The 72,089-nt window shown below is 43.1% G+C and overlaps 2 protein-coding genes across 7 annotated transcripts; both read right to left on the bottom strand.

Moving 5' to 3' along the window:
* Positions 1-312: 312 nt before the first annotated feature.
* On the bottom strand, positions 313-35,694 carry SECISBP2 (SECIS binding protein 2). Of its 6 annotated transcripts, XM_027550365.1 has the most exons (17): positions 35,547-35,694; positions 34,395-34,543; positions 29,150-29,399; positions 28,816-28,939; positions 27,354-27,583; positions 24,121-24,202; positions 22,353-22,558; positions 19,574-19,696; positions 18,207-18,296; positions 16,785-16,917; positions 8,894-9,060; positions 8,054-8,201; positions 6,961-7,084; positions 6,137-6,357; positions 2,385-2,539; positions 1,868-2,060; positions 313-1,199 (listed from the first exon to the last, which is right to left on the bottom strand). In XM_027550365.1, exons 1-17 carry the CDS (start codon positions 35,580-35,582, stop codon positions 1,096-1,098), a joined length of 2,535 nt encoding a protein of 844 aa, XP_027406166.1. In that variant the 5' UTR covers positions 35,583-35,694; the 3' UTR covers positions 313-1,095. The 6 variants fall into 6 exon arrangements, with proteins under 6 accessions (XP_027406166.1, XP_027406168.1, XP_027406170.1 ...); XM_027550367.1 differs by lacking the exon at positions 24,121-24,202 and having other exon boundaries at positions 22,353-22,520; XM_027550366.1 differs by lacking the exon at positions 18,207-18,296 and having other exon boundaries at positions 424-1,199.
* A 2,027-nt stretch (positions 35,695-37,721) lies between these two features.
* Positions 37,722-42,689, bottom strand: CKS2 (CDC28 protein kinase regulatory subunit 2). The gene is made up of 3 exons (XM_027550371.1): positions 42,464-42,689; positions 39,383-39,510; positions 37,722-38,066 (listed from the first exon to the last, which is right to left on the bottom strand). The coding sequence occupies exons 1-3, from the start codon at positions 42,520-42,522 to the stop codon at positions 38,014-38,016; spliced, it is 240 nt and encodes a 79-aa protein (XP_027406172.1). The 5' UTR covers positions 42,523-42,689; the 3' UTR covers positions 37,722-38,013.
* Between the last annotated feature and the right edge of the window lie 29,400 nt (positions 42,690-72,089).

The raw sequence follows: 72,089 nt of genomic DNA on the forward strand, positions 1-72,089 counted from the left end.
ATGACTGAATTCAACTAACAGCACTTGCAAAGCCCACAAGATACCTTGCTTGTGTGACAAATGCAAAGCAGTGAAAGTCTGATCCTGCCATTTCTCACGTGACCAGTTCGCCAGCAGGCTGGACCAAGGTGGGTCCAGCAACAGGATCTCTAAGGGCTGGAGACTTCACAGTCACCACCTTCGAGATCCAAGAGATAGGAGCGCAGCAAACCTCTTCCTGCTCGGTCCCCCTCAGTTTAAAGAAGAATGCCCCCCAAATACAGATCAGGATGTAGGAAGCGCTGATTAGACCAAGGTGACCAGAGTCTCCAGTGAAATTAAATAATCACTCTTTATTCAAAATAAATAAGCCCTCTTACTTACAGGATAATATGAAAGTAAACTTCTATCCTTCGGCCTCTAAGAAACCACATTCGCCATATGTTCATTTACAAAAGAAAGAAAATATTTGTAAATTATCAAAACTGAGATTTAGGAACTTCAAAATCATTTCTTTGAAAAATAAACAATAAAAGGAATATTCATGTCAAAAGGTCACAGGTTAGAGAACTGATTTTCCTTCTGAGGCTCATTTTAGCAGACCCTCCAAGTATCCCCAAATCTTCTGGCTAAAAAGCCATATCCTGAGAAAAGTATTCCCCGTACCCCACCCGCACGGCTTCTGCATGGCTGTGCGGGTCACCGGGACTGGGAACACGGGGTGGAACTACCCCGCCTTCCGAGCCACATCGCCTCAGCCCGCCGCTGCTTTCCACAAACCAACTTGGCTCAGCGGTCCTGCAATGGAGAGAGGTTCCACAGCAGCAGAGTACTCTGAGTACCACCTTGTCCAGCATTTTCCAGACTCATACTGTGCTCAGAGAGCTGAGGCTGCATCCCAAGGCTTTGTGAGAGGGTCTCCGCCAGCTTACCGAGTGCCCCTCCACAGGACTCGCAGCTCTTGGACAGTTACAAACACTGCTGGTTACTTCCCCAGTTGAACAGCCATATACAACACAAGTAAGTCAACGAAAAACTGAAGAAGAAAAAGGCCCCAAAGTCTTTCAACCCCCCACCCCCACCTCAAATACACAAACACACAGGAATGAACTCTTGTTATAAATTCAAGTTCATCATCTGAGAGGTTGAAGCCTCCAGCGATTCCTCCAGCTCCAGGCCACACCGACTGTACGCTTCCACATGGTTTCTCCAGACTTGAACTGGAAACAAGAAAGCACACCACTAACACACAGGCAGGGTCAGCCAGCGAAAGTGTTAGTCGTTCAGCTGTGTCCAACTCTTTTTGACCCCATGGACTGTAGCCCCCCAGGCTCCTGTGTCCATGGGGATTCTCCAGGCAAGAGTACTGGAGTGGGTTGCCATTTCCTTCTCCAGGGGATCTTCCCGACCCAGGGATCAAACCCAGGTCTCCTGCACTGCAGGGGGACTGTTTAGCGTCTGAGCCACCATAGTCAGGGAAGTCTCTTGGAAAGCAAGCAGCACACAGCCTGCCCAGCAAACTGGCTCCCTAAGTGGGGCCTGGAAAGGACTCAAGCAAAAATCCCCAACTGCAACCTCCCCCTCGCGAACAGGATCAAGCAGGTTGGTGCATGCCGGCCTTGACAACCACCCGCCAGGGATCCAGGTGTCTGCACAGCTGCCCTCTGGGTGCCATGTGACCCAAGGAAGCTCTGTCTGAGATACCCACTGACCAGCCCTCCCCTGCCACATCTGAGACCATCTCTTAAACAAGGGCTGGGGCTTAACAAGGCATTCTGCAGCTAGTTTTGCCACAGTAGCCATGCTGCTCTCCTGGGCACCCTGTTCAATCAGCATCAATGAAGACCTAGAGGACGATGGGCCCCAACTCCATTCCCCCAGCACTCACTGTAGTGTGGCTCCTCTTTTTCAGTGGGGGCCAAGGGGCTGTCCTCCACAGGGCAGCCGGGGCCCTGACTGGGCGGGCCAACAGGGGCGCAGGGCCCGAGCTCACCCGGCAGCTCCTGGCGCGCGTTCTCCAGCATAGTCCTATAGGCCTGCCGGGCTGCCATCGTCAGCTCCACCATCTTGTGGAACTGGTCCTTGAGCAGAAACCAGAGTACAAGTGAGGTCACCTGCAAACTGGCAAAGGCACCCTCAACAGGGAAAGAGGGGTGGATGCCCGCCTATGTACCAGGGGTGTTGCCCTCAGGCCTTCCTGAGGCTCCTCTGTGACACCAGTGAGCCCAGAGCGAAACTGGAATCACACTTCTGGGTTTTTAAGGAAACCAGGCCACCGAGGTTACCGCTTTCAAGACTGGGGCCCCTGGAGCTCAGGGCTACTCTGCCAGTTAAGTGCAGACAACCACCGTCCCCCCTGACTCCCTCCCAGGGCAAGACAGGCCAGCACCCCCTCCCCGCCTCACCTGGGCCCCATCGTAGCTGAAGATGCCCACCACACTGACGGGGACAGCCTTGTTCAGGCTGCGCCCCAGAGCTTTGCGGTTGAGAGCAAACACAAAGGGGATGTTCTGGTCACAGGCGTAGTCAATGATGGTGTGCAGGGTGTCGTCTAGCCCACCTGCTCGGAAGACAAGGGAAATGACAAGGGAGGCATCCCAGGAGCGCACTGGCAACACTGGCTGCCAGAGCTTTTCCCGATGGAGGCTGATACTCCCGGCTACTTCCTCACTCAAGCCAGTGCCCCAGGCCAGGTTTCACCAGGAAAGCCAGTCGCTGTGGTGGAAGCACACTGTTACTCTTGGCCACATGGAAGAAATCAACTGTTCGAGACACTTCTAAAGCAATAAATCAGTATAAAATACGTCCACATCAAGCCAGCAGCTGGCGCTGTGTGAAACGGGACAAGAAAGCCTTAGCCATGTTTGCTGAATACCGTGTGCCAGTCTGGGTCTAATGGCCTTGGGTGGATTGGCTCCTATATCCTCACAAAACCCTAAGAGGGGAGGTGGTACCCACTTAAAAAGATGGAAACCCGGAGCCCAGGGAGGTCCCTGAGTGATCCTACCCGGCCTCCCAGTGAGATGCAGCCTGGCAGGAGGAGGGTGGGGAGGGGAGGGGTGGCACTACAGGCAGAGAGGGTGAAGAAGCTGTGTGTGAGTGATGCTCATACAGAGTCGGAAACCAGCAACACCGACAAGCTGTTACCAACAAGAGAATCACATCTGGGCACCTGTGCGTAAGTAACACAGAAACCACCCATATACGTGCAAACATCAGCCAGCTAGAACGCTGAATTCCGGGAGAGGTCATTCCACGTACAAGTGCAACCAGAGGCTACAACAGGTGAGGATAAATGTAGCAAGAAGTGTGAGTGATTTACAAAGCAGCCTCAACATGCCAGTCAAACACAAAAGAAAATCTAAGCCAATGGCATCTGATGGAACGAACCAATATGATCATATGTCAATGCTATGTTAACCTCAAACTTTTTATACTGTAACTTACTCTAAGTGGGACTTTTTTTGAGAAATACAAAAAACACAAAATGAGAATGGCCTTTTGAAAAAGGAAATTAATGTCAGGCCAGCATTTCCAGATATTAAGGCTTGCTACAGAACTGTAAGAATATAAATTATGGGATACAGGGTGACAGAATGAAGGCCCAGAAATCACCCGAATGTGTGGCACTTAAGCAGGCTGGCAAGAGTCCCCTGAAGCACAGAAGGTGCAAAGAGACAACCTCTGCAAAAATCCATCTCAGACTGAAATGCATTCTACCTAAATAAATAAAAATGAAAACATAGAAGAACAAGGAAAAAAACTGAATTAAAAAAAAAATTAATAACCCTGGAGTAAGAAGGTTGAAGAATAACATAAAACCTAGATGCAATAAAAACAAGAATAAAAAATATCAACATATACACACCCAATCTCTGAATGGCCAAAGAGGCTTAAAGAAAAACAGGCACTTGACAAACTGGAAAAACATTTACAATTCTTAACCAAAGTGGCTTTATTATTAAAAAAAAAAAAAAAGTATATGTGAACATAGAAGACTGACATCCTGAAAGACAAATGGGCAAATAATCAACAATTCACAGAAAATGCCAAGCCCTTAAACAAGTGGAAAGATGCTCAGCCTTGCCTCACAAGAAAATGCTAACAGAATCACCGGAAGACCGGGGGAGGCTGAGAGGAAGCGGCATGCCCGCCTGTGGGGGCTGCAGTGTGCCCTAGAGGCAGTGTGGCCCCACCCCGGGTCCTCTGCAAACTGACCACTTCCTAAGGGAACACACAACATCTACAGGAGAAAGAAAAAATCTCCTAAGATCTCTTATCACCTGGTACCTAATTACATATGATTACCTAATTTTCTTTCAAAAGAACAACTTCTCAAATGCACACCCATCCTTGGATATGCAGATGGTATCACTCTAATGGCAGAAAGCAAAAAGGAACTAAAGAGCCTCTTGATGAGGGTGAGTAAAACAGCTGGCTTAAAACTCAACATTCAGAAAACTAAGATCATGGCATCCGGGCCCATCACTTCATGGTAAATAAATGAATGGGATGGACGACAGTGCAGGAGACCCAGCACCCGAGCAACACAGTTCTAGGGGGAGCCGAGAGAGGACCAACAGGAGGGAGATTCAGAGCACAAACCCTGCAGCGTGTCCCAGGACTGAGCACTGCCTGTAAGCCGTCCCACCTCTCAGAACCCTGGGCACAGGCAAGTTCCCACAAGCTTCTAGAGAGCAGGGAGAAAAGAAACAAAGGTCAGAAATTGGAAAGACTGGATTTCAAGCACCATCTTCTAGATGTCCCATTTTTTCTCATGCCACTAACGGGGGGATGCACACGCCCCAAGACAAGGGAGTATGTGAGAGCCAACAAACACCACAGCCCACCGGAAGACACATCCCCAGGATGACAGCTGCATGGGAGGCACAGAGCTAGAACGGCCCCAGAGGAGGAGCTGCAGAATGCCTGAAGCACCCACTACTTTGAGGGGGGGGGAGGGGAGGCAACTGGCTGAGAGCTTGAGGGGTGATTCGTGTGAAGCCCAGCGTCTGCCATGGGATTGTGGTCGGGACACCGCCAGCATACAACCAAAGGGACGAACCTGAGAGCCCTTTCCAACGGCAGGGACGGGATCTGCCTCCAGCTAGGATGGGGATGAGTCCATGGGGCTGGCCATGAGCAGGTACAGCTGCTGCCCAAGGGCCCCTGGATGCTGCAGACAAGTCAGGAAACCTCAAGTGTTCAGACTGGGAACAGCAACGGGAAAGATTCAGCACTGGGATCTGGACTGGTTCCCTGAAAGCACTGTTCCAGCCAAGTGGAACTCTACCCCATGGGAGAGAGCAATGGGACCAGAGGAGGAGTCTGAATGTTGAGACTAAGATGGAGGACCAGCGTCTGAGTGACGGCATCCTGCTCCTAACAGCCCCTCTACTGCGCATCCCAAGGAGGACACAAAGTGGGTCAGCTGAGGGCCAGGGAGATGTCAGACATCCGTCTGTCGGTCACCTCACCCAGCACATCACGTGCTGAAAAAGAGAACCAACCTTCCAGCATCAGTAAGATGGCCAAGGGCTTGGACAAACCCACACTTTCAATAAGTGAACAGACGAGTTAGTCACACACTGAGGAAAAGCCCAATGCAGAGACTGCCTAGCTGCCAGTCACGAAATCCCTGCGATATGAGGGACCACGCCCTCAAGCTCTGAGGAAAGGAGCACGGCACCTGGCCCGCTGCACGAGGTGACACACCCTCTCTGGTCTGCATGGGCCAGCCTGAGCCATGTTGTGAAGACCACAGGGGCCCAGCTGCTCAGAGTGATCACTTGGTGAGCCAACGAACTTTGGAAACAATTATGTAAAACAGCCAGCCAGTGGGGATTTGTTGTATGATTCAGGGAGCTCAACCTGGTGCTCTGTGACAACCTAGACTGGTGGGATGGTTTGGGGTGGGAGGTGGAAGGAGGTTCAAGATGGGGGGACATAGGTATACCTATGGCTGATTCATGCTGATGTGTGACACAAAACTGTAAAGCAATTATCCTCCAATTAAAAATAAATTAAAAAAAACTCAACTAAAAGAAAATGAAGCAAACTGCACTTCCAAGGTCCCCAACCCAAGTGGCTGATGGTGTGGCGGCCAGAGGGCATGTACTGCAGGAGCCACACACCAGGGACCAAACGGTACCCTTACCTTTCGACTGTATCTTCTCACAGTTTGGAGAGATGATGATGCATTTCAACTTTCTGAGCTTCAGGTGTTTGAGGACTTCCCTCAGCCCCAGCACAAGTCGGCGTTTGGCCTTAGCCTTGACTGGATCTTTCTGGTACATACGATCTTGAAAACGAACCAGCTCTTTCAGCAGGTCCGTAACACAGGCGTCAACTTCTTTACTGAGCATTTGGCTGCAGTAACTGAAAGGAACATTAGACACAGTCACCTTTCCTCTGGCTGTGACAGTCTGGCATGCTGCTCCCGGGATGTGGGCAGTTCAGCTCCTCTCAAGAAATCATGCTTTGGTTCCTGACTGACAGAATTTTAGAAAAGATATGGATGGAGGCATCCTCCCCACCCCCAACCACAAGGGACAAAGACTTCTGGGCCCCACATCCTCCGGGCAGCCACTCCCAGGCACCTCTCCTCGTGAAGACAAACATCTGCAGTCTACCCTGAAGAAAAGTGGGAGGGAAAGAGGTGGAGCACCCTAAGAAATTACACACAGAAAGGGACCTCAGATCATGAGCTGTCACCTTACTACCCGTTACCAATCACAAAAGTGGATTCAAGGGCACCTCTGGGATCACGAAATGAGGACAGAGACCTCTCGTGAGCAGATTAGGTAGCCCTGGCATGTGTTAAGACCAGGTCCTAGCCACCTTCCACCAGGACACAACACCATGGCCCAGCCTGGCCGCTTTACTGTGCTGAGCATGGCGGGCAAAGAACTCGAGGCCCAAGATCAGAGTGAGCACAGCACCCCAGGTCCCACAGTGAGCCCAATGCCCCAGCTCACTCACTCCCTGAACCGCCGGCTGTGGATCTTGGGGCAGGCCTCTGTCTCTTTCTGGGGCTCAGCTCCCGGCTGCTCCTCTGACTTGCTCTCCACCACAGGAACACAGGACACAGACTCTTTCATTTCCCCTGGAGTTTCAGAGAAGAAGTTACAGCAGGGCCCCCGCAGGGCTCGGTGCACAGACTGAGGGGCCTGGGGCAGGAAATGCGACAGCGCCTCCACAAAAGTGTCGCCAGAGCACCCAGACTCAGCAGCTGGCCTCTCCGCCACCCATAGGTGCAGCTCATAAAACCCTGGGCAGCCTGTGTGGCAGGGGCCTCTAGGCTGGATGGCAATGGACTTAAGCTGGAGATGCACCAGAGGGAAATGCCAGCAGGAGGTGTGCTCGCACTTCTTACATACACCCCAAGCTGCCACAGCATCTCTGCTTCTAACGGAGCCCATGCGGCAACTCCCACAACACCCACGTGCCACCTGGCATGTTTGTACACCTGAATGCTATGCCGCACTGACAATCAGGAACTACTTTTATAGGCCACAGACATACTGCCGGGCAGAACAACACATAAGATTGCACTGGAATGAAGCCTGAAAGCTCATGTGTGAACTGCAGACAGGGGTGAGGCCTTGGACCAGAATCATGGGGACTTGGGGGCCATTCTGCTTCTGAACTGGGTATGATCTGTGTACTGCTCTGAGAGGATAATTCAATAAGGAGCTTACTTAACCCATTTTTTGGAACGACACCATGTCTCACACACTTGTGGGCAAGCAGCTTTGCAGTTAATGGTGTTAATTCTCATGGCCATTTCAAACTGCAAGGACTATCGACTATCACACATATCAGGCTCAGGGGCTTCACCCCTTTATCTGTCACAGCCCCAAAAAGCAGAGGCACCAGAAGCTCCACTTGTTCACAGAGAGGTCCTCTTACTGTCAAGTTAGGACACTGAAAAACATCTGCATTCCCAAGGCCCAAGGCCCACTTGCTTTTACCACACAGGGACCGGGGCTGGGCAAAGGCCAGACAATTGGCTGTGTACATGGTTACTCTTGCTGAGGGATTCTTTAAGAAGCAAACCAATGGAACTCAATACCTAACATGTCAGGTGGCCTGAGGACCTGGTCGTCACCGCCACTCTCTTCATCTTGCACATCCTGCACATCGTCACTGGGAAAAGCTGGGCTCAGAGCATTTTCTTGGAGACGCTGCTGCTTTCTCTCTTGCCGTTCTTTCAAAATAATCTTTAAAGTTAAATAAACGACTGAAACACCTAAACACTCACATCTGAAAATAAGCTCTTCTGTGAAATAAGCCATCCACATTCAGCTGGCTGACACTGTACCTGTTTGTGCCCTTACTCCCCCCGCCGCCTGCCCCCTCCCTGTGGGCAGCCCAATCCTCTCACCCATGGCCCAGCAACAGCAGGCTCCCCTGGGGAAACAGAGCAGTGCACATGAGACCTGGGCTCTGATGCAACGGTGCAGCTCAATCTGACCCCAGGCAAGACACACCTTCCTCCATCTGAGACTCACCATACCCCACAGGCTGCTTTGAGAGTTAAATCAAAGACATGTGGCAGGAAGTGTCCAATATTTACCAAATCAGAGCATCAGACACAACGCCTCGGGGTAGGATGAGGGTAAAAAATGTAAATGAGAACAGATTCCCCCCATTTCTGGATTTCTGTCCATGTCACTCCAAAGTATGAAATGAATAAATAAGGCCTCCCTCTCCAGCAGCTGAGGTGCTCTGCACACCATGAGAGGAGAGCGAGGGATCATCTTTCAGAGAATCATGCATGCATCTTGATTAAGAGCAGGTTCAAATGAGAGTAAATGTTAAAAATCTAAAAACCTAAGAGTTGAAAGAAGTAGAATGGATACAGCAGTCTACAAGTTTACTCACGCCCGATTTCAAACAAAACGCCACACACCTTCTTCAGTGGGGTTGGTTTCTTGGCCTTGGGGACCTCTCTCTGCTTCCCTTTCTTCATCATGGGGGAGGTGGAGTCTAACGGGTTGTGCGGGGTCTTCACCTGGGCAAGGCGGTGGCCCTTCTTCCCTGACATGGAGTCTTTGGAGAGGACGGGCACTGCCCCAACTGCAACACAGTAGGGACACACAACTCAGGCTGCCACCCACCACTTGCCAGGCTCCAGAGGCAGGCTAGCTGCAGATCTGTCTCAGGGGCTCCCTGTGCCACCCACTCATCCCCACATCCTTCCTCGTCCCCATCAAACTGTCCCTGAGGGAACCAGCTTCCTATCCCCATAATCAAACCTCCTACATTTTCCAGCTAAGTCTGATGATGTGTTTGGGTCTCATTTTTTGATGAAGAGCTTTTCCAGGTAGCTTGCCCATTTTACTCTACCATTTTCAGCTTACCTTGCCTTTGCAGAAGTTGGCCACTGGCTTCCTTCTACCTCAAGTATATATATGTATACCTTCTACCTTATTATCTTAAAAGGCCCTTTAAGATTCTAGCAATATTTCAAGTTGATTCTCTTGAGTTTTCTAGACATATGTTCCTAAATTCCCTGCAGAGAGTAAATACATGATCACGATCACTGCTCCGAACACTTCCACTGCACACTATGGTTCTGCTCTACTTCCCATCTTGTTCCTGTTCCAAGGGAATAGTTAATTTGTGCCTACTTTCCCCCAACTTTTTAATTAGGAAAACTTCTAAACACACACCAAATAAAAGAGAATGTATAACAACAAACCCATGTACTTATTGTCCGGCTTCAACTACCGTCAGTATGTTTCCAAATATATTTTACCCACCCTCCTTAATTTTGGTACATGTTTTTAAACTATTGCATAGACACAGGAGTGACTCCTGGAAAAGCGACCCAAAAACAAAAACTACTAAGCAGAGACATCAGCAATCACACACTGTGGGGAAAGCAGCCACCAGACTCAGACCAGGCATTTCCTTACACAAAACAAAAACCACCCATCACAACTACTACTTTCAGAAGGAAAATATAAAATACCAGTTGCTACAATGTATTAACTAAAAGTCAGTATTCAACAAAAAATTGTGAAACTTTCAAAGAAACAAGAAAGTATAACCCACCCTAAAGAAAAAAGGAAGTTAACAGAAACTGTCTTTGAGTGCCCCCAGCTGACCAAGAAATGAAGGCAAGTGTGAGACTAGATAATAAACCCAGAATTTCAATAAATACAAATAATAAAGGAGAGAGGCTCAACAGAAGATTGGAGATGGTAAAAAAATCAATGAACTTGAAAATAAATCAACAGAAACCATTCAATTTAAAGAAAAGATTTTAAAAGAGCCTCCAGAGACCTGTGGGGCAACAATAAATATACTAGTATATATATAATGTGAGTGCCAGGAGAGGAAAGAGAAAAGAAAATATTTTGAAGAAATAATAACCCCAAACTTCCCAAATTCAATGAATATTTCAATTGACAAACTCAAAATAGGATAAATATTACTCAACCAAAGGTAGGACGTATACAGAGATTCCTACATAGACACATCATAGTCAAACTGCTCAAGGTCAAAACAAAAACAGCAAGGGAAAAACAACTCATCACAGAAAGTGCAACAACAAGACAAGTAATATCTGACATCTCACTGGCAACAATGGAAGCAGGAGGGCAATGGAATGACATTCAAGGTGAGGGGGAAAACCTGTCAATCAAGAATTCAATATCCAGTGAAACTATCCTTCAAAAAATGAATCTAAAATATAAATGTTTCTCACATGAAAAGATGCTCAACATCACTCATTATCAGAGAAATGCAAATCAAAACCACTATGAGGTACCATTTCACACCAGTCAGAATGGCTGCGATCCAAAAGTCTACAAATAATAAATGCTGGAGAGGGTGTGGAGAAAAGGGAACCCTTTTACACTGTTGGTGGGAATGCAAACTAGTACAGCCACTATGGAGAACAGTGTGGAGATTCCTTAAAAAACTGGAAATAGAACTGCCTTATGATCCAGCAACCCCACTGCTGGGCATACACACTGAGGAAACCAGAAGGGAAAGAGACACGTGTACCCCAATGTTCATCGCAGCACTGTTTATAATAGCCAAGACATGGAAGCAACCTAGATGTCCATCAGCAGATGAATGGATAAGAAAGCTGTGGTACATATATACAATGGAGTATTACTCAGCCATTAAAAAGAATACATTTGAATCAGTTCTGATGAGGTGGATGAAACTGGAGCCTATTATACAGAGTGAAGTAAGCCAGAAGGAAAAACATAAATACAGTATACTAACGCATATATATGGAATTTAGAAAGATGGTAACAATAACCCGGTGTACGAGACAGCAAAAGAGACACTGATGTATAGAACAGTCTTATGGACTCTGTGGGAGAGGGAGAGGGTGGGAAGAATTGGGAGAATGGCAATGAAACATGTAAAATATCATGTAGGAAACGAGTTGCCAGTCCAGGTTCGATGCATGATGCTGGATGCTTGGGGCTGGTGCACTGGGACGGTCCAGAAGGATGGTATGGGGAGGGAGGAGGGAGGAGGGTTCGGGATGGGGAACACATGTATACCTGTGGCGGATTCATTTTGATATTTGGCAAAACTAATACAATTATGTAAAGTTTAAAAATAAAATAAATTAGAGGGAAAAAAAATAAAAAAAAAAATAAATAAATAAATAAATTAATTTTAATTAGGAAAAAAAAAATAAATAAATAAAATATAAATGTTTCTAGGTGAACAAGGACTGAATTTGTTGCTTTTATTTATTTATAAGCAACTACTTACTTTCTTACTTTTAAGAAAATTAATTTTTTTAAGTAAAAGAAAAAAAATCAAAGGAATCAAAATGGTACTACATATTTATTTAACATAAATGAAAACAGTTAAAGAGGAACAGAGGAATAAATTAAGACATGAAAGAATCAGAAAAAAAAAATAGTAACAGCAGTAAATCCAACCACAGTAACAACAGCATTAAACATGAATGAACAAAGCACCCCACTCAACAAGGAAGAGATTTTTAGCCTGGATTAAACAGAAAGCTCCGACTATAAGCTGTCTACCAGAAATACATCTTAAAGACACTGGTAGGTGGCCAAGGTTACTCTGCCCTATGCTGCTGGTAAAAGCATTCACCTCCTCATTAATCTGATCAGCCAGTTGGGAAGGCCAAACATGGGCTCCAGAATAGATACAAGTCACCAAAGGCCTTTAAGCTGTGTTCTGGCAAGAAAGCCCCTTCTAGGAGTATTTGGTACTGGCTAATCTAAAAATAAAGAGAAACTCTGAATTCCTCTTGACTAATTTTTACTTTTTCTGGTAAGAATGGTTCCATTACTGATGTCAAAAAGAAAGATGATGGACATGTCAGTATCTGGGCATTACTGGGATCTGTGGCCAAAACATCCTTTCAATACTACCAAAATCCAACAACCCAATAACCAACCTTACAATCTAACAAGCTACTTAAAAATATCATCTGACTGAGGGCCCCTACTTCTTGCCAAATTATCTCAGACTTCATATACAATTCCATCTAAAAGGTCCAACTTGAATCTAGCTGCAAAAAAGCCACCTTATATAGCCTCAGAGGTAGTTCCCTCACTTTTCTTGCTTTTACCTTTGGCTGGAGGTCTAGAACATTCAGTTAGTAGCTCACATGCTTCCCTGCAGGCTCCTCAAGAAGCTACATTTTTCAGAATCAGAGGTTGGCCAAGCACTTTCCTGACTTTTCTGGAAAGGTCACTGCAGACCTTTCCCAAACAGACACTGAGCAAAGTAACTTTGAAGGAGGAATACCTAAGAAGGCAGTGATCCTAAGCTTTGATACATTTAAGAATTATTCATACATGTGATATATGATCCTGAAATGAAAAAAATCACCAAAATCATTGAGAAAAAAATTTAAATACAGACTGGATACAAGATGCTAACAAAAAAATAATCTTTATTATTATTATAAGGGAGAATGGCAGAATAAATCAATTAAAAATAAAATCACCATCAATTAGAGATACTGACTGATGTATTTACAGGTTAAATGACATGATGTCTACAAGTACTTCAGGGGAAAATAACAGAGTTCCAGATTCAACGGGACTGGCAAAATGTTGGTAACTGATGGAGCTGGGTAATGGGCATATGGTGGCAGTCTTCATCATATTCTACTTTTGACTATGTTTTAAATGTTCCACCACAAAAAGTGAAAAACAGGACAAAACAAAACCAAAAGTCCCACTGTGTGCTTGTTAAAAAACACCTATTGCCCATCCCATCCCCAGTGGTTCTAAGTGTACCACATCAGAGGTGTTCCCAGAACCTGCATTTTCAGCTTGCTCCCAGTAGGGCCATTGCTGGCAGTCCTGGGGATACTGCATGAAAAAGAAATACTGGGTTCAGGGACACGTTGTCAACTGGTGCCTCAGCCACTGTATACTTGGACTAAATTAACTGCACTCACACATTTTAAATTTGTACTCTGGGCTTTTAATTAAGGTCACTATGAAACTAAGACTTACTTCTGCTATACCTATGAGAAGGCTATTTAGGAAACTTCTGACTATACCATTCAGCAGCCCATATAAAATAATCCATATGAGAAACAGCATTTAGAATTTTTGGCTTCAAAAAACTCCCACCTCCACCAACAAACTAAGATTTCATTTATATTAAGTTCTAGAACAGGAAAAAACAGTGTATGGCAGGAAAAGAAAAATCAGAACCTTGGCTGCCTTCAAGTAGCAGCAGGGACTGATTGGGATGCGAAGGGGCAGGAATTTCAAAGGTGATGATGATGTTCTACACAGCCAGAAGCTTGGGTTACAAAGTTATGTATTTGCCAGAACTCTTAAAATGATACATTTAAGATCTGTGCATGTCATTAAATGCATATTTTGCCACCAAAGGAAAATAGGAATCACAAATACTGAACTCTATTAATGATACGCATGCTTGGGGGTAAAATATACTGATGTCTGCAAGTTACTTTGAAATGCAGCAAAAACAAAATACAAATAAATTGATATTGGATAAACTGATGGATAGATTGGGATCAGCAAACTTCCTTAAAGGGCCAGAAAGTAAATATTTCAAGCTAATGAGCAGACGTGTATTTCAACACTCAAATGCCATTCTAGTTCAAAAGCAGCCACAGGTAATACTTAAATAAATGTGTGCTGGCTGTGTTCTAATAGAACTTTCAAGTATCCGGTTGCTTCCCAGGTGGTGTGGTGGTAAAGGATCCATCTGCCGACGCAGGGGGCACAAGAGACATGGGTTTGACCCCTGAGTCGGGAACATCCCCTGAAGTAGGAAATGGCAATTCGATCCAGTATTCTTGCCTGGAAAATCCCATGGACAGAGGAGCCTGGTGAGCTTACAGTGCACACACACACACATACTCTTTGTATGTGTGCAAAGAGTGAGACACAACTGAGCACACATACACACTCACAGCCAGCAGGATATAGTTGGCTGACCTCTGGAAAAGTTATGTGACTGAGGAAAATTAGGAACAACTGTACAATCTAGGTGGTGAGTTCATGGGTATTCACTGCATGATTTTATTCAGCTTTTCCAGATGCTTGAAAATTTTTGGAAAAAACAAAAATATTATATTTCCCTTCCCTTGAGGAAACAAATTATGTTTATCCTTTCTAGGATTGATGCCATAATAAAATTATCACCAGAAGGAGGGGTTTATAAGTAAAATTACATGATGAATTGCTTTAAAATGCTTCAGGGGAAAAAAAAAAGTAAACTTCATCATTTCCATGGATCCTATTTTTCACTTTTAAATCACCTCAGAGGGAAACATATCTACAAGACTATGGTGGCAAATGAGCATTATTTCTTTGTATGACATATTACCAATTTTAACTGTCTTGGCTCTCAGGCATGATTCAGAGAAAATGACTACATCACTAGGGAGTTAACACTGCCACCTGCTGTGTTCCCATGGACAAGCAGGTAATTCATTTCTACCAAATGCAGCAAAAATAAAATACAACCTGCACAGGGCACTTATAAGATTTTCACCAGGTCATCACATCAAGTGGAAAACCCATCTTTTAATAAGATCTATTTCTTAAAACCATCACATTTAATTAAGTTTAGAATTTTTGTGGTAAAATACATATGCTGCTGCTGCTGCTAAGTTGCTTCAGTCGTGTCCGACTCTGTGCAACCCCATAAGACGGCAGCCCACCAGGCTCTGCCGTCCCCGGGATTCTCCAGGCAAGAACACTAGAGTGAGTTGCCATTTCCTTCTCCAAAATACATATAAAACCCACTATTTTAACCATTCTTCACTTCACAATTCAGTGGCATCAACACGTTCAAAATATTGTTGCAACCATCACCACTACCCATTTCCAAAGCTTTTTCATGCCCCGAAAGAAAAATCTGTCCCCATTAAACAGTAACTCCTTATTCCCTACTCGCCTCAGCCCCTGGTAAGCTCTAATCTACATTCTTTCTATGATAGAATTTCCTGCCTTTTTAAGGTCGAGTATTCCATTATATGTATATACCACCTTCTGTTTACCCATTCATTTGTTGATACATACTTGGGCTGCTTACACCTTTGGACTACTACAAATAATGCTGCTATGAACACTGGTGTACAAGTAACTGACTGGGTTTCTGTTTTTAATTCTTTCGGATTCATTCAGACGAGTGCACCTGCTAGGTCATGTGACAACTCTACTTAGCGTTATAGAATCACCAAACTGTTTTCCAAGTACACCATTTAATGTTTTCATCAGCAACAGTTCCAATTTCTCCAAATCCCCACCAACACTTGTTATTTTCCACATTTCTGATTAGTTATCATAGTAAGTTTGAAGAATTACCTCCATGTAGTTTTAACTTGTATTTCTCTAATGACTAATGGTGTTGAGCATCTTGTCGTGTGTTACTGGCCATATGCATATCTTCTAATGGGGAAACGTCTTTCAAGAGCTTTGCCCATTTTGTAATAAGAGTTACTGAACTGTAGGAATTCTTATATATTTGTATATTAAATGCTTATAAAATACATGATTTTTATTTTCTCCCATGCTGCAAGCTGTTTACTCACTGTCTTGATAACATCATTTGGTACACAAGTTTTTAATTTGTATGAAATCCAATTTACCTATTTTTGCTTTTGTTGTTTGTGCTTTTGGAGTCCTTTCTGAAACTTCATCATCTAATCCAAGGTCATGAAGATTTATCCTGTTTTATTTATTCTAACAGTTTCAAGGTTTTAGCTCATATTTAAAATGTGATCCATTTTGAGTTAATTTTTGTATATGGTATGAGGTTAACACTACTACTTTATTGTTTTAGCATGGGGAAATGCTAAAACAGTTGTCCCAGTACCATTTTTTAAGTGATTGTTCTTTGTCCTTCTAATAAACTCAACACTCCTAATCAAAAATTCACTGGCCACAGATATGTGTGTTTATTTCTGGATTCTCAATTCTATTCCACTGGTCTACATCTATCCTAATTCCAGCACTACACTATTTTGATTATATTATCAATAACTTTTGATTGGGCTTCCCCGGTGGCTCAGATGGTAAAGAATCCACCTGCAATGCGGGAGACCTGGGTTCGATCCCTGGGTTGGGAAGATCCCCTGGAGAAGGCAACAGCTACCCACTCCAGTATTCTGGCCTGAAGAATTCCACGGACAGAGGAGCCTGGCAGGCTATATAGTCCATGGGGCTGCAAAGAGTTGGACACAACTAAGCGACTTTCACTCGCTCAACTTTTGATTACAAGAGAAGACTGTCACAAAATAGTTTCCTGAAAAAGACGTCAATCATTTGTCTGAAATGAACAAGCTCTCTTACCTGAGAACACCACTGGTTTGGAGGACTGCTTTGCATTCGGGGAGTGCTGCTTCTTTTCCAGTGCGGTTAGCATTCCTCCCAAATCCAACTGTACTGGAATCTGGCTTTTCTTTCTACTACTTTTAAAATTATTCTAAAAAGTTAAAAATCAGAAGTTTACTCATAATACTTTATTTTACAAACTGTACTTTTCATTTTATAACAAAAAGCCATGTAATTAAGGATAAAAAAAGACAGATACAGAGACTATAAAAATCTTGACATTAAAAGTAATTAAAGAAAAGACCCATCAATTCCAAATTATCTGCCAATATTACCATTGAGGTTGCTTATTTCCTTCTTCTCCTTTCATAACACTGGTTTAATTAAACCACTGATATTTCTGTTTGCATCTCCATTATGAATAAATAACAGCATACATCTACAGATAAGGAACAAAGGCTGGAATAAAGTCCCTGGCTACAAAGTCTGTGTGAGGCTAGCTGGTTAGTACCTTTTGGTTAGTACCTTATTAGCACCTTTTGCTCTCCAATTGCCTAAGTGAGCAAAACTATCATGAAATCATGGGGGCACAGCAAAAAATGTACACAGTCCAAAGTATTAAATTTAGGCACAAAGTCAGATATACTCTAAATAAGTGTTATTTCTGAAACAGCTGTGACACGGGTTTTGAGACTATATAAAGGCTGTATGGGCATGTTGTCTCTTGTGCTTTGGTGCCTCCACTCCTGCCCTCCAGCCACTCTTCTCTTCCCTAATGCCAAAGTCACACTGGGTGAGGACTCACAGCAAGAGGGGAATGCTAAGCACAGCACCGGCACCTAGAGACCTCTGCAGGGATGGAAGATGGCCAAATTACAACACAGGAATGCAAAGTTACAGGGTTAAGAATCTTACTCTTCATAAATGTGAAAATAACCACCCCACTTTGAAAGACAAAAGGACAATGAAAATGCCCAAAGTACACAAGTTCCCCATCTAGATTATGAACTACAAACTCATTCCTGAATCCACAGTGGGGCTGAGGTACACGGAGATTCATCTCTTTCTCTGATCCTGACTACTTGACTATGCTTCTGTCAGATATAACTGCCTCACAAAAGGAGTCTTCTATTTCCTGAATACACTAAGTTAATGTTTTTTCTTCAAATCAAACTTAGATAAGCAGTATGTGTTCCCCTCTTTTCTGATATAGCAGTAGCAGTTACCAATCATCTAATTTCGAAAGTGACAAAGCAGTTCTGGCTTAAGAGCAAATTTGTTTCAATACACTGGATATGGCTCCCCAATGAAGAAATGAATCAAAACAAAACCACCTGGTGCCCATAAAGGAAGAAGTCTGGAAAGGAGGCTTTCTTTAGAGTTTTAGTTTAGCAAGAAAAGTTAAGCCTAAAGCAATTGTGGTTTCAATCTAAAAATTACCTGTGGCTGCTGTTTAGACTGAAATTTCGGTGACTCTACTCTGTCTCTTCTTTCAGATGCAACTGCCAGATTGGGAAATTCCTCGGCATCCTAAGTAAACCACATACCCTTTAGCTCTTCACATATCACAAGAATCAAATAAGCCCAACTACAGTCTTTTCTTCGCTTGTATTTTCTTTCCATAAAAATCTCCTATAGAAGTGCTCAAAGGTATTATTAAAAAAAAAAAAAAAAACTAATTTATTTCACTTTTAGAACAAACTTAAAGACTGCAGTTTGAATGCCCCTGCCCCCAAAGAGTGCAGGGCCTCAAGGATGGGTTCACCAAGCAGTCTACGAACTGCCTCTAACCATCCTGACACAAGAGTATTCAAGCACCATCCTTCAACTATGTTTTCTTTGGGGAAACCATCAACTTGGACACAGGAGATTTAAGCATCCTGTCCTGTGTGCTGATCCTAGGCTAGAAAAAATAAACAAGTCTCTAAACAATATTTAAATCATTTAAAAATGTTTTACGTACTTTTGTCAATATTTTAGGCACCCTGGAGAAATTATGTGAAAAATGAGGGACGGAAACATGAATTATTTGTTGGCCCAAACAATAATGCTCTAATGCAGTCGCAGGTTTTCAAACAGGCAATCCCATTATTCTCAAGGAAATGTTTCAAAAGCCCTGGGAGCCCCTCAAGTTTATGGGAACACCTTGGGCTTGACCCTAAGTTGGTGGCCTAGAGAGCACTGCTAAGACCCTTCCTGTCAGCACCAGGCTGCTGAGTCCGGTAATTCCTGACCCAGGAGAAACATAATCAGAATCCAGGATGGCTCCTTGGAGAACAAGGACATTCTTGGAGTATCACAGGACGACAATTTAAAGCACACTTTTGGAAGCTCGTGATATTCTCTTCTTGACCAGGGCCCACAACAGATTTATGGTACTGTAAGTTTCTCTCTATAGTGGAGCACGTTATAGCTAGACATCTAGATAGAAAAGGAGGCCCTGCAGAAGCAAGCATGCCAAAGCAAAGGAAAAACAGGTCAGAAGACACTGAGGGGTATGGTATATATTAGTAGTATGGCATATACACCACTAAATTTCAATACAAGCAGTTTTGTCTCTAGACCATTCATTCACTCTTTTCAGATATTTACTGAGTGCCTGCTATGAGATGGGCACTGTGCTTGAGACACCAGATTGAAGGAGTGAAGAAAGTGGGTGATATCTATTTTTTTTAGCACTAGGAAAACAATTATTTTTAAAAATGTTAGAGACTTTTTTTACTTGGGCAACCAGTATGAACCTGTATTTCTATTAAGGAAGACCCATTTATTATATCATACAATGTGAGTAATAAATATAAATGTACTTCAATCCTTGGTGGCTCTTGAACTGTCAGGACTTCATATTTTGATTTAGACTTTTCTTTCTTTTTCTTATTCTTTCTTGAGGCTTCATTTTGCTCAGGATTGCCACCTTGTGATGCTTTGGACTAACAACAACAACAAAACAAGAACAAACAAAAAAGCAAAAATTATGGTTTTTAGCGCATTCAGTAAACATTTTAATTCCATGCATCAGAATAAAATTAAGATACCAAGTTGTACAACCACATGGCGACTTTACTCAGACTTACTCCCTATTTTCCAAAGAGCCAGCATTTGGTAGAATGATTCTGAAGGAAAAAATCCATTAAAGCAGATGCCACATCCAACTGCACTGAAACAGGTGGATCTGGACCCAAGTTTGCAGCTTGAGGAGGCCATGGTAATGACCCCACTGATGTCCACCTGAAGTCCTTTCCTAAGTCCAGGTGCGCCACTTCCATCACGACAGCCCAATGGCTCCTAAACCTGACTGTACCTCAGGATCACCAATGCAGCCTGCGAATCAGACTCTATCTGGGCTCATCCCAGACCTGCACAATTTGACCTCACCACCTTCACTCTCCGCTCAGCCCCCTGGCTTTTCCTCAGTCAGGTCAAGTACGCTTTAGCTTCAGGCCCTTTGCACTTAACACTCACATAGCTGGATCCAGACTACCATTTACTTCCTCATTTTAGCTCAAGAGTCATCCCACCTCTACCTAACCTCTCACTCTCCATCCTCTTTGGAGCAATAATCCCATCTGACAAACTCTGTCTTGGTCTGCAGACGGCTAGTCTCTCTCCAATAGCATGGCGGCTCTAAGAAGATGAAACATTTTTAATGTCTGAGACCCTGCTTTGCCCCAGTGAGACCTCACCCTTCAGAGGTAAAAAGTCTCAATGGCTATTAAAAAGAATATTTATCTACTAACCCAGAGGGGCCATCCATGGTAGCCTGTTAAGTGAAAAAGGCAACTTTCATATGTAATACGTATAAAATTATCCCATTTCTGTTCTTAAAAAAGAAAAAAAATTATACCAAATAAACTTCTTTATGTATTTATGTTTTAAGGAGCCCTAAGGTGGAACAGACAGTTGCCCAGGTGACTCAGCAGTAAAGAATCTGCATGCATTGCAGGAGATGTAGGTTCAATCCCCGGATTAGGAAGATTCCCCAGAGGAGGAAATGGCTACCCACTCCAGTAATCTTGTTGGGAAAATCCCATGGACAGAGGAGCACCGTGGGCTACAGTCTGTGGGGTCGTGAAGAATCAGACGTGACTGAGAGACTGAGCACAACACAACAAAAGGTGGAACCGACAGCAGGCTGTTAATAAAGGCTCTTGGAGGGGTGAGGACCAAAGGGCTATAGGACAAGGACCTTTTCCATAATTAGATTTTAGTAATATTACATGTGCTTTTTCAGTAATAAAAACTCACAACACAGAAAAGTTTTAGAGGGAAGGGGAAAAAACAACCAAAACATTATGACCACAATGCAAAGTGATCTGGGTTATAAGATTACCAGAGATCTTCATTTTCTAATCTTTATTTTGGAACTTCTTAACAATAAACTTCTCTTACACCTTTAATTAAAAAATCATTTTTATTTAGGTCTAGCATAGTCTCTTACTTCTCTGTACATTCATTCCATTAATTTCTGAAAGTTTGATACTGAAACTTCAACTAAAAATCTTATCTACTTAAACAATTGTAATCTATAGTGGGAACTATATGTAACTTTGTTCTGTATTTTCCTAGTCTCTTGTAAATGTGTTACCATAATTTCATAATTTAAAAAATTTAAAAAAAGAAATTAAAAAAAATTTTTTTAAGATGCTAGGAAAATAAAACAAAATCTGTTAACTCTTAGAGTGTTAAAAGCTGGTTTAGATGGTAACATGGTGGCCTGTTGTGTAACCTGTGCCCAGAAGTCAATGGGGCCTTGGAGCTGGCCAGTCTGTGTCTACTTGGAGGGGGTCTCACCACCACCTCCTGTGTTCCTGAAGTATGGGCATGAAGCTGCAGGGAACAGGCACATCGGTCTAATTTCACCATTAATTGTCACCAGCGCAGATTCCCTGAATCAACCAAGTATAAACACACAGTTCTTTTTTGTGTGGGGTGGTCTAAGACACTCTGGATACTGAAAAGTATCCCAATACTCAAAATGATAGGAAACCAGTACAAAACAAATACTACCCCATATTTCAATCTAAAATAATGTATCAGTATAGAAAGAAAATCAAGAACAAAATCTAGCCTCCCCTACAAAACGCTCTTCAAGAAACAAATCTAGAGATTGAAAAATAACAGCTTAAAATTATTTGAACTGAAAGGAAAAACTGAATTCTGAAATGCTATCTTACAGTAAGTAGGCTGCAAGTAACCAAGAATCAATTAGCATACTAGATAATAGCAAAATGGGGCATACAATTATTTTGCTATCAGTACTTGTAGCAATGTAACTTCAACAGACAAAAGACTGCAGTATTTTAAATACCAGAGCATAAGTTTCTTCCAGCATCTCTCTTTTAAAGAATTCAAAATAGTCACTGACATTTTAAGACCACAGGTCTAAAACACACATCCTCACTCATTTTTAAAAGGGAGCACTTGTGCCCGTCAAATACTTGTGTCCCTCTTGAAAAAACAATAAGACCTCAAGTACAACCAACTCAGATTAGTGCCTACAGTACCGAATGAAACACCTTCAGTGAGGCTTTGAGAAAGACTACCCAGTGGCACAGGAGAGCAACATGAACAAAGTGTGACGCATACCTTTTCAGTAAGATGGACAACGTGTTTCTCTTTGTAGGAAGGCTCCAAAGATAAAACTTCAGAAGATGACATACTATCATTTTTAGGATCTGCTGGTGAAGCAACCATCTTTAGGTTTATCATGGAAGTAACATTTTTAGGGGCTGGTGACAGTTCTGTAGATAATGTCTGCCGAACAACATAACCCATTGGTGTCCAAGATAATTCTGCTCAAAGATAACCAAAATTGTTGAACAATCCCAACAGTAAAAAGGAAATTCCTTAGAAATTCCAAGCATGCATTACATGAAGTACTCAAGAGCATAGTTAAACTAAGGTACTGTTCGGAACACTCTAGCAAACTACAGTTTCCATTAAATTTGCTTTTCTTCTTGGAACATGCAGGGTGAATTAACTTGAAAGGGGGACTGACTATCCTAGGATCTGCTCTTTTTAACCTGGGGGTGCGGGCAGTAAACAAATAATAGTTTCCATTAAAAAATAATAATCCACAATACATCCACATGGCAAACACACAGAAATAATGAGCTGAAGATCAGACTGTGGCCCTACTAACCTTGATGTGTACTTTTAAACATCAGAAGTCAAAGATCACTAGACTTCAGCTACCAAAGTAACTGGTAATTTATTTCTTTTTAGAACACAGGCATAAGTACAGCAACACTACTCCTTAGGTGCCCATGAAACTCTATACACAGACAAAACAAAAGGACATCCATCAGGACACGGGCAGGTCACGTCAGCAGCCTGTGGCCACCCCACAGTGGAGAAACTGCTCTTGTCACCATACAGCTACACATCTTCACAGCAGCTGTTGAAGTGAGGATCTTGTATTGAATCACATATGTACCAAACATGCTAACACCATAGGAAATACAGCTGTGCATAAATCAAGAATAATTGTGTAAAAAGATCTTCTGCTAGGACAAATTACCCACAAAAATTTCAAAAGCAGAATCTACTGAACTCACTCTGAATATCTCACTTCTGCACCAGGCTAGGACAGACCAGCAGTTCTCAAAGTTCTGAGACTCCCAGGACACTTTCAGGGATCCACAGCCAAAACTGTTTTCCTGAATACAGGACTGTGTCATCTGCCTTCCCTACTCTCTTGCTCAGAGAGGTATAGTACAGTGGGGTTTAGGACAGTATGACAGAGAACAGTGAAACAGCTGAATGCCAAAGCAGATCTCCTGAGCTGGGTGTTAAGAGTTGCTAAAATGTAAAGGCTGCTCTCCTCTCCTGACTTTAACTTTGGGAAATGGCTACCTTTTTAAATTAAAATGTGCTATGTTAACCTGTAATAAGTTTATTGTTACTTTTAAGTAAATTAGTAAGTATTTTAGTATTTCTCAGTTTTAACCCTCAGATATTACAAACATTGACAATTATCCAAATAAACAGACACTCTTCGGGGTTTCAAAGGGTATTAAGGGGTCCTGAAACCAAAAACTGTGAGAACTACTGGTATATGAAATGCTTAAGAAAGTGGTCATTCCTGAGTTCATAAAATGTCTCTCTCAGCCTGACGAACATTTCACTGAGAACACCTTACTTGTATGTAGTTTACATTCCTTGGGCAAGGAAGTGGGATCTTACCCACTTCACTTCAATCTTCTAACAACGATGCCAGTTTATCAACAACCCATCAACTCCTTTCCTCAAAGAAGGCCTTAACACAGAAACATTTCAACAGCACTAGCCTGAAAATAAACGAAGAGAATAGACAACTGATTTTTCTAAAATAGTATTTGGTAGCCACTCTTACCTCTCGTACATGAAGAGGGACTGGTAACAGCATTATCGGTTACAGACTCAGTCCGATTATTATTTTTCACCACTATTTCACCCTAAAAAGCAAACCAGTTGTGTTCTTACTAGTTCAAACTAAAAATAATCATTATTTTAAAAACATATAGCCTCCTTCACCATTCTTAAAATCTGCAAAATATAGGCTAATTAAAAATTCCAAACATGTAAGTACATAACGTGCAAAGTTAAATTACTTTCTTTTGCCAAATCTCATTCCCCAGAGGAAAAACCACCCATCTACAGCTTAGCTACTAGCATCTTAGCGTTTCGTCGCTTCGGAGATAAACATCTGTGTATCATTTTAAATGGATCTCAATAATGGGATCACACCACACACAGTATCACGTTAACTTAATAATTTCCAAGTCAGCAAAGATTCTTAAAAGCCAAAGTGCCTGCTGTGAAAGGAAAAGCTGTTTTCATCACACCCCCACACCAAAGCTCAAAAAAAAATCCCTGAAAATGTCCACAAAAACAAATACAAGTCTTCTAATGTGTACTTTCTTTTATAGACAGAAAGCTCCATCATGCATGGAACAAGAGGAACCGAATGACACTTGGGACAAGAGAGTACATTAAGAGAGACCTCAAAGTGACCAGCAGCACCCAAGGTGAAAGGAAAATGATAAACTAAGTGGCTTTAAAATCAATTCTGAAGTTCATATGCTTCAAAAATTCACCCATTTTACCATTTCATCTAAGCTTAGTAAAAAAAAAAAAAAAAATTGTGCAGCAGCTAAAACTGCTGACTGCTGAATACGCCTTGTGCCACTCCTCTACCTAGTAGAAACCTGGCAACCTCAAAGAGCTGCTTCAGAACCATGGAAAGAACATGCTCCGTAACTAGGGCAGAAAGCCACCATTTTCATTAAAAACAAAAATACAGTAAAATCCTCCAAGGGACATCTGCTGATTCCTGGCCCCACAGCAGAGCTCACTAAGAGCCTGGAAATGCCTACATAGCCCTGGGCCCTCTTGCCCCAGGACTTCCCCAGGCAAGGACACACCACTTCCCTCCAGAGAGCAAGCATGGGTTCCTGAGTCGGCAGGTATCACTTGCTAACCTGCAAATTCCAAATCACTGCCTGACACCCCATACAAATCTTGCAGGAGGTGTCGCCTAGAGCGCTTGCCCCTTCGAGGGAGTGTGGAGCTGTTTGCTTCAATCTGCTGGGGGCCTGAGGCCCCACCTCTAAATAGGATCTCGATAATTTCAGCACGTTGCCTCAAATAAATGCAAGACAAAGGCCACTCGGGAAGTAACTTTTTACTTTCAAATGAAGCATTTCTAGGAACTCCAAAGGCATGGGGAGGTATGGAGTTAGGCAAAGAGAAAGATGCCATTCCCCTTTCTATTGGCACTTTTCTCAGCTTCCAAAACACTGGGCTAGTTCTGGAGGAGGTGATGTGGCATCAGCATAGCTCTGTGCAAGTGGCTACACTCTGAGAAACATTCTCTTCTGGCCCCATCTGTAGGCTGCTGTGTTCTCTAAGGGATTCCAGATAGACACAGTATATAAACATGTTAAGTAATCAAGTAAAAAATCCATCAAATGAGAAAATAAATGATTAAAATGCAGCCTGTTCTTTGAGTAAACTTAACTTTTATGCTCACCAAAGTCAATCAAACACTAGAAATGGCTTACCTATTCAAGAATGATTAAGTAAATTACATGTATTAATATCAAAGATTCAATGTAAGTTATATGTCCAAAAACTATTTAATGACATGGGAAGATTACCATAAAGGTTTTAAAAAATTCAAACACAAACTTGTACGTATGTATTCTTAATTGAAGGGAATGCCCCTCAATTCCAACAATGTAACATTAAAAAAAGACTAAGTGCCAAACATGGTTTGCTCTTGGCTGTACAACTTTAGACAGTTTGTTTTTTCTTAATATTTTTCTGGTGTCATGTTACTAACACCATGAAGGAAAAAAAGTTTCTTTTTATGGCAAAGTTGAGGAAAAACAAAACAAAACAACTCCACATATAATTCAAGAGTGTGAATACATAAGGCACTGAGTGTGTAAACCTCCCCACACAGCATGAGGTGTCCTACTTGTCCACATGCGGAGTACACACAGCAAGTGAGCGTGACCTAAGCGTCAGTCACGCCCCAGCCACCCTGGACCCTATGTACCCTGTACTTTGTGAGAGCTCACAGGCTTGGCATTATCCACTGACCACCCACGACGAAGGCATGGAGCTCCTCAACTACTCAGCTATTCCATACACCCAGCCAGGGCCCAAAACACAGTCACACAACTGCTACATGAAACTGTGATTTTTCTATATCAGTCAATCGGCCTTACTTATCGCCACCATGTAAAAGGAAAACACCAGGTGGGACAGCCTAAGGGTCAACATGTTGGGGATGACTTATTTTCAGCACATTATATAAGCCACTACCACCAAGTCTTCAGAGGCTTCAGTATCCAGGCACCCAAAAGAAGCACTAGGACAGGAAATGTAAATTCTTTCTCCATTCAAAAGGTATACGAACTGGGAAGCTCTGTTTTCCTCATTGTTTCTTCTTTCTCCTTGCCTCTACACAGGGATGGGCCTCAATTTGTCAAAAGCCATTTTAGCAACTAGAATCCAACAAAATTTTTTCCTGGAAATCTCAAAATCTGTGTGACAGGAAAATGCTTCAATTTGATGGACTAAAACTTGAGATCAAATACTGAATACAGTGCAATTTAACACTTACTGCAGTGAGATTTTCTGTATCATTGACAGGACAGAGGTGCAGATAAAACTGCCTGGGAAAATTAGAAGTTACACTGTACAGTTCTAACATTACTGTTTAATTTAAAAAAATTCGTTTCTCTGTACTGAAAAGTGTTATCATAATGCAATGGTAGAAACAACATTTTCACAATGGGCTATGGAATTCAGTTGAACCAACGACAGAATCTTCCCCTCCTGAGGCATGGCAATGCTTTCTAGCCACCAGAGATGAAGACACTTGCTAAGTGATTCTCTGGAAAGAGCAACACCAGGTGTTACAGCCTGGCCATAAACAGCTCCAACAACACAGAGAGTCACCTAAGTGCATTTAGGAGGCCCCTGCCACCCCACGATGTGAAGTGTATGCAGTGTTTCAGGTGATGTCCCTGCATAACTGTCCATCACTGAGGAGAAAAGAAGAAAGGGGAACAAAGAGCAGGAGGCTGCACTCACCTCTGATAATACTGCAGAGGGTGTCCCCATTTCTCTGAGAAGAGAAATGTCAGTAGAGGTGGAGCGTAAAGGCCCCCACTTGGGCTGCTTTTGTATCTTTGGTATCTCACTGTTTTCTGGACTCTGCAGTTCAGGAAAATCCAACCTGGTAAATCCAAACTCAGGTTTGGAGGCAGATCCACTCTTTTCAATGATTCTGGATTTCCTGTCTGTTCGTTTATAATAACCATCTGCATTTACAGAATTAAAAGTAAGGGTAAAAATTCAGAGGTTGTTTGATGACCTGTATTCACACTTCAGTTGCAGTGTAGAAAGTCTATTGCTACTGATGCAACAACATATTATTGTCCAAACAGCCTGATTTTTGGTAGCGTTGTTAACCTCTGAAACAGTGGAAAACATAAATGACCATGGGGGTCACCAAGCAGAAAAAAGCAACATGCTGCAAATCTTAGGAGTAATTCTCAACTGGATGAAATAGTTACCTTAACCTGATTGTGCAGCTGGGCATTTCAATTATTCTCAAAACACACTTTAGAGTTTTGTGAGATTAAGGGGACTCTTGCGAATTTCCTTTAAATAATAAATTTTCCATATTTTAGTTTGCTGGAACGAACTAGAGGAAAACAAGTATTAATAGAATTAAACTTATAACCTCTCCCACCTTTCTCCTTCAAATGCAAATGAATGATGCCATAGGTTACAATTCCATAAAGCCCCAGCATTTTAAAAATTGTTTAATTATAAGGCTAGAGTTATTCCAGTTAACTGTTCAACTCTTCTTTCACATTACCATATACCAGAGGATTTATAAATGACATCAACACAAAGAGAAAATGTTATGTATCAAATAACAGTAAATTACACATGTAAATAAATGACAAACCATTTCCAGTAAGTACACTATTACAGAGGTTTTAAGTTATTACATAAATAGATGATGGCTGTGATCAAGGTGCAATAGTAAATAATTTACAGGAAAAAAAAAACAAGGTATCATGTATAATCACTAACTTTCAACCAGAGACTGGAACAGCAGTTCTTAAGCCCAGAACCGACATGTCCTTTGAATAACCATCCTGCCCTGGGTTTGGTATTGTTCAGGATGGGATTTAAATTGTAGTCAACTCTCTCCCCTACTGAAAAGTGTTCCAATAGAAAACCAGAGAAGCTATTTTAGGGATCAACATGATCAAATACAGTACAAGGATATGGCTGTAATTCACTATTTAACAAGTATTTTGAGGTGGTTGATTGTCACCTACTTGCTATGTGATTTTACAGAAGTTCTTGCATAAGACAGTGTAATACCATCTTTGGATAAACTCCAGGATCCCACAGGAAACTTGACTGCCTCAGTTTTTCATGATGAATAAGCCCACAAAAACAGTTTAAAGAACAGAAATGTTTCTGGGAGTAGACAGGGTAGAATAATATAATATACAGAGCATATTATTTTTACCTGATTTCAAACTATTCTCAGCATGAATGGACACACGAGGTGAATCTTTGACTGATTTTAAATCTGATGATACAGGTCCATCAGTTTTCTTACTGTCAAACTTCTGTTCATCATAGGTTTTCTTCTGCAGGAAACATTAAAAAATAACATTTTTAAGAACACAATCACTATAAAATAAAGGCTTGAATCCACAAATTCATCATTACAACTCAATCATTTTTTAAAAAGGTTAAACCATATGAAATTTTAAATACCTTAAATAACATGCAAGAACTGGCCTGTTCTTTATGTTTTAAATGCTAAAGTGGCCAACAACACCAAGACATTTACAGACCTTAAACACAGCTTTTGTGTCTTGTGAGAGAGGGCACGTGTGCTCACTTCGTGGCTTCAGTCTTTGAAAACCTCCAAAACAACTGGGTTGGTTGTCATCATATGGGGAGCCGGGCACTGGGCAAACATTTTGTGGTGACTGAAGGGTGTAGGGAGAGTAGGCATATGGATGAAGAGGGATCTCAGCAGAGAAATACTGAGATGGAAAAGCTGAAGCTCCAAAAGCCATATCATCGGTATAGAGTTTCTGTCTAAATAAAAAGGGTAAATTTTAGTTGCAGATTTCATACCACAAACCAAGAAGCTTAATATTTTATAATAAACAAAATTTAAACATACTATTTTTGAGGTCATTCATTCTAGCACTGAAATACCTCTAATTAAAAACCAAATAAAACCTCTGAGCACTTCTTAACCTGCAAACAAAGATGCTGACTAGTTCCATTTTTTTCATTACGCAGCTGAAACCTCCATAACAGGACCCTATTACAAGGAATATTAGAAAAGCCCAAGGATGCTCTAGCAGCTTTCCACTCTCATGCTGTCAAAATATTCGGAAATGCCTCACTCCAGCAACCCTGACCAAAATTTAAGCCATCCAGACCACTCTCTTGGCAGAGGGAGCTTTTATAGAGCCCCCACTGCCCATCCAAATTCCACCCTGACAACCTCCAGGGGCCTGCTCCCTGAGGCCTCTGGGCACCCGCAGACAGCCTGCCCAGCCCCTTTCCTGTTCCAAGCCCACTGCCATATCCTGTGCTCTACTGCCTCAGGGGGCTGGGAGCACTGTGCACAACGTGGTCCAGGAACTACATGTCCTGCTAATAAGATGGAACTGTCTGTGAACACTGCCACTGCCTCAACTTGCTCAAGTCGCAAGGCTGGAGTGAACTATAATTTAACACTGATTTTTGTGTGTGGCAAATTTAGTATAAGGCCAGAGGTTTCAACCATTTTGCAACAAAGGTTGATACAATGATAAATGCTAAGCAACTGACTTAATACAAATCACAGTATTCTCATTCCCACAAATAAGCACCAGCAGGTGTTTCCATGACGTTCAAGGGCTTTGAATTATTTGTAGCAAACCACTGAAATCCTGAAGTGTACGGTCCACTGAAAGGAAGGAAGAGTCAAAGCTAAGGATGCTGCTAAGTCACTTCAGTCGTGTCCGACTCTGTGCAACCCCATAGATGGCAGCCCACCAGGCTCCCCCGTCCCTGGGATTCTCTAGGCAAGAACACTGGAGTGGGTTGCCATTTCCTTTTCCAATGCATGAAAGTGAAAAGTGAAAGTGAAGCAGCTCAGTCGTGTCCGACCTTCAGCGAACCCATGGACTGCAGCTTTCCAGGCTCCTCCGTCCATGGGATTTTCCAGGCAAGAGTACTGGAGTGGGGTGCCATTGCCTTCTCCCAAGCTAAGGATAAGACACCCCATATGATCTTCCAATTGTTCGAATGTCAGGAGATATAAGCATAGGCACCAACTAGTAGAATTTGTATTTCTACTCTGCTACAATTAAGAGTCTGCAATGAAGGAAAAGAGTCACTATAAACAGGCTAGACCTGTAACACACTGACAGCTGCCAAGTCTCCTACGACCTCCTTCCTGTCAATCTCATTAACCTCTACTACATGGTATCTACTTCTATCACACCACCTGAAAAGCTCCACTAGCCTGGACTTGACAACCTCTGCCCTCTCTTTGCTCTCACTCATCTTCCAAAGGCTCCTCCGTGGCATGGTTCCCACCACACTCTCCCCATTTCACCTGTCAGACTCACTCTGAGCCAGAACCTCTCCTTTTGCTCAGGACTTCACTTCAACCTACTCGCCTTCCAGCAGTTTTATCACCTCTAGGTCTCTATCTCCAATTTACAGGTCATTTTCACCCACCCAGCACACACAGATCCAAATCGTACGATCCCCAAACCAGCCCCACTGCCAACTTATGCTCTCACAAACGATCCCCAATCTTTCCAACTGGAACTAGCTAGGACCTTTCCCACCAAAACCCGTAAGAACACTTTTCTACTGCAGAAAAGTCTCCCTGTATTTTGTTCTCTATTCCCAGTGCCTAACTCAATCGGAATACTGCAGGCCCCCAGGAGTGTTCCTGATCATTGCTCACAGTGAACTTACTGTGTGTGGAAAACTTCCTGGGTACCAAGCCTTGTGTTGAAAACTTTAGGAGTCTTTGTCTCCCTTGAGCCCCTTCACAGCCCAGTGAGGTCGATGCCATTAAGCCCTGTTTAGTAGAGAAGGGAATGGCAACCCACTCCAGTATTCTTGCCTGGAGAATCCCATGGAGAAAGGAGCCTGGCAGGCCACAGTTCATGGGGTCGCAAGAGTTGGATGTGACTCAGCAACTAAACCACCACCACCACCAACCCAATCAAAACCTTCAAGCCCGTTTCCTTAAAAGCTGAGCCAGAAACCAGGTGTGATTATCATGATCCCACCCACAATACTCCCAAAGTTCTCTATTTCCTATCCAACAAACCTAACTTTTCAGCTGTACCATGTAGGCCAGTGGACTAGTGGCTCCCCTCAACAATAGGACCTTACTTCTCTACTGTCTCCCAAATATCTTGCATCCGGTCCCCTCTGACCTGTCAGGAATCCAGTCACTCCTCCACCCACCAACTTGACATGAGCCACACTGTGGAGAACCACTAATTCACATAGCGTATGTGCATGCTTAGATGCTCAATCGTGTCCAACTCTTGAGACTCCATGGGGCCCACCATGCTCCTCTGTCCATGGGATTTTCCAGGCAAGAATACTGGAGTGGGTTGCCATTCCCTTCTCCACGGGATCTTCCTGACCCAAGGATTGAACCCAGGTCTCCTGAATTACAGGCAGATCCTTTACCACTGAGCCAGGGAAGCCCCAGTTCTCACAAATGAGAGTTTTAACCTAAAAGCAACCACTGGCACTGTAATTTTCACATTATACTACAAGATACCAAGAGCAAGAGCAGCTGAACTCAGGTCAGAAGGACTGAATGCTAATTCTGATCCTGGTGCTATCTCCTTGAGAAATTTGGGACAAACATTTATAGCCTCAGTTTTTCTTGTGTAGAAATAACACTACATCTCCCTGCCAAACTCATGGATTTTGGCAAGCATGAAATGAATGTATTCAGTAATTCCCAAACAAAACACACACTTCCTCACACCTGTGTTACACAGGATTTGTCACAAAGACATACTATGACAATCAACAAAATCATTTTCTGGGGAGGATGACTGGCAACAGAGAACTTACTTTGTTTGCATAACCTTTATTTGTCCATTATACCAGTAAATACTCAGTACTTCCCAAACATGGCCATTCTACATACTAGGATACTTCTAATGATATTTGTCCTGCCTATAACATAAACTTGAAGGAGACTGATAATGTGTTTTCATTCATCTCCACCATAGTTCATGAGACAGGCCTTCCCCCACTTAGGAACTAGTGCTTTTCCATATAGTAGCCTTTAGCTAATCAACTGCAAATGAATAGATGAGTCCTTTGGCATGCACTGCTAGAAGTACTAGAGGTGGACATTCAGCAAAAGGTCACTCCTTCCTTTAAGGACACAGAGAACTAGGTTGCTATAGCGGAAGAAGTAGAAAAGAGGACATGTTTGTTATAGAAAATTTCAGTCCTTTTTTCAAGGCAGCAAGAGATCTCCATTTAAACAAAATCTGATTATAGCAAAACAACTCTTAACTTATATTAGAATTAACTAGATAATCACTTCTTCACTGTGTAAAGTCTCACCACTTCATCCCCACTTTAAAGGCTCTCATTCTTTCTAAGCTTGCTCTTTGGTTTCATGATTCCATTGTCCTTAAATCGTTTTCTTGTCAGGCAGGAATATGGTCAGTCAACCTTTTCAGTGGTTATAAATATTAAAAAAAAAAAAAAAAATCAAAGCTATAAGGGAATAAGGGGTTAAAAAAGCATAATTTTAAAATTCAGCATCGAGCATCCTTAAGCCTCTGATTAGTCTCAACGTGTTATAGCTAGAATGCTGCTTTAGCTGTATGACTGTTTTCCACCTTTATTTTAGGTCACTAGAATTTTACCCAGCAGATGGCTTAAGAGTTTTTATCACAGACTGAGATACAGCTTGTATTTTATCATGTGAGCCCACTCAAGGTAGGAAATGACTTAACTGAGACCCATGTCAACCTTCCTATTACAAAGGAAGAAATTACAATGGAAAACTTGGCATTCCTACCAAACACTTTCAAGCATATTCTGTCACGACTTCAATTTTAGTCAAAAAATATAACTTTTCTTATTTCCTAAACATACCAGACAATCCAATGATTTTCTTATTCCAACTTTTATTTTTGTGAACACAGCTCTAGAATTTATATGAAGTATAAACTATTTTCAGGTACACCATGCAGGTATGGGGGGAAAAGGTAACAACTCTGACCCAAAACAACAAAACATAAAGATAAGGATTTTCACATAAGCATAAAGGTGATTTATGCCTTAAAAATAAATCTACAAATAATCCACACAATCATGTGAAAGACTTTAACACTTATTTTTCTACCCTCAGCTAATAAAGGGAAACCATTTTGTAACTACCTACAGAATAAATCCCGGGGAGGAAAAACAACATTTAAAGGACAAAATAAGCCTTCTTTCAGCTCAAATCTGTAAGAATTTATAACCAAAAATTTGTAGGATCCATCTCCACAGGACAGTTATAAAGCAAAACAGTTAAAAGCAAACCTCAGCAATTTCCAAACACTTTATCTGCACAGAGAGGCAGCCCTGGTTGCTAGCCCCCCTCCATCACTGAGCAGCGTTTTTCAATGTTACACCCTAAAACTGAGGAGCATGTTTATTTATTTATTTGGGCTTTTCTTTGCCCCGTTTGCTCTCACCCACTTGTTCCTGCCATTTCATCACCCATAAATACATGATACAGTTTTAAACTGTAGGCACAACAGACTTGCATTCCCCATTAATAAATGCAACGCAGTCTCCATATTTTCTCTGCCCCAAATAACCAAATGAATATGGAGGAAAAAAAGGAGAGCTGAATCTTCAGTTTTTCGTGTGCTACACAGTTAAGTTGTGCTGTACATTTCCTTCTTGGATGAGGAGCATCTTCTCCAGTTGCTCTGAAAACGTTAACGTGATAGCTGCAGAATATTTCCAGTCTAATTACCATTAAAGTCAAGCAATAAGGTCCCCATGTTAAGGCAAGACTTTGGGAAGAATACCTACTCAGGCACTGCTAGTTCTTGGACACATGGATAGTATGGGGTGGCTGCACAGCTGGGGAAAACCCGCGCTTCTGAAGACTCTGACCATCCCACATTGAGCCCAGCAAATTTGGGGACAAATGGTTTGACATCTGCTGACAACTTGATGCCCTGAGGAGAAAAAGAGGATTATGGTTACAAACTTTCTAAGATCAACCAAGTGGGGAAAAAAAACAACAAAGAGTCCCTCCCATCTCAAAGCCCCAGAAATGCTAATCCCAGTGCTGCAGTTCAAATATATCTGCCCAGCAAATACAAGAATTTGTTAGCAATTTCTTCCCAAACCCTTTTTCACTAGAAAAGCCAGTCTATCAAATATTAAAAATAGAAAATAAGGACAACCATTTAAAGTGGGAATAAAAGTCAACCCAGACTGCAGAGTTAGAACTACTAGTGACGTTTCCTTATCTTTAAGGTAGAATACAGTAGTTTACCTCTCGACTGAGTTAAAGGATAACAAACTATCAAACTTAACTGTAGCACTCAAAACGCACATGCTCCTTAGACTTTATTGGTTCTATTAAATTTCTCAAGGAACTCAGAACAGCTGCTTTTCACTCAGCGAACCAATAAAGGCTGTCTTATTAAAAACCAAAAGCAAGTTTTGCCAGAAAATCTTTGTATCGCCACAAGCCCTTGAAATATGAATATAAAATGTTGGTTGGATTTTTCTTTCCGTTTTTAGATCTGTATTGAGAAATATACTTTCACTAGCAACTTATAATCATGTTTTTTCATTCTTGTGAAAGCCGGTTTTTGCGATAGTCAGGGCTCCTGCTAGAGGTTACTCTTAGCTAGTCGAGCAGAGACTTCCGCTTCAGAAAACGTATTCACAAGCTTTAAACAAGTGGTTCCTGCTCACGAATGCGGTAAGGATACACGGTCGCGCAGCTCCTCCGCAGCCTCGGGACTAGTGGCAGTTTCCCGTTGACGGAGTCCTTCCTCATTTCGTTTAACCGCGGGCCGTGTGGACGCGCCCGGGGCTAGGGGTCGCGGCCGCCCGGCCGGACATCCCCCGCCCTGTCCCCAACCAGCCTCCGGCCCACGCTAATCCACTTCCCACCCCATCCGCGCAAGGCCAGCACTCTGGGAGGCCCAGGGCCGCCATCCTCACCTCGGCCGCGGGCTCCCGCCGCCCCTCCGATGCCATGGCGGGCGGCTGGGAAGAGGTCCGGCCGGGGAGGCAATAGCCGCCCCGTCGGCTGGCGGGACCGAAGGGCGACAGTCCTCCTCCCCGCCTTTCCGCCTTCGGAGAGGACGCCAGGAAGTGCGTCACAAAAACGCGCCTCGGCCCGCCTTACTTCCGGTCGGAAGTGCGCGGGGCGGCAATTCTGCGCCTGCGCGAGGTCCCGGCATGGTGAGTACTTGAAGCTGCATCCTCGCGCGTGTAGTTTGGAGTTAACTTGAGGCTGTATCCGCAAAGATAGCGGACAAACCGCGGGATGTGGTTAGCCAGGCCCGCACGAGGGGTCGGTGCACGGGGTGGCGGGCACCTGGAGCTAGAGAAGGGTCTGTGGGGAGTTGGGGGCCTTAAGGAAACCGCATACCTTGTGGACCTACAAAGGGAGAAAGTCAAGATTTGGCATCTTACATTTCCAGGAGCCTAGAGCAGTTTGGAGAAGGCAATGGCAACCCACTCCAGTACTCTTGCCTGGAAAATCCCATGGGCGGAGGACCCTGGCAGGCTGCAGTCCATGGGGTCGCTAAGAGTCGGACACGACTGAGCGACTTCACTTTCACTTTTCACTTTCATGCATTGGAGAAGGAAATGGCAACCCACTCCAGTGTTCTTGCCTGGAGAATCCCAGGGACGGGGGAGCCTGGTGGGCTGCCGTCTATGGGGTCGCACAGAGTCGGACACGACTGAAGCGATTTAGCAGCAGCCGAGCAGTTTGGAAGTAACCACGAAAAAGAATTTCAAAACTGCTCAGTTCAACAAAGGGCTGTTGACCACTAGGAAATGTGCTGGGAGAGGAAGAGATGGACAAGCAGGGTGGAAGTAAGCAATCCTAGGGCAGGTGGTGGTAGGTAGAATGGGAAGTAGAGGGCGGTGCCTGGGAAACGGAGTGAGGGAGGGGGAGCGCAGATCCTAGAACTTTTGCTTACTTGGTGAAAAGTGGAAGCTGTTTGACCAGTAGAGGTTAATTAGGTTGAACATCCTAAACTGGAGGCTAATTGTAGGTTCTCTGGTGGCTCAGAGGATAAAGCGTCTGCCTGCAAAGCAGGAAACCCGGGTTCAATCCCTGAGTTGGGAAGATCCCCTGGAGAAGGAAATGGCAACCCACTCCAGTATTCTTGCCTGGAGAATCCCATGGACAGAGGAGCCTGGCGGGCTACAAGTCCACGGGGTCGCAAAGAGTCTGACACGACTTCACTTTCACTTTCTGTTGAGTGACTACCAGGTATTTCAAGCAGTAAATGCAGGCAATTCCAGCTCATCTCCTGGTGTTCTGTGCGCCTCTCACAGGTCAAACCTCCAGAGTGGAATGAGGCTTGGGATCTGACAGTAAGCAGTGCTGGAGATTGAGCATTATGCAGTATACTGGTCTGTGCTAAATACAATCAAGTTTACTTAACAATTCTGAAGTTTTTCTGTTGGCCCAACCCTGAACCTGGAGCCAGTGGACCCATGGGGATGGGAGTAAGTTCTAGGCTCTTGCCCATCACCACACTGCCCTAAATATTTATCGTGCTTATTATGTGAAAGCACTACCCTTTTCAAAGAGGTGTGTACAGAGGACCAGCATACTGGGGGTCTTATGCTTATTGGCAGCTTAGCTAAAAGGTTTCTTCAGCATTAGCAATGATGATAAAAAGCCTGTGTTTGGATTAACTGAAATATTTCCTTAGCAGTTAAAAGAATTGGACACAAAATGCACACCATGTTAGAAGTTTTAAAAATGCTATGATCCCCCTTTGGCACATGGAGAAGAGAAATGGGGTTAAGTGGTTTCTCCCAAGGCAGTAATTACATAAATTAGTGAAGTAACCCAGAGTATTAAGTTGGGTTTCTTTTTGTTTACTTGGAGATTCTAAGACAATTCTCTAGGAACTAAACAACAGAGCTATAAAATCTACCTTGGCTCTATCAAACTTATCCCTAGTTCTTAGTATCTTCATAAGTGAATTTAAATGGTACCCGGAATCACAACCAAGCTGATAGGTTTAAACCCACTTAACATTTTATTTCTTTGAAGTGAATTTATTTCCTCAGGACTATAAAACTGAAATCATCCAACATCCTCAACAGTCCCAAGTTAACCTTAAGAAAACAAACCTCAGTAACTTCAAAGAGTAATAAATGCAACGTACAAACTTTATTTAACAAAAGTAACAGATAATGTCAAACAGGCACTTATATTAAAAGAAAAACTGACTAGAAGAAATTTTTATCTTAAAACACCTTACAGTAACCTACTTGCAGTTGCATTTAACTGAGCTCTGTTGCTGTGAAGAATACAGCTCATGCACAGGTATGGATGAACAATTTGTACATTTTTCAAGTATTCACTGAATACTACCTTATATACACATATACATTAAATTTGAGAAAGATTTAATTGATGATCCCCAGATAAGCTTCATTTTTGTTGATCTTTTGGAAGAGGCCGTCTAAAGAGAAGGATGTGTGGTTCTGTGGAAACAAAATGTTTTATATTAATATGGTTAATTTTCATTCCTTCAACAAAAAATTATAAGAATTCTCAATTGAACCAAAATAAAGTAAATCCACAGTCAACTGATGTTATTTATTAAGGTATCTGAAATTTTGCTTTTAAGTTACTATCAACAATAAACAAGAAATCAACATTAACAATGAGAATTTCCCCCCAGTTAATTTTACACACTCTGGAGAAAAGGAAAGTAAAGAAGTCATTTGAGAAGGGTTTCTATCTTTAGAATCTCAATTCCAATGAAAAGTAAAGAAAAAGGTTATCTGTTGTGGGGAAAACAGTTAACACCTCATTAAAAAACCGTAGGTCCCAGGGGCCCTCCTGGTAGATTCTGTTTCAGTAGATGGAGGACTGAGTAGGAACCTACAGGTAAGGTCCTCAGTTGCTTTGTATTATCTGGAGAAAGACCTTTTTAATATAATTACATGCTCCGATCCCAAGATAGTTACAAGTTTGAGTTTTTGCTGCTGATGCTTTTCTTTAAAAGTATAAATCAAGATAGCTTTAGCTTTATCTAATTCATATCATTAAGTTATGGCTCAGTTGGTAAAGATCCACCTGCAATACAGGAGATCTGGGTTCGATTCCTGACCTGGGTCAGGAAGATTCCCTGGAGAAGGAAATGGCAACCCACTCCAGTATTCTTGCCTGGGAAATCCCATGAACAGAGGAGCCTGGCACACTACAGTTCATGGGGTCGCAAAGAATCAGACATGACTGAGTGACTAAACCATCACACTTAATTCAGCTTCTATGCCTTCAAATTTTATTCAAAGCAATAAATCCTTTTAGATTTATTGATAACCCCCAAACACCATGGAGTTTCTTAGTCTAGCTTACTAATAGTTTACCAATAATCTAGAAAACTGTTCACTTCAAATTGCATCAGTTTCTATACTTAGAACTCCTAGACACACAACCCTAAATTAAGTTCTTAGTTTTCAAATAGACACCAGAATTCTAAATATATTTACGGCAAAATACTTCAAGATACTACTAGCAATGACACAGATTTTAAAATAGAATAACCTGTTTGTTTCTTTTTTTACTTCATAGGTTATTTTTGCAGATACAAGAATGCATTCTTTTCACTATGTAAACTGTTGTTTACTATAAAATTAGAACCCTCTCTAGGAAGTCATTCAAAAATAGTCAAGCTTATCACTTACTTAGGATATCACTTACTTAGGGATATCATTGAAACATCAGTATTACTAACAGATTTTCAACAACCACTATTTATTTTCAGTCAGTTAATGCTTCTCTAAAAACTTACCTGGTTCATGAATCATGTAATGAACCCAGCCTAGACTCTGTTGGACACCAAGTCTCCTCCACTCCTCTTCAGACATCAGATGGGTTTTTGGTACTTGTTTGGAAAGTTCTCTGGGTAACATGACATGTCTGTTAAAAAAAATATAGCCAAATATTAGTACTCTATGTGGATATGCCTTTCCTAAAATTATGGTTGCTTTACACATCCATCTTTAGGACACTTAAAAAAGCAACCCTGTTACATTATCACTGGCATCAATCTTAAGAACTACTTAAGTAGTTCGACCACCTTTAATTCTTATTTTTGATGGCCTGTGTTCAAATTAGAAATTAGAATATGTACTCCAAAAGTACAAAGCATTTTATTTACGATTAACATTTTTCCCTAATAGAGACTGCTTGCTAATTGTCTCAATCTTCTTCAGGAATAGAACCTCAAAAACTAAGTGGGACACATGGTTATCCAAAACACCCCAGCCTCCCCTGCAGCTACCTCTGATCACATGACTAAATCGACCAATAGGATAAAAGCAGAAAATATGCACCTTATGGAAAGCATCCTAAAAAGAAAAGAGCATGCCCATTTTCATTTTTCGCCTTCCTGTTGGTTACAAAGCAGATTGATGTGATCAGGGAGCAAGAGAAGTCATCTAAGACCATAGCTGCTGCTGCTGCTAAGTCGCTTCACTTGTGTCCAACTCTGTATACCCCATAGACTGCAGCCCACCAGGCTCCCCGGGTCCCTGGAATTCTCCAGGCAAGAACACTGGAGTGGTTGGGTTGCCATTTCCTTCTCCAATGCATGAAAGCGAAAAGTGAAAGTGAAGTCGTGTCCGACTCTTCGTGACCCCATGGACTGTAGCCTACCAGATTCCTCCATCCATGGGATTTTCCAGGCAAGAGTACTGGAGTGGGTTGCCATTTCCTTCTCCACTAAGACCACAGAAGTAATCATAAATTGAGAATGGTCCCCGATTGTAAGAGCTGCAAATAACCTATTACCTGATTTCTATCTTCTACCTAATTGTTGATTAGTCTCAAGAGAAATGTACAGTGCTTTTGTACACATCTTATGTATACCCTACAAAATACAGCAATATTTTATGTTTAAGTGGAAGTCACATCCCTACCTTAACCATAAACCATAGAAATAGTCTAACCATCATCAAGATTTGATCACAAGGGAAAAATCTGTAAGTAGCTTCAATCAGATGGAGAATCTACATGTATTTGTTTTCCCCCTGCATGGGTATATATTGGGCTTCCCTGGTGGCTCAGAAGGTAAAGAATCTACCTGCAACGTGGAAGACCCAGGTTTGATCTTTGGGTCAGGAAGATCCCCTCCAGAAAGGAATGGCAGCCACTCCAGTATTCTTGCCTGGAGAATCCCATGAACAGAGGAGCCTGGTGGCCTACAGTCCATGGGGTCACAAAGAGTCGGACACGGACTGAACAACTAACACTTTCACACTTTCTAACTACATATAAGGAGAATTGTTCCCCAAAGTTAACTGTCAGTACCAAGTGCTTTTCATGGAGGGTGTCGAGGTAAAGAAGGCAATAACAGTACAAACAACAAAGGAGCTACTAAGATAACATTGCAGGATACAATTAAATTTCCTTCTCTGAAGATTACTGCCCTGTTTCATAAAAGTTTAAAGTAGCTTGGTCAAGAAACAACAGCTTTAATACTGGATTAAATATTAATCCAGATTTTAGTAAGATTGTAGTTATATTCTGTCCATTACTGCATATCCCCAGCTTCTTGGTCAGCATCACATAATTGAACATTATTATCAACACATTACAGGATTAGAACTGTGTAGTATATAAAAATAAGACAATTGACTTCAAACAAAGAGACTTTTCCAATGCAATTAGGTATTACTAATCTGCAAGGCTGCCCAGAGAAATCATCAATTTTTCTCCAGAGAATACAGATTTACAAGACATTAGGGAGAGAGGAAAAAAAGGAGACCGACCCGCTGTTACTGAATGTACGCTTTCTAACTCAAATAGCTTTCTTGGAAATCTAAAAGGAGAGCATCTTGGAAATCTAAAAGGATAGCAGACAGAAAAGGTCACTGTTTGGCCCCGCCTACACGTTAGCAGTTTCCCAGGATGCAGCGTCCTAGTCACCACCCAGGAGGACTGGGCGGAGCTGGTGTTTGAAGCCACACCCTAGTTAAGTCTCCGGTAAGCGTTAAGGCCATTAAGTTTAAGAGTTCCTTTCCTCCCACAATCCAATTTGCTTATCTAACACATTTAGGAACTACGCTCTAGTTCCAGCACATAATGATGCAGAAGCCAAAACAACAACAACAAAAAAAAAGCCTCAAAGCAAAAAATTTGGCCGATATAAACTAACAGAAAAAAAAAATGCCCCAAAGTCGTTCGAGTTCTCAATTTAGTCTCAAATGGAAGCCCCTTCAATATTAACCCAAGGTTACCACGCACCAGCACCCGCTCAAAGTCGCCATACCCACACTACACATTCAAATCCCAAGCAAGCTCGTTTTGGGGGGGATTCCCCCGCAAACTAATTTTTAGTGCCATCAACTTCAAAAGAGTTTCTCTGGCGACGTTACCTGACCAAAATCGCCCTTCCGACCGCCCCTCGCCCGCTGTGACTGGGGTGGGGGGCGTTTGCCTGAATGCCATGTAGGCCGAAATTTTTAGGAACAGCTGGGCTTTTATGCAGGCGTCGACTCTCCGCGCCAGGCTTCAGCCTCGCCGGGCCCCTTTAGGCCCTCGGTCCCTTTCCTTTAGGGCGGCAACTCTGCACCAGAAGCGGCCCCTTCTGCGCTCCAGCTTCGTCCCCCTCACAGACAGGAACAAAGAGCGGAAGGCGGCCGGGCCGGCCCGCCAGACGAGGAGAGGCGCGCGCTCCCACCCCGGCGGCCCGACCCCAACACAACAGCGACTCCCGGCTGGCCCCCGACCTGACCTCCGGATCCCAACCCTAACCCCAGCCCCAAGCTCTTCGACCCCGACTCTGGGTCCCAGGTTCTCTCCCCTGACCGGAGTTCCAGCTCAGGCTCGCCCGAGGCTGCGGCCGAGGTAGGCTGTCCGGCCTGCTCACCGGTATTCGTAGTGTTCATCGAAGTACTTGTCCGAGTAGTAGATCTGCTTATGGGCCATCCTGCAGGTGGGCGGTGGGCAGCAGCTGACTAGAGCGAAGCGAGGCGAAGACAGGGCGCAGGTGAGGGAACGTCCGGGTCAGGTGAAGGCAACGACTCGACTGAGACCAACCGACCGTACGCCGAACGAGCCAGGTTTGAATCCGACAGCCCGCCGCTGATTGGGTAACGATGTCGACCAATCACCTTCCGCGCATCCTGCGGGGGGGTGGGGGGGGTTGCAACCGGCTCCTAGCCTATCGTCACCGCCTTTCTGTGGCGTTTGCACAAGATTAGCCAATCAGAGGCCTGTTGCGAGGTCGTCCCAGGAAAGAAGTGATGATTGGCGTGGCGTGGGGGCGGGGAGCTCCTAACGAGAAGGGAGTGACCATGGAAGGGCGGAACCAGGACGTTAGGGGCCATAGGGCGCGTGCGCAGGGGTTTAGAAGGTTCCAGGTCCGCTGAGCCGTTTGGACAGCCAGGCTGCGGGAGGGGTACGGTATCGCGAGGTTTGGCGAGGCCCGGGAGTGGGAGGGGGCTGCCTGTAGAGCTGTCGTCAGTTTGTCGGCGCACCCTCAGCTGCCGGTGCTACGTGACTGAAGTACGTGGGAGGTGAGGAATTCCGGCAGCCCTGCTGCTGCTAAGTCGCTTCAGTCGTGTCTGACTCTGTGCTATCCCATAGACGGAAGTCCACCAGGCTCCCCCGTCCCTGGGATTCTCCAGGCAAGAACACTGGAGTGGGTTGCCATTTCCTTCTCCAGTGCATGAAAGTGAAGTCGCTCAGTCGTGTCCGACTCATAGCGACCCCATGGACTACAGCCTACCAGGCTCCTCCATCCGTGGGATTTTCCAGGCAAGAGTACTGGAGTGCGGTGCCATTGCCTTCTCCGCCGGCAGCCCTAGACTGAGGGAAAGACAGAGAAAGAGGGAAGAGTGAGGGGAAGAGCCTTAACCCGGGCGCGCCCAGCCGTTCTGTGGCGTAGAGATCCGGAAAGCCAAAGTTGTGCCGGGACGTGAGGAAGACGTCAGAATACCCCACCGCGGCGAGGCCGCATGGAGTATCCCGGAACCTCGCCGCAGAGTGCTGCGGGGGTGCGGTGCAAGGCCGTTGCCCAGAGACCTCTGTTAGGGGAAAATTGTCTTCCCACGCCGTTCGCACATTCTGACAGCTCTATAGATAGGCGTGTGTGCGAGCGTATGGGAAAATAAAAATTACTAAAATAATGATGTTTGGTAGAGGACGACGGTATTAAAAGTGATTTGTAAAAATTCCTTTGGCTTGTTACTCTTGAAATCTAATTTAAAATTAAGGTACTTGTAGGGGGTTCCCTGGTGGTCTAGTGGTTAGGCCTATGCGCTTTCAATGTCGTGGACCCTAGCTAGATCCCTGGTAGGGAACTAAGATCTCACATGCCCCGTGGCCAAGAAGAAAGTGTTTTTCACTTTTTCCACAATGAGCGTGTGGGTAGTGCAGCACAATACCGGTAAGAGCTTCATTGTCCTGCCACTGCTTCCCTCCCACGGGATGATCGTTTTATCCTTTGACTCTCAGCCTAAGGATTCCCTGTTCCGAAAGTCGTCTTCATCACCTGTTCGGAGGAAGTCCCCACCGTCCCCAATCCTCTCCATTCTTGCCCAGCAGTTGCACGCTCACTCGGGTACTGTGCCCCCACCCGCTCTATAACATATCTTCCAGTAAACCACTGTGGCAGGCATGTCTGTTTTGTGCACCACTTTATACCCGGCACGTAACGGTTCCTTGTGCTCCACTCCCTAATTTTCAAGCAACAATTAATTTTCAAGTAATGTATGCCTAAATAATTAAACATAATAATGTGCCGTAATAATAAAGTTGAGAATAAAGAGATTTTCCTGGTGATCCAATGATTAAGATTCTGAGCTTCTCCTGTAGGGGATACGGGGTTGGATCCCTGGTGGGGCAGGTAAGATCCTGCCCATGCCAAACATCAGGGCCAAAAAAAAAAAGATATAAATAAACCTTTATGAGAGACGGTTAAGGAAATCACTAACTTTTTGGCAGAACTTAGGAAAGAAAATCTTACTAAGAGGTATGCAAGAGACTGCTGTGAAAAATCTCAAACAGAAAAGCAGAATAGTAATAAAATCAGCTTCCATAGACCAGTTGCTCACCTTCAGCTGTTAACATTGGCCCATCTTGTTTCAACTCTTCCCCTTTTCCCTATAATATCTTTAAAGAGAGTCCAAATAAAATGTCATTTCACTCTGAGATAATACATTTTTGTATATATCAGTACACAGTATAGAGTCTCAAGAAAAACTTTAAAAATATTTTAGCACCATGTCATTTCTACACTAGTGATTCCTCTTTTTTCTCTAATAGTTGTTTTCTACTTGGTCTCTCTGTCTTTCCTTCATCTGCTTCCCCCTACCTGTCTTCCTGTACTGGCTCAAGAAGCCAGAGAAAAACTGAAGAGTCCTATGCCAATTAACCTAGAGCAGTAATTGAAAGTCCAACTGTATGGTAACAGCTGCATAATGGTGAACAGGAAAAAACGTTGAACTATATACTTAAAAAGGGTGAGCTGTATGTATGGGACATGAGTATTTCAGCTCAAATTAAATTTTCAAGAAAGAAAAACCACTGGACATATATGGCTTTACAGAAAAGTTTTACCAAGCTTCCAAGTTCTACCAAGAGTTTATTTCATAGAATAAAGTCTTCTGCTCTATAAGAATTTATTAGGCAAGAATAATATTGATTCAAAAAAAAAAAAAAACACAAGAAAGTAGATGTCCCTTTCACTCAAAGACATACATGTAAAAATTTCAAATAAAATGCTGGCTAACGGAATCCTATTGTGTTTCTTAAAAGGATGATTTTACTATCTCCAAATGTAAGAATAGTTTAATATTAGAAAATTTGTTGGTCTAATTCACCACATTAACAGTGTAAAGGAGAAAAAAATGATCCTCCCAATGGATGCAGGGAAAAAAGTTTGCTAAAATTCAATGCTCCTATAATCAGCAGTAAAGAACCTACCTGCACTGCAGCAGGAGCCTCGGGTTCAATTCCTGTGTGGAGAACCCCTGAAGAAGGAAATGACAATCCTTTCCAGTATTCCTGCATGGAAAATCCCACTGACAGTCCAAGGGGTCGCAAAAGAGTCGCACACGACTTAAAAACTCAACAACAACAATGGATGCAGGAAAAAAATTGCTAAAATTAATTACTCCTATAATACAAACTCTTAGTAAACCTACCACTCACTGGTGATACCACTCTTAGCAATTAGAAGTAAGAGGAAGCTTTGTTAACCTTGTAAATCTATCTGTAAAAAACATAATTCTTATGAGAAAACATTGGAAGCATTCTCTTTAAAATGTTCTTTTGTCTCCAATTAGATTGAACAATGTTTGAAAATCAGCACAATTAAGAGAGGTTTAAGACAAATTAGTAAGAGAGAAACAATTGTTTGTGACTGATGTAATCATCTATATGTATAAGATTAATATCCAAGGTCTATTGCATTCCTGTACACCAGAAACAATAACTAGAAAACCTATTTAAAAATAACGTATCAGCATCAAATGTTACGTACCTAGAAATAAGCCTAATAAAGGATATGCAAAATTATGAAACTTTGAAAAACATAAATGAAGTCTTGAATAAATGGGCAAATATACTGTGTTCTTGCTTAGGAAGACTCAGTATGGTTAAAATATAAATTATTTCCAAATAGATTGTAGAGTTAGTCTAATTCCAATAAAAGTCCCACATTCAAAGGACTTAACTTGACTCTAAAATAATATGAATAAGGAAATGGCTAAGAATAGCAAAGACACTTAATGGACTCTAGCAGATCGTGATTTATTAAGAAGCTATGAACTAAGCTAGTGCAGGTGATGGAATTCCAGTTGAGCTATTTCAAATCCTAAAAGATGACACTGTTAAAGTACTGCATTCATTATGCCAGCAAATTTGGAAAACTCAGCAGTGGCCACAGGACTGGAAAAGGTCAGTTTTCATTCCAATCCCAAAGAAAGGCAATGCCAAAGAATGTTCAAGCTACCACACAATTGCACTCATCTCATACACTAGCAAAGTAATGGTTAAAATTCTCCAAGCAAGGCTTCAACAGTACGTGAACCGAGAAATTCCAGATGTTCAAGCTGCATTTAGAAAAACCGGAAGAACCAGAGATCAAATTGCCAACATCTGCTGCATCATCGAAAAAGCAAAAGAGTTCCAGAAAAACATCTACTTCTGCTTTATTGACTATGCCAAAGACTGACTGTGTGGATCACAACAAACTCTGGAAAATTCTGAAAGAGATTGGAATACCAGACCACCTGACCTGCCTCCTGAGAAATCTGTATGCAGGTAAGGAAGGAACAGTTCGAACTGGACATGTAACAACAGACTGGTTCCAAATCAGGAAAGAAGTACATCAAGGCTATATACTGTCACCCTGCTTATTTAACTTATATGCAGAGTACATCATGAGAAACGCTGGATGAAGCACAAGCTGGAATCAAGATTGCTGGGAGAAATATCAATAACCTCAGATATGCAGATGACACCACCCTTATGGCAGAAAGTGAAAAAGAACTAAAGAGCCTCTTGATGAAAGTGAAAGAGGAGAGTGAAAAAGTTGGCTTAAAGCTCCACGTTCAGAAAACGAAGATCATGGCATCCAGTCCCATCACTTCATGGCAAATATATGAAGAAACAGTGGAAACAGTGGCAGACTTTATTTTTGGGGCTCCAAAACCACTGCAGATGGTGACTGCAGCCGTGAAATTAAAAGACACTACTCTTTGGAAGAAAAGTTATGACCAACCTAGACAGCATATTAAAAAACAGAGACATTACTTTGTCAACAAAGGTGCATCTAGTCAAGGCGATGGTTTTTCCAGTAGTCATGTATGGATGTGAGAGTTGGACTATAAAGGAAGCTGAGTGCCGAAGAATTGATGCTTTTGATCTATGGTGTTGGAGAAGATTCTTGAGAGTCCCTTGGTCAGCAAGGAGATCCAACCAATCCATCGTAAAGGAAATCAGTCCTGAATATTCATTGGAAGGACTGATGTTGAAGCTGAAACTCCAATACTTTGGCCACCTGATGCAGAGTTGACTCATTTGAAAAGACCCTGATGCTGGGAAGGATTAAAAGTGGGAGGAGAAGGTGACGACAGAGGATAAGATGGTTGGATGGCATCACTGATTCAATGGACATGAATTTGAGTAAACTCCAGGAGTTGGTGATGGACAGGGAGGCCTGGCGTGCTGCAGTCAATGGGGTCAAAAAGAGTCGAATACGACTGAGTGACTGAACTGAACTGAATTGAACTTACTAGCCTGGGAGATGAAAGCAATTGTCTGACGGTTAGCACATTCTTTGGTTCTACCCTTCTTGGGAATTGGAATAAGGATTGACCGTTTCCAGTCCTGTGGCCACTGCTGGGTCTTCCAGGTTTGCTGACATAATAATGAATGCAAAACCTTGATGGCATTCTCCTTTAGGGATTTGAATAGTTCTCCTGGAATTTCATTAGATCCACTAGCTTTATTAACAGCAGTGTTTTTTAAGGGCCACTTGACTTTACATTCCAGAATGTCTGCCTCTGGGTAACTAACCACACCATCATAGTAATCCAGTTCATTAAGATATTTTTATACAGTTCTTCCATGTATTCTTTCCATCTCTTCTTGATCTCTTTAGCGTCTACTAGGTCTCTACCACTTTTATCCTTTATTGTGCCCATCTTTGGGTGGAATGCTACCTTGACATATACAGTTTTCCTGAAGATATCTCTAGTCTTTCCCCTTTTGTTGTTTTCTTCTATTATTAAGCACTGTTCATTGAAGAAGACCTTGTCTCTTCCAGCTATTTTTTGGAACTCTGTTAAACTGGATGTACCTTTCCTTCTCGGAGAAGGCAATGGCACCCCACTCCAGTACTCTTGCCTGGAGAATCCCATGGGCGGAGGAGCCCGGTGGGCTGCAGTCCATGAGGTCGCTAAGAGTCGGGCACGACTGAGCGACTTCACTTTCACTTTTCACTTTCATGCATTGGAGAAGGAAATGGCAACCCACTCCAGTGTTCTTGCCTGGAGACTGCTGGGGACAGGGGAGCCTGGTGGGCTGCCGTCTATGGGGTCACACAGAGTCGGACACGACTGAAGCGACTTAGCAGCCCCTTTCCTTCTTTCCCTTGCTTTTTGCTTCTCTTCATTCTTCTGCTATTTGTAAGGCCTCCTCAGATAATCACTTTGCTTTCTTGCTCTTTTTTTTTGGGGGGCGGGGGATGGTTTTGTTCTCCACTTCCCTTAAAATATTATGGACCTCTGTCCATTGTGCTTCAGGCACACTGTTAACTAGGTCTAGTCCCTTGAATCTATTCATTACCTCTACTGTGAATTCATATGGGACTTGATTTAAGTCATACCTGGTTGCCCTATTGCTTTCCCCAGTTTTCTTTAGTTTAAATCTGAATTTTGCTATGAGAAGCTGATGATCTGATCCCCAGTCAGCTCCAAGCCTTGTTTTTGCTGACTGTATACAGCTTCTCCATCTTTGGCTACAAAGAATGTAATCAGTTTGATTTCGATATTGACCATTTGGTGATGTCCATGTGTAAAGTCATCTCTTTTGTTATTGGAAAAATGTATTTGCTATGACTAGTGCATTCTCTTGGCAGAATTCAGTTAACTTTTGCCCTACTTCATCTTGTTCTCCAAGGCCAAACTTGCCTCTTAACTCAAGGTATATCTTGACTTCCTACTGCTGCATTCCAATCCCTGATGATGAATAGGACATCTTTTTTAGGTGTTAGTTCTAGGATTTCTTCTAGGTCTTCAAAGAACTGATCAACTTCGGCTTCTTCAGCATTGGTGGTAGGGGCATAGACTTGGATTACTGTGATGTTGAATGGCTTATCTTGGAAATGAACCGAGATCATTCTGTCACTTTTGAGGTTGCACCCAAGTACTGTATTTCAGACTCTTTTGTTAATTATGAGGATTATTTAATTTCTTCTATGGAATTCTTGCTCATAGTAATTGATGTAATGGTCATCTGAATTAATTTCACCCATCCCATCCATTTTAGTTCACTGATTTCTAGGATGCTTATTCTTACCATCTCCTGCTTGACCATGTCCAATTTCCCTTGATTCATGAACCTAACATTCCAGGTTCCTATACAATACTGTTCTTTGCAATATTGGATTTTACTTTCTTCACCAGACACATCCACACTGAGCATTGTATTCACTTTGGCCCAATTCCTTCATTCATTTTGGGGCTACTAGTAATTCTCCACTCCTCCCCAGTAGCATATTGGACCCCCTTCAGACTTGGGGCACTCATCTTTTGGTGTCGTATCTTTTTGGCCTTTTATACAGTTTATGAGATTCTCATGGCAAGTGCTAGGGTTTAAGGAGATCTGTGCCAGGAACAGGGTCAAAGACCAAATATGTATTGCTTTCATAAATCACAGTATCACAATATGAAGTATCAAAAAGCCCAATGGGATTGGTAAATCATGCTGGCCTGAAAAAAACCCATTTTAAGTGCTATCATAGTGTGTTGAAGTGATGATTGGTTTCAGCGAAACAATATCACATTAAATTTAAGTCAATTTAATTTCTATTTAAACTGAAATTAGTTTGCATTTAGCATTTTGTTTTCTTTGTATAAAAGTTTTAAACTTTATTCTATTTTGTGTATTTAAGTAACATTATAGTAAAAATGGGTTTTTTTCCCCCCTAGTATAATGGATGTAAAGTTAACACTGGTAGTTGAGGGGATCTATTTACTTTCAAAAGGGATCTGTACACTTCTTACATTTGAAAATCCCTGCTAAAATATAGGGCTATCTCATTCTGGTCAGCCATGAGGCACAGCCTCTGGACACCCTTTACCTCATGGTCTTGATGCCAAAAACTTGACCACAAGTTTAAGTGCACTGATGCCAAATAAAATCTTGGAGACAGAGTTTTGGATGAAATGAAAAAGAATACCTTTATTGCTTTAGCAGGCAAAGGGGGACACAGACTTGTGCCCTGAAAAACCGTGTGTACCAACCCAGGAGGATTTAGTGAGAAATTTTTTTAGCAATCATTCAAGGAAGGAGGTGCTGATAAGGATTCGGTGTGCAGAGCCTGCACTCCTTTAATCTGGCCTCAGGTGGTCTTCTCTGTAATGCTAATATCTTTTACTTGTTGAGCTCTTAGTTCTATGTTGGGCTGCGTGCTAAATCACTTCAGTCCTGTCTCACTTTTTGCAACCCTATGGACTGTCGCCCTCCAGGCCCCTCTGTCCATGGAATTCTCCAAGCAAGAATACTTAAGTGGGTAGTCATTCCCTTCTCCAGAGGATCTTCCCAACTCAGGGATCAAACCAGGTCTCCTGCATTGCAGGTGAGTTCTTTATTGTCTGAGCCACCAGGAAAGCCCCTTTAGTTCTATAAAGAACTCAAATATATTGTTATATGTATCCCTTGAGAGGAGAGTGAAAAAGTTGGCTTAAAACTCAATATTCAGAAAACTAAGATCATGGCATCCAGTTCCATCACTTCATGGCAAATAGATGGGGCAACAATGGAAACAGTGACAGACTTTATTTTCTTGGGCTCCAAAATCAACGCAGATGGTGACCACAGCCATGAAATGAAAAGACACTTTTTGGAAGAAAAGCTATGACCAACCTAGATAGCGTATTAAAAAGCAGAGACATTATTTTGCCAACAGAGGTCCGTCTAGTCAAAGTTATGGTTGTTCTGGTAGTCATATATGGATGTGACAGTTGGGCTATAAAGAAAGCTGAGGCCAAAGAATTGATGCTTTTGAATGGTGGTGTTGGAGAAGATTCTTGAGAGTCTCTTGGACTGCAAGGAGGTCAAACCAGTCCATCCTAAAGCAAATCAGTCCTGAAGATTCACTGGAAGGACTGATGCTGAAGCTGAACTCCAGTACTTTGTTTGGCCACCTGATTCGAAGAACTGACTCATTGGAAAAAACCCTGATGCTGGGAAAGATTGAAAGCAGGAAGAGAAGGGGGTGACAGAGGATGAGATGGTTGGATGGCATCAATGACTCAATGGACATGAGTTTGAGTAAGCTCCGGGAGTTGGTGACACACAGGGAAGCCTGCCATGCTGCAGTCCATGTGGTAGCAAGAGTCGGACACAACTGAGCAACTGAACTGAACTGAGACAGAACCAGGACCCTGCCCCAGGGCTGCACTGTTTCTTGGCTGCCCCAATGTTGTCTCTGTATCCCTTCCCTTCCCTGATTAGCAACTGTTCTAATCTACCCTTTGGGACTCAGGGAAGGTAGTGGAGGCTGGAGTCTATTCCCTACAAACAAGAAATGAGGAAACAGAAAGGCTTCTATTCCCAGGAGCTGCACGAAAATCCTATGAATGGAGGAGTCTGGTAGGCTGCAGTGCATGGGGTTGCTAAGAATCGGACAAGACTGAGCGACTTCACTTTCACTTTTCACTTTCATGCATTGGAGAAGGAAATGGCAACCCACTCCAGTGTTCTTGCCTGGAGAATCCCGGAGACGGGGGAGCCTGGTGGGCTGCCGTCTGGGGTCGCACAGAGTCGGACACAACTGAAGCGACTTAGCAGAAGCAGCACAGGGGCAGAGCCTCCTGGAACTTGGCTGCATGCAGACTGCTAGGCTGTGTGCACAGGTACTGGGTGTATCCTGTGTTAACTCATGCAAATCTTCCCTCAAGACAGGAAAATTTCACATTTGAAGGCTGAGAAGTGCCCTCAGTTAAACAGATTTTTCTACTAGTTCCCAGCTGAAATATTGTACTATGTGGTCACAAAGGTTTTGATTTGGAGGTGGAGAGGAAGGAGGAGTAAATTTATCTTACCTGGAGTGGAGGGGGGATGGCCCCAGGTAAACTTCAGGGAAAAAGTGATGTCTGTTGCTTCCAGGGTGAGGAGTGGGGATTTGCTAAATGGAAGAAAATTCTGGAAGAACGTTCCCCTCAGAAAATGCAAAAAGACCCAATAATCCTGGGGTCATGAGCAACAAACCTTAGTCATGGTACTGTGAAGATCTTTAAAAAGAACAGGAGGATGACAACTGGGGTGATCATTCATTTATCTGAGCATTACAAGGTTCTGGACAGCGCTGAGAGCTACAGTTGTGCCTCTGGGAATCCACGACCTGGATGCAGTGATGTCCCCATTTCTGAGTCTGTTAAATATTTCGGGAAGTCATTTTTGCATACCGAATCATAGGCAAAAAGTTTTTCTTTATCTGTTCTGACACTTTGGTAAAATGTGTGACAAATTTCCACACAATTTACTTAACTAATTTCAAATGGGGAAATTCTACTTATGAAGATGAGAAACTGGACAACACCTTAACCAAGTCATCAAAGGCACATCACCCATACAGAGCAGACGGAAATCACGTGTCTTCAGATGTGCAACCCTGCGAAGGTCACGCCACCACTTAAGCCGAAAATACACAGCCTGAATCTCCCGGGGAGGAGACATCAAAAGGAAATGGATGGGTAGTCTTTAAAATAAATGAACAACAGTATTAAAAATAGTTAATATGGGGTTTCCTGGGAAACCCCATGCAAAAGTGACTTCCCGAAATACTTAACAGACTCAGAAATGGGGACGTCACTGCATCCAGGTCATGCAGTGGTAAAGAATGTACCTGCCAATGCAGGAAACATGGGTTTGACCCCTGGATGGGGAAGATCCCACATGCTGTGGGGCAACTAAGACCATGTGCCACAATGACTGAGCCTGAACTCTAGGGTTCATGCTCCACAAGAGAAGCCACTGCAATGAAGCCACACACTGCAACTAGAGAGTAGCTCCTGCTTGCTGCAGCTAGAGACAAGACCGTGCATCAGTGAAGACCCAGTACAGCCGAAAATAAACCAAAAAAATTTTTTAAAAAGTGTTGATAAGAAAGACAACGTTTGAGAAACAGTTTCAGGTTAAAGAAGCCAAAGGGATATGACAACTAAATGCAGTATGTGATCCTGAATCAGGAAAGAGAAAAAAAAAACTGCAAAAGACATTTTTGAGACTTTTGAAGGATGGTAGATCATATAAAGTGTTGATGTTAAAGTTCCTGAATTTGGTAAGTATACTATGGTTAGAATATTTTTTACTATTTATGGTAAAGAATCTGCCTGTAAGTGGGAGACCTAGGTTCGATCCCTGGGTTGGGAAGATTCCCTGGAGAAGGGAATTTCTACCCACTCCAGTATTCTGGTACAGTCCGTGGGATCGCAAAGAGTAGGACATGACTGAGTGGTTTTCCCTCCACTTCACTTCACTATGGTTAGGTAAATTGTGTCTTCACTCTTAAGAAATACATACTTCAGTTAAAGATAAAGGAGCATGTCCTCAGTTCAGTTCAGTTCAGGTGCTCAGTCATGTCCGACTCTGTGACCCCATGAATCGCAGCACACCAGGCCTCCCTGTCCATCACCAACTCCCGGAGTTCACCCAAACTCATGTGCATCTAGTCGGTGATGCCATCCAGCCACCTCTGTTGTCCCCTTCTCCTCCTGCCCCCAATCCCTCCCAGCATCAGAGTCTTCTCCAATGAGTCAGCTCTTCGCCTGAGGTGGCCAAAGTATTGGCATTTCAGCCTCAGCATCAGCCCTTCCAATGAACACCCAGGACTGGTCTCCTTTAGGATGGACTGATTGGATTTCCTTGCAGTCCAAGGGACTCTCAAGAGTCTTCTCCAGCACCACAATTCAAAAGCATCAGTTCTTCGGTGCTCAGCTTTCTTCACAGTCCAACTCTCACATCCATACATGACCACTGGAAAAACCATAGCCTTGATTATATGGACCTTTGTTGGCAAAGTAATATCTCTGCTTTTGAATATGCTATCTAGGTTGGTCATAACTTTGCTTCCAAGAAGTAAGCGTGTTTTAATTTCATGGCTGCAATCACCATCTGCAGTGATTTTGGAGCCCAGAAAATTAAAGTCTGACACTGTTTCCACTGTTTCCCCATCTATTTGCCATGAAGTGATGGGACCAGATGCCGTGATCTTCGTTTTCTGAATGTTGAGCTTTAAGCCAACTTTTTCACTCTCCTCTTTCACTTTCATCAAGAGGCTTTTTAGTTCCTCTTCAATTTCTGCCATAAGGGTGGTGTCATCTGCATATCTGAGGTTATTGATATTTCTCCCGGCAATCTTGATTCCAGCTTGTGTTTCTTCCAGCCCAGCGTTTCTCATGATGTACTCTGCATATAAGTTAAATAAGCAGAGTGACAATATACAGCCTTGACTTACTCCTTTTCCTATTTGGAACCAGTCTGTTGTTCCATGTCCAGTTCTAATTGTTGCTTCCAGACCTGCATATAGGTTTCTCAAGAGGCATGTCCTCAACCTACTCTCAAATGGTTCAAAAGTAGGGATGTACTGGGACTTCCCTTGTGGTCCAGTGGCTGAGACTCCATGCTCCCAATGCAGGGGGCCCAGATTCAACCCCTGTTGAGGGAACTTGGTCCTGCAAGACAGAACTGAAGATCCCACATGCTGCAACTAAGACCTGGTGCAGCAAAAGAAATTAAAAAAAAAAATTAAATATGGATGTACTGTTATACTATATCTACATATCTTACATGCTATGTATATTTTGTATATAAAACACTTTGGTGTACACATATGAATACAGTAATTTCCTCAGTATGAGGACATTCTTTAATGTGTCTGTGAGTATATAAAGAAAGAGAAAGAAAATGATAAACCAAACATGATCAAATGTGAAAATTTGTGATTTGGGGTAATTAAAAAAAATTGTGAATTGGGGGTATAGGGAATAGGGAAGTTTTTTATATTTTTCTTGCAATTTTCCTGTAAATTTCAAGTTATTTCAAGGTAAAACATTTTTAAATATCAGAATGAATTATACATTTAAGCATGGTTTTATAAAAAATAAAAGTCACTGTGACCCTAGAAGTTCCTAAGTTAAAACTAGCATAGGGACTTCCCCGGTGGTCCAGTTGCTAAGAGTCCATGCTCCCAATGCAGAGGGCCTGGGTTTGATTCTTGGTCAGGGAACTAGATCCTGCATGCTGCAAGTATGAGTTTGTCTACTATAACTAAAGATCCCGTATGCTGCAACTAAGACCTGGAACAGTGAAATAAATAAATATTAAAAAAAAAAAAACAACTAGCATTGATTTTGGAGATTTAATATGGAAGTACTTGGCTTCCCTGGACAGGCTCTGGGTCTGCAGAGCCTGACTTCTGTCACCAATGGGATGACAATAAATCTAAGAAGAAATGAGGAAGCCACAGGACAGAATGATCTCAGTCCCCCCCCCCGCCACTTCTCTGTATGTAGAAGAACCCTTCTGTGGATCCTTAGTGACCCCCTGACACGCTATCTGTCATCTTGTGCTCTGACCTTGCTAGGGCGTCCCCAAGGGAGCTGCCAGAGTGTGTGACCCAGGCCAGGCTAAGGGAACAGCACTGACTGAGAACTTGTCAACTCCATGTCCCAAGCTGCTTGGTTCTACAGCCCACACCCACCCATGGGACACACCAACATGGGGAGTGTGCCCTTCCCCATAATCACAGTGGTTCTGATCGCTAGCTTAGGGCTGACTGAGGTTTATTACCCATGGTCTCAGGATTATTACTTGAGTTTTTTGAGGAATGTTTTGGTCCCGATTTCCTTCCTGGTTGTCAATTTCCCACTCCTCTCTCTAAGCCAAGTGGAATCAGTGTAGTCTTTTCTTTCTGTATCCATAGATCTTTCTATTAATTCTCTCCCACTAGTCCCATCACAACTTTTATTTCTGGCTACAGAACCTAGGACCCCAACCCTCAACTGCCTGAAGAGTACATGGCCCTATGCAAGCAAGTCATCCTGTCTCCTGCCTGGAGTCTGGATGTTGAGCGGGACTGCATACCAGTGAAGCAAGTTGTCCAGTGGTGATGTCCCCACAGTGGGGGCTGGGTGTCTTTCCCCAAACCCCTGGTTGCCCCATTCCTACTATTGGATCCTGTGAGTGACCTGGCAGTCATTTAGCTTTATAGATTTAGGCTCTAAACAACCATAAAGACTTTTTAATTAAAAAAAAAAAAAAAAAAGGCTTTTGGCAGGAGTGCGCTATAGGCCTGTGGGACCTTGGAGGAAATGTGAGACATCAGAATTGACAGCTACCTGAGGCGGGGCTGTGCCCCAGCTCCTGTTCTGTGAAGCTGACCCTTACTTATGGCAGGGCACAGTGGAGAGCCGGCCTGTTCAGCCTTTGCCTGCAGCTCCCTGAGGCTCTGGGTTTCCAGATGGAACTCGAGACATGTGAAAGGAGAAGGGAACTGCCAAGATCACAGAATTCCAGGATTGCTTTGGACTCAGGCACTGATTTAAAATGAGAAAAGCACACTGTGAATCTCAGTTCCCCTGTGAGGCAGGAGATAAACCCGGGGGTCTTTCTTTGGATCCTGGAAGCATCCATGATGCTTTGGCTTTGATATCTCTGAAAAACCAAACCTCAGGGTTGGGTTTTATAGGTTTCTGAACTGAAGTGCCAGTTGAATCTGCTATCTCACTAGGTTTCTTCCTTGAAAGTTACAGCATTAATTTGGAAAGGATGGGTTCCCCAAATTAGTACTGGTGTCATCAGGGCTGAGTTGGAAGACTCAGAGGACCCCAAGTCCTCTCAAGTTCCACCTTACCCTCTGCTTCTCTAGCTCACAGAAGCTGCCTCTTCTACAGAAAAACAGTTTCCCCCAGCTCTTAGCTTCCCAGGATTCATACTTCACCTGCCTGGGGTGTGAGTATGTTGTGTTTTGTGTGTGTGATGAGGGTGTGGTATATGGTGTGTGGGTATGTGTGTCACAGAAACAGAGTAAGAAAGAGGAGGCATTGCAAGAGTTTACTAATAAATACTTGAGGAAAGAAATTTCAAGAGTGGGAGACTAGGAAGGGCAAAACTTGATTTTGGATAGTACTGACATTGCTTATATTGATGTCCTTACTAGGAGTTCTGCATTCAACTGGTGGCTTGCAGCTGGTTACAATTGCAATAATTTCCTGTGTTGGCTAACATAAGCCTAGACCAAATGCTGGCTCAAACAAAGGGACATTACAGGGCCAGGAATCCTGTCATAAAATATAGAGGAAGGAATGTAAAAGGTCAGAATAAAAGCACACAGACACGGACCTGTTGTGGGCACAGAGTTCCCTCTGATTATGAATCCCAGGGCTCCAAGCTACCATCCTTACTTGAGCACAGCTGATTCACCTGGCCATATGGTAGTGGTGCCCAGGAACATTTGTTGGTTTGCAAAGTGGCCCCCATACACAGAGGGCAGGGAAAGACTGAAGGAAGAGGCAGACCATTCCAGATTGGTAGGTAACAGCCTTAATAATCAATGAAACTTAAATAGGATGCTGTCATGTGGCAACAGAGCAGTAGGCCTTCAACCTGCCTACAAGAATCTTAAGAGTTTGTAGAGAAGCCTTATCTGGGTTCAGTCTCATATTTAGTCCAGATGGTCTTGACAACACATTGCTCTCTCAAGGCTAAATCTCTGAAACAGCTCCAGCTGTGGGAATGGTGGGTGGTGTGTACATATGTTCCAAAAACAGGGAAGGGGTAAGGAAGCTCTGATTGCCAGGGTCCTGCTCTCACATCAATCAGAAGCCATGACCTCTCGATGACCTCCTCCCACAACACTGCAGCATCACATGGAGGTGGTCAATATTAAGCTGGGCCTGCTGAGTCTCTGAAAACAGGAGGGAGCTTCTGGAAGACATGGGATCATCCTGTTCCCCCTCTTCAACCTCTTAGATTGCCTAAATTTCCACTCTTTCTCTCTTAGTCTGAACATATGAAGCATATAGTCCTATGACAGACTGAGAATCATAAATGAAAAATTAAACAATAAGGTATAAGGATATGGCTGAACTTAAGAGAAATGCACAACTGAAGCACTGCATCCCTTTTAGGTGGCTCTGATGGATAACAGAGAAGAACAAATGTTTTCCAAGTAGGCGTTGTTTGAGTAGAACATCTCAATATCCACTGAGCCTGCAGAACAAGATGGTCTGAGATTTAGACCTGGACCTATTCTTGGAAAAAACAAAAATGAGTTAAGAGACCAAACAGAGGTTAAAGACTTTCTTCAGTACCAGTGAGCACTCACCACCCCTGACTGAAGACGGATCAGCATTCTTATAGGACAGGAGCAAGTTGAGTATACAGTTTTAACACAGGCAGCATTTTCTATTTTAACAAAACTTGGATGTGGGGTTCCTCTTTTCATGTTCTCTGTTTGGAGTAGTTGGTACAATACCGATGACCACTTACCAGCTACTGCTTTTGCTAGCCTTGTGGTCCCTTGGGCAGTCCAAGTTCATGGGACAGGGAAGGCAGATAGTCAAAAAGGAAAAAAGTGGCCAATGAGAGAGAAGACAAGAGAGGAGTGAGGTTCCTCCCTCATGCTTGTTTCCATCCTTTACATGGATCCTATCATTGGTCAGGATCTTGGAAGGACTGAAAGGCAAGTCTGCAGGCAAGAATATGTGGGACAGGGACATGAGAATGAGTTGCTTGGAAGAGGCCCAGAATCCAAGAATACAGTGCTCAATTTGAATGCCAACCAGAGGGCTCTTTCTATAGGACAGATCTTAACAGCTAGGTGGACTGAATGACTAATTATTAACAAATTCTTCTGCTACTTTGGGGGCTTCCCTGGTTGTTCAGTGGTTAAGAATCCACCTGTCAAGGTAGGAGATGAAGGTCCGATCCCTAGGTCAAGAAGATCCCCTGGAGAAGGAAATGGCAACTCATTCTAGTATTCTTGCCTAGGGAATCCTATGAACAGAGGAGCCTGGCAGTCTACAGTCCATAGGGTCACAAATGAGTCACACATGACTTAGTGACTTACCAACCAACAAATCAGTCAACTGCTACCTTGGACTCAAAAACAGGGACTTCTATTTATACAATTCACTTAGCCACAACCAAGTGTCCAGTTTGCTAGCAACATAACCCAATGTGTAACCCCAACCCGGTACCATATCTTACCCTGGATGCAGTTAATGGATTTCATTTTGGGTTGCATTCCATTGGGGAGCAGGTGAGTGTGTAGGTGGTATTTGCAAAATGTTAGTCAGAGGCCTCTTGGTAAGGCAGAGATCTGTATGGAAGGATGGGTCTACACGAATACTGGCAAGACAAGGTACTTCCCACTTCAGTTCTTACTCCAGGAGAGGCAAGCCTTGGTCTGCAGACTATGGGACTTTGTTTCCCTGACCATAGTAGTTGGTAATGCAATTTAGAACAACAACATTTTTTATTTTGGGAAAGTGAATCTTGAGATGGAAGATAGTTGGAATGGTAGCAACCTTAGGTGATGGCATAGTAGTTCTAGTTACTGAGATCTTTGGGGTTGCTTTGGTTTCTGTCTCCCACGAGGGCTGACTGTCTAGCTGCATTGCATGTGTGTTCAGTCATGTCCAACTCTTTGGTGCTACCTTGAACTGTAACCCGCCAGGCTCCTCTCTCCATGGGATTTCTCTGGCAAGTATACTGGAGTGGGTTGCCATTTCCTATTCCAGGGGATCTTCCCAACCCAGGGATCAAACACACATTTCCTTTGTCCCCTCCATTGCAGGCAGATTCTTTACCACTGAACCAGGGAAGACTCTGATTGTCTAGACTGACCAACAATTATATGAGTCACCAACACCATACCAGCAAATGCCATTTATGCTGAAGTTAGGTCAAATTTGGTACCTGTACTAATGTAATTGCTATTTTGTTTTCATCATATTAAAGCTAATCATTGGTGTGTTAGTCTTAACATGCAGATTGTGTTTAGGATGAGGGGAAGAACAAGGCCTTACTCATTTTTGTCTCTTGCTGAAATTTGGCCTCTGTGTACTCATGCTAGGTTAAATCTTGGAGACAGAGTTTCGGGTGAAGTAGACAGACTTTATTTTGGGGGGCTCCAAAATCACTGCCAGTCACTCCAAAATCACAGTCAATGGGTCACAAAGAGTTGGACATGACTGAGCGACTGAACTGAACTGAACTGAAGGTGACTACAGCCATGAAATTAAAAGACACTTGCTCCTTGGAAGGAAAGCTATGACCAACCTAGACAGCATATTAAAGAGCAGAGACATTACTTTGCCAACCAAGGTCTGTCTAGTCAAAGCTCTGGTTTTTCCAGTAATCATGTATGGATGTGAGAGTTGGACTATAAAGAAAGGTAAGGCCGAAGAACTGATGCTTTTGAACTGTGGTGTTGGAGAAGACTCTTGAGAGTCCCTTGGACTGCAAGGAGATCCAACCAGTCCATCCTAAGGGAAACCAGTCCTGAAGATTCATTGGAAGGACTGATGCTGAAGCTGAAGCTCCAATACTTTGGCCACCTGATATGAAGAACTGACTCATTGGAAAAGACCCTGATGCTGGGAAAGATTGAAGGCAGGAGAAGGGGATGACAGAGGATGATATGGTTGGATGGCATCACCGACGTGATGGACATGAGTTTGAGTAAGATCCAGGAGTTGGTGATGGACAGGGAAGACTGGTGTGCTACAGTCAATGGGGTCACAAAGAGTCGGACATGACTGAGCGACTGAACTGAACTGAACTGAGAAAGAAATAGCTTTGCCAGACAAAGGAGGCCACAATGGCCTCATGCCCTTAAGACTGTGGATCCGGCCCCAGAGTGTGGATAGTGAGGAGTCTCACAGTGTTCAAGGAGCAGGGCATGATCAACTCATGGACATTCTTCTGACTGGCTGGTGGTGAGGTAATTGGACATGAGTTTGAGTAAACTCTGTGAGTTGGTGATGGAGAGGGAGGCCTGGCGTGCTGCAGTCCATGGGGTTGCAAAGAGTCGGACATGACTGAGCAACTGAACTGAACTAAACTGAGGTAATTGGGAGTCAACATCATCAACCTTCTAGTTCTAACTGGTCTGGAGTCTTCGTGCTTGTGGGCAGCACACAGTTAACTCCTCCCACCTGATGGGAGTTTCTATATCTGCAAAACTGTTCGAAGAATATGCCTCAGAATATTATTCATAGTCCTCAGGCAGAACTAAACGTCCTTGACTTTGTTTAATGACTAGAGTATTATTATTTTGTCATGCTTGGCAGTTTTCTTCTTTCTGCCTTTTCTCACTTCTGTGATTAAATTCATTCTTTGACTTAAAGTTTTTCTACAGATAAAACGCAGGCAGAGAACACATGTGAGGTTCTATTCTGTAAAGACTTCATAGGCTCAGTTATATCTCCAGGGCCAACACAATGCTTGGTTTGTAGTAGGTACTGAATATCTCCTGTTTTTCTTTGCCTGATCACTGACAAATTTATTTTTATTATTTAAGCAGTTTCCTTGGTCCCCATCTATACGTTTCCTTCTAACGCTATTTGTGATCAGAAATGGCTACACAAATTTAAGTGAGAATAGTCAGTGTGCCCTGAGGAAGGCTGTGAGGGACTCTGATAAGTATATGAATTTCTTGCTATTTATTTTCACTGTCCAGATGATGCCTTTTACTCTGAGTTTCTTCCAGCTTGCTGCTTAGTTGGGATTTGCCAGTCTAGAACCTTCTGGGAGGGTGGAGAGTGGCTGGGGCTGCTCTCAAACTGGAGACAGCTGGTTTGGGCTTTATAATGAGTAGCCAGGTGGGAGAGGGGCCCTGTGGGGAGGATGGTCATCTCTTTGGAGCCAACTTTGAAGATCAATGCCCTTTCCCAGGTAGTATCAATGGGAACTCAATCATCTAAGCGTCATAGAGGCAGGTGGGCAGCCCTTGATGTCAGCTGAGGGCCTTCTTCTATCCCAGACAGTGTTCATTGTTTTACTGTTTAATTTTGGGGGCCATGCCTTGAAGCATGTGGGATCTCAGTTCCCTGACCATGGATGGAACCTGTGGCCCCTCCAGGGATGGAAGCACAGAGTCTTAACCACTGGACCACCAGAGAAATCTCTGTTCACTGTTTTATTGTTACAGTTCTTGGTGCTTTTATGATAGCAGCTGTAGCATTTAGTACATGTGTGCTAAGTCACTTCAGTCATGTCCAGCTCTTTGAGACCCTATGGACCATGGCCCACCAGGTTCCTCTGTTCACAGGGATTCTCCAGGCAAGAATACTGGAGTGGGTTGCCATGCCCTCCTCCAGGGGAGCTTCCTGACCCAGAGATTGAATCTGTGTCTCCTGCGGCTCCTGCATTACAAACATCCGTCTTTACTGCCGAGCCACCAGGGAAGCATTTAGAGATAGTCCAAAATAAGCTAGTCCAAAATTTGATTCTGGTAACCAGAAAAATAAGTAGGAACATTTATAAAGACAACAACCGAATTCCTATTTGTAATCACTATATAGTAGTTTAAATTGCATACATTTTAAAACCTATTTGCACTTGAAAGTGAAAGTCGCTCAGTCATGTCCAACTCTGAGAATTCTCCAGGCCAGAATACTGGAGTGGGTAGCCTTTCCTTTCACCAGTGTATCTTCCCGACTCAGGAATCGAACCAGGGTCTCCTGCATTGCAGGCGGATTTTTTACCAGCTGAGCTATCAGAGAAGCCCTATTTGCACTTAGGCAGTGCTTTTATCTAAATCCATCTTCTTGTGTTTTAAAGTCTGCTGCTGTATAATATGTCAATATGTCTGGCATCATTATGTGCCATAGTTACATATAATAAATTAGTTATTGCTAAACTTAGGTATGCTTTAATATTTACTTTTTCTCAGCATCCAGTGAAGCTTTACTTCCAAAAACACCTACCAGGGTACTGCCAAACTGAAGAATGTCAGCAAGAGTGTGAGAGCGGCACCATCCCAGGCAGCTTTGAGTCTGGCTTGTGGGTCTGGGGTTTGTGCAAGAGACAGAGACAGCCCCTCCTGCCAAATGGCTCATGGTCTGTCTGCCAGAGAAACCAGGCTCAAGGACAGGCCAACATTAAGTTGACCTCTTCAAGTCTGGAAGCCCAAGTCCTGTAGAGAAGACTGACATGTGTGTTATTTTATACGTGACACTGATTCAGGAAACAGGCTCTTCCTTTCAGGAGATGAGGCCAGGGAAGCGCTTTTGTGTGCACTTCACTTCAGATCCTCAGGACCCATGGGTATTTCCACAGAGAAGGAGTTTGGAAGGGAGCTGTCCATGGGCAGGGCTGGGATGGCAGATGTCTTTGGTGGGGTGTGGGGGGGATTTATGAAAGTTAGCTAAGCTCTGAAGATCAAGGATCACTGAGCCTCAACCCTAGTGTGCACCAGAACCATCATGTTACAAATGTAGGTTCCTGGGGACCCTCCCAGGGGTTCGGATTCAGTGGAGCCCAGGAACCTGTGTTCTTAAAAAGCTCCTCTGTGATTTCAGGGTGTGGGTGCTCACTGGATTGTACATAAGAAACGCCATGGGTGTAAACTAAGGTGGTGACTTCACAGATTTGTCTAGTAAGTCACTTAAGACTGTCTATTAGGCAGTCTCTTGTTGGCCTTGGAATATGACCGGCAGTAGGGGAGGGACATGGGAGAGGCAGTTCCTTCCACAAGATCAAAGGTCAATGTAGACTGGAGCAGATCACAAGCTGCCTCTGTGCTCCCTCCCACCTGTTGGCTCTTCCTGCTTTCAGAGGGCAGGTGGACTGCCTGACAAGGGTGAGGGTGAGGACTGGAGAGAACAGGGAGGCTGATGTTTATCCACATCACTACCCGATCTCCTCAGTGGCCATCGGCCTCTGATCTCTCTTCGCTCACCAGTAGATGTCTCCTCATCTACTGGTTGATACAAATAACAGTCAGATGTATTTTTTTCTGGCTTCTAACACATTTTCAGCAACACGGTGAAGATCACAGCTCTTCTGCACACTTTGAGCAGTCTCAGATTGCACGTGGTTGCATTTTAATTCACTAGAGATTTTAAATTTACCGTTTGAAAAGTTTGGCGCCTTCGGTGCATCATTCCAATAAACATAAGCAGAAGGCCAACAAATCCTTTCCCAACTTAGATAACTTTGATAGCTTAGCCAGTGTCCTCAGTGTAATCACTTCTGCCTCTGAAGACCATCATTTCTTCCTTTCAGTTTCAAGGAGAAATGGAAATGCCAAAGCAGATTTCTTTGGAAAATTAAATGGGAAAGAATGCAATATTTTGAGTTCTTATCAGGAAGATAGAATGTAAAAGAAACATAAGAATAAACTTATTTTAAGAATATAAATGACTTCAAGTGCGAAATTTCAAATCCTACCAGCCGTGAGTCATGTGTGCAGTGTTTGTAACACATTATTTCTGCAGTGACATTTAAAATTAAAAACACTACCTGAGAAATGCAATATGATCGTTTTTTTAAAAACAATATGGTGCATTTATATTTTAAGTGCTAAGGCAAATACAAATGAATATGCTGCTGCTGCTGCTAAGTCACTTAAGTCATGTCCGACTCTGTGCGACCCCATAGATGGCAGCCCACCAGGCTCCCCTGTCCCTGGGATTCTCCAGGCAAGAACACTGGAGTGGGTTGCCATTTCCTTTTCCAATGCATGAAAGTGAAAAGTGAAAGTGAAGTCCCTCAGTCGTGTCTGACCCTCAGCAACCCCATGGACTGCAGCTTTCCAGGCTCCTCCATCCATGGGATTTTCCAGGCAAGAGTACTGGAGTGGGGTGCCATTGCCTTCTCCGAAAGAATATACTAAGATAGGTTAATTCTGTTAATTCGAATAACTTTTCTTTTCACAGAGTATTAAAGGATAATCTGCAAGTTAAATTCTGTTTTCAGAGGAAGCTTTTATATAAAAAAAAATGTGTCTTTTAAGTTACTTTTCACAATCACTCCAGAAGGTAATTCTAGATAAATATATAACCCAGTTAGAGGATGACTGGGGCTGAGACATTGCCCAGGATAAGGGCTTTCCAAGTGAAAACAGGGACAGCTACAAGCAAACTGGGAAAGCTGGTTACCCTACACCCACCCAGGTGGGAGGCTGGGTGCGTGCAGGGTTTCCAGTTCCTTTGTCTGTGAACATCTGTTGCCTTCTCAATGCCAGGGCCTTTCATATGGGAAACATTGCTAGTAAGACAGACAAAGGCATTATTCACACGGAGTTCCAGCTTCCATTCTGCTGGGTGGTCAGACAGTTAAACACAGAAACAATCAGGGTGATTCCAGGTAGAGACAGATAGAGGAAAACTAACCTGGTGATGTGACTGAGGGTCAGATGGTGGGTGGGCACTGCTTTAGAGCAGATACCCAGAAAAAAGCAGGTCCTCAACCTCACTAAGAAGTGGCCTTGGAATAGACACCTGCCTAATGAATAGGAGAGTGCAGGGGAGGGGAGGGGTGGGCAGGGAGGGTAGGAATTGAGCACCAGCAGGATTTATGGGACCCAGAGTTATAGGGTTTGGTGAGGAATTAGGGCTTTATTTTAGATACAGCAGGAAAACATTGGAGAATTGGAGAAGACTCTTGAGAGTCCCTTGGACTGCAAAGAGATCAAACCAGTCAATCTTAAAGGAAATCAACCTTGAATATTCATTGGAAGGACTAATGCTCCGATACTTTGGCCACCTGATGTGAAGAATTGACTCATTAGAAAAGACCCTGGTGCTGTGAAAGATTGAAGGCAGGAGGAGAAAGGGATGACAGAGGATGAGATGGTTGGATGGCATCACGGACTTGGTGGACATGAGTTTAAGCGAGCTTCGGGAGTTGGTGATGGACAGGGAAGCCTGGCGTGCTGCAGTCAATGAGGTCACAAAGAGTCGGACATGACTGAAGACTGAACTGAACTGATTGATTGGGGGGTGGCCTGGTGGGGTTTGCTTTCCTCACATGGATTCACTGGACAGCTAAGGTCAGAGACAATTTCAGGGCATACTGCCTTGCTGCAACATGCCCATAGTAAACAATAGGGAACATATTCTTAAAAAGAAGTAATGTAGTCCTTCTATACTATCACAAGGGAAAGCTTACTCTTCATAAGAAGGTATTTCTAGCTCTTGAGAAAGGAATATTTAAGTGACGTCCTCGGGTGGTTTGAGGAAAGTCTGCTCAAAGACAGATGACATTGAACTAAACGATCAGCACTCTCCTTCTGAAGCCTTATGTAAAATGTGTTCAGGATGAAATCGACCATGCTGCCATCTCCCCTCATCCTCTGCAATTCTGGCAACAGCCACAAGAAGGCTTGCTGTTCCTCGTGTTTATAAACCTTGGCTTCAGAGATACTCTTCCTTCTTTTTTCTTCTTCCCTCTCTCTCCCTCCCTTTTTTTCTTCTTCTTTTTTCCTTTTTTCCTTCCTTCCTTCTTTTTTTCCCTTCCTCTTTCCTTCCTTCCCTTTCCTTCCTTCCTTTCCCCCCCTTCCTTCTTTTTACCTTCTTCCCTCTCTCTCCCTCCCTCCCAAGCTCTCATCTTTCCTCCTTCCCTTCCTTCCTTCTTTCTTTCTATCCCTCCCTTCTTCCTCCCCTCTTTCCTTTCTTTTTTCTGTAGGTTTGTAGGCAGTGGTACTCTAAGTATTAATAACTGTTAACAACTGACTCCAGGGTCTAGCATTTGCCCCTATTTTTTCAGGGTAAATCTTCCCCCAGTGCTAGGTTTCAAGCTCCAACTGTTTAGCAACAGGCTCACCAGATTCCTAAAAGCTAACACTGGGTCACTTGCAGCACGTGATTGGTTGTAGGGCACAGGCAGTGGGCTGGGGCTCAGGGTGAAGACTGGCCAGTATCAGGACAAGGGAGCTAGAAAGGTGTTATCTTTAAATGTGTATTTTTCTCATCAATAACTTTTGAAGTAGCAAATAAAATAGGAAAAACAAAAAAGCTAACAGATAGCATGGAAGGTAGAAAAAAGGAGAATATCTTTATTGAATCAAGTATTAAAGATACTGGGAATTCCCTGCCAGTCCAATGGTTAGGACTCTGCACATTCACTGCCTGGGTTCAATCCCTGTTTGGGGACCTAAGATCCCACAAGATGTGTAGTGTGGCAAACAGACAAAACAAACCCCCCCCAAAAGATACTTACTAAGAAATATGACGGGACTTCCCTGGTGGTCCAGTGGTTAAGACTTAGCCTTCCACTACAGGGGGTGCAGGTTCGATCCCTGGTCGGGGAACTACGATCCCACATGCCTTGTGACCAAAAGATGAAAACATAAAACAGAACCAATATTGTAACACATTCAATAAAGACTTAAAAAAAAAAAAAGAAATATGACATGTCCTGCTGAAGCTGCATAACTCAGATGGGGCTTGAATCCACAGGCCGGGAGTTGAACACAGCCAGAACTCACTGTCTTTTAATTGAGATTGCACACCTCATCTCAGGACTTAATAAAGCTCAGGTTCTTGATGTCTCATGGCAGAAAGATTTCAGTGAGAGACGAAGTGATAGGTAAGAAGTGGATTTATTTAGAGAGAAACACACTCCACAGGCAGAGTGTGGGCCATCTCAGAAGGTAAGAGGCTCCAAAATATGGCATGGTTAGTTTTTATAGGCTGGATAATTTCATGGGCTGAGAGGGAGGATTATTCCAATTATTTTTGGGGAAAGGGCAGAGATTTCCCAGGAATAGGGCAACTGCCTACTTTTTGGCCTTTTATGGTCAACCTTGGAACTTCATGGCCCTGGTGGGTGTGTCATTTAACATATACTTATGTATTATCACAATAATCCAAGTCGATGTCCTGACCAGTAACGCTGAAGAAGCTGAAATTGAATGGTTCTATGAAGACCTACAAGACCTTCTAGAACTAACACCCAAAAAAGATGTCCTTTTCATTATAGGGGACTGGAATGCAAAAGTAGGAAGTCAAGAAACACCTTGAGGAACAGGCAAATTTGGCTTTAGAGTACGGAATGAAGCAGGGCAAAGGCTAATAGACTTTTGCCAAGAGAACGCACTGGTCATAGCAAACACCCTCTTCCAACAACACAAGAGAAGACTACACATGGACATCACCAGATGGACAATACTGAAATCAGACTGATTATATTCTTTGCAGCCAAAGATGGAGAAGCTTTATACAGTCAGCAAACACAAGCTGGCTGTGGCTCAGATCGTGAACACTTTATTGCCAAATTCAGACTTAAATTGAAGGAAGTAGGGAAAACCACTAGACCATTCAGGTATGACCTAAATCAAATCCCTTATGATTATACAGTGGAAGTGAGAAATAGATTCAAGGGATTAGATCTGATAGACAGAGTGCCTGATGAACTATGGACAGAGGTTTGTGACATTGTACAGGAGGCAGCGATCACGACCATCCCCAAGAAAAAGAAATGCAAAAAGGCAAAATGGTTGTCTGAGGAGGCCTTACAAATAGTTGAGAAAAGAAGAGACACTAAAGGCAAAGGAGAAAAGGAAAGATATACCCATGTGAATGCAGAGTTCCAAAGAATAGCAAGGAGAGATAAGAAAGCCTTTCTCAGTGATCAGTGCAAAGAAATAGAGGAAAACAGTAGAATGGGCAGGTCTAGAGATCTCTTCAAGAAAATTAGAGATACCAAGGGAACGTTTCATGGAAAGATAGGCACAATAAAGGACAGAAATGGTATGGACCTAACAGAAGCAGAAGATATTAAGAAGGGTGGCAAGAATACACAGAAGGACTGTACAAAAAAGATCTTCACGACTCAGATAATCATGATGGTCTGAGCACCAGCTACAGCCAGACATCCTGGAATGCGAAGTCAAGTGGGCCTTAGGAAGCATGACTATGAACAAAGCTAGCGAAGGTGATGGAATTCCAGTTGAGCTATTTCAAATCCTAAAAGACAATGCTGTGAAAGTGCTGTGCTCAATATGCCAGCAAATTTGGAAAACTCAGCAGTGGCCACAGGACTGGAAAAGGTCAGTTTTCATTCCAATCCCAAAGAAAGGTAATGCCAAAGAATGCTCAAACTGCCGCACAATTGCACTCATCTCATAAGCTAGTAAAGTAATGCTCAAAATTCTCCAAGCCAGGCTTCAACAGTATGTGAACCACGAACTTCCGGATGTTCAAGCTGGATTTAGAAAAGGCAGATGAACCAGAGATCAAATTGCCAATATTCGTTGGATCATTAAAAAAGCAAGAGAGTTCCAGAAAAGCATCTACTTCTGCTTTATTGACTATGTCAAAGCCTTGACTGTGTGGACCACAACAAACTCTGGAAAATTCTGAAAGAGATGGGAAAACCAGACCACCTGACCTGTCGCCTGAGAAACCTATATGCAGGTCAGGAAGCAACAGTTAGAACTGGACATGGAACAACAGACTGGTTCCAAATCAGGAAAGGAGTACATTAAGGCTATGTATTGTCACCCTGCTTATTTAACTTATATGCAGAGTACATCATGAGAAATGCTGGGCTGGATGAAGCACAAGCTGGAATCAAGATTGCTGAGAGAAATATCACTAAACTCAGATATGTAGATGACACCACCCTTATGGCAGAAAGTGAAGAAGAACTAAAGAAACTCTTGATGAAAGTGAAAGAGGAGAGTGAAAAAGTTGGCCTAAAACTCAGTATTTAGAAAACTAATATCAAGGCATCCGGTCCCATCACTTCATGGCAGATAGGTGGGGAAACAGTGGAAACAGTGACAGACTTTATTTTCTTGGGCTCCAAAATCACTGCAAAATGTGACTGCAGCCATGAAATTAAAAGACGCTTACTCCTTCGAAGGAAAGTTATGACCAACCTAGACAGCATATTAAAAAGCAGAGACATTACTTTGCCAACAAAGGTCCATCTAGTCAAAGCTATGGTTTTTCCAATAGTCATGTATGGATGTGAGAGTTGGGCTATAAGGAAAGCTGAGTGCCGAAGAATTGATGCTTTTGAACTGTGGTGTTGGAGAAGACTCTTGAGAGTCCCTTGGACTGCAAGGAGATCCAACCAGTCCATCCTAAAGGAGATCAGTCCTGAATATTCATTGCAAGGACTGATGCTGAAATTCCAATACTTTGGCTACCTGATGCGAAGAGCTGACTCATTTGAAAAGACCCTGATGCTGGAAAAGATTGAAGGCAGAAGGAGAAGGGGACGACAGAGGATGAGCTGGTTGGATTGCATCACCGACTCAATGCACATGAGTTTGAGTAAACTCCGGGAGTTGGTGATGGATAGGGAAGCCTGGCGTGCTGCAGTCGATGGGGTCGCAAAGATTCGGACACGACTCAGTGACTGAACTGAACTGAACTGAATATTATAATGAGCATATAATGAGGCTCAAGGTTTACTAGAAGTAGAATCGTTCACCGTTTTGGACCTAACCAGTTTATGTTGTATCCTCAAACGCAACTTCATTCTTTTAAAGGGTGTTTTCTGACCACTTCCCTCCTATTTCACTTCCTGGGAGTAAGCACTACTGTAAACCGGTACGGTGGGCACTTAATATGGACCTCTAATGAAATTCAGTAGTGTTTTAACTTGTCCTAATTAGGCTTATTTCAGACTTTGTTTTGGTGGTTCAATAGGTAACTGAAGCCACAGAAGAAATTTAAAAATGAAATATCTTTCATTTTGATGTATTACATATATTTGTTATTGCCAAATAAATACAATACCTTCAGTATGCTGGGTGAAAAGGAAAATCTTTTAGTTCTTTGATTTCCCAATGATTTTGACCCTGTAAATTGGGTGCATTTGAAACTTAAACTGAAAATGAAGGGAAGAATATTGGAGCAAAACAAAAAAAGTTATTTTCATAGTTCAGAAAAACAGCATACTGCTTTTGAAAGTGGAAGTCAGCATTTGGTGGGACCTCACAGTGTGACCTCATAAAACAGTCAAATAATACAGAGGGTAGGGCAGGGTGACTTCAGTGGTTCAGGGCACAGGGTCCCAGGGTGAGGCCCTGAGCAGTAGCAGCTGCTGCAGTACCTAGGACCCTGTTAGAAATGCGGATTCTCAGGCCGACCCAGACTTGCTGGCTCTGAAGCCCTGGAGGGGGCCTATTAACAAGTGTTCTAACAAGACCCAGTGGTGAAACTGAGAAGCACAGGGTCTCATGGAATTTTTTTTTCTTCTCAGCAGCAACTTGTATTCTCTCCTCTAGACTAGCCTGATACCGTATGTTTTGAGGTGGGGGAGGGGTTTTCTTCCTCTACCTATTCTTTTTTTTATATATAAAATATCATTGTGGGGACTTTCCTGGTGGTCCAGTGCTTAAGAATCTACCTTGCAATACAGCAGATATGGGTTCGATTCCTGGTCGGGGAACTAAAATCCTACTTGCCTCAGAGCAACTAAGTCCGTGCGCCACAAGTAGAGTCTGAGCGCCTCCGTGAGAGATCCTGCATGATGCAGCAAAATCCCGAGTGCTGCAACTAAGATCTGAGACAGCCAAGTAAATAAATATTAAAAGATTTCACTGTGAAGTAAATCTTAATGCAAAAGACAATTTTTACTGCAAGTGTAAAATTAAAAGAATGATAAAATCAACAGTCATGCTCCTAACATCAGTTGAGTAACTAGAATATTACTAGTACTCAGAGTTTCCTGAGGCATCTTGAAGCAACTGCTTTTTGAGATGGAGGGCATTGGGCAATAAGGCACTTCAAAAAAAGGCTCTTCTTTTTGTATTGCTTCATATTCTGTAATATAAGTTAGACTTGAAC

The sequence above is a fragment of the Bos indicus x Bos taurus genome, chromosome 8 (genome assembly GCF_003369695.1).
Source record: "Bos indicus x Bos taurus breed Angus x Brahman F1 hybrid chromosome 8, Bos_hybrid_MaternalHap_v2.0, whole genome shotgun sequence".
Classification (NCBI taxonomy): domain Eukaryota; kingdom Metazoa; phylum Chordata; class Mammalia; order Artiodactyla; family Bovidae; genus Bos; species Bos indicus x Bos taurus.

Coding starts and splice junctions, on each gene's coding strand:
- SECISBP2 (XM_027550365.1), bottom strand. CDS start 35,582: ATGGCATCGGAGGGGCGGCGGGAGCCCGCGGCCGAG. Junction 8,202..8,893: donor AACCAACCCCACTGAAGAAG/GTGTGTGGCGTT, acceptor TTAACTTTAAAG/ATTATTTTGAAAGAACGGCA. Junction 2,061..2,384: donor TCAGCTACGATGGGGCCCAG/GTGAGGCGGGGA, acceptor TTTCTGCTCAAG/GACCAGTTCCACAAGATGGT.
- CKS2 (XM_027550371.1), bottom strand. CDS start 42,522: ATGGCCCATAAGCAGATCTACTACTCGGACAAGTACTTCGATGAACAC. Junction 39,511..42,463: donor GATGAACACTACGAATACCG/GTGAGCAGGCCG, acceptor TTTTTTTAACAG/ACATGTCATGTTACCCAGAG. Junction 38,067..39,382: donor TTACATGATTCATGAACCAG/GTAAGTTTTTAG, acceptor TTGTTTCCACAG/AACCACACATCCTTCTCTTT.